This window comes from Nicotiana tabacum, chromosome 17, assembly GCF_000715075.1.
Source record: "Nicotiana tabacum cultivar K326 chromosome 17, ASM71507v2, whole genome shotgun sequence".
Classification (NCBI taxonomy): domain Eukaryota; kingdom Viridiplantae; phylum Streptophyta; class Magnoliopsida; order Solanales; family Solanaceae; genus Nicotiana; species Nicotiana tabacum.
The window spans coordinates 110,986,658-111,053,697 of record NC_134096.1 but is presented as its reverse complement, the minus strand read 5'-3'; the positions used below and the strand labels follow the sequence as shown (position 1 = coordinate 111,053,697).

The following is a 67,040-nucleotide window of genomic DNA, read 5'->3' as shown; positions in this document are numbered from 1 at the left end:
GACTATTTCCCCTACCTTTCTTTCTAGGCGCAGGATTTCAATCCCCTAGTGCTTTCTGTCCTTCTGAGGGGTGAAAGTGAGATTGAATGCTCTAAGTTGAGTGTAAGGGTAAGGTCGAGATAGTCTTGGCAATTCATCTACCTTGTTTATGAGGTATTATTATTCTAATTCAAATTATTATATTAGGTAATAATCGTCATATTTCTGTCTTGTAGTATTATCGGTCTAAGGAGAGGAATGGAAGTAGTTATCTTGATTTTTTTCTTTGAATCTGCTTATGTCTCTACTTCGCTTGATTCTCATGCCAGTGGACTTCATGATCTATTTTTGGCCTTATTAGCTTGATTTTATAAGTGAGCATGAAGTTGGAATTGAATAGATAGTGAGAAAAAAGCGCCTTTCGTGATTCAAGTAGTAAGTTCGGATTCATGATTGAGAAAGAAATCTTCCAAGCGCAGCTTTAGCTGAATCTATTATAGGGTAGGCTCTTTGGATATATTGACTTAAGGTGATGAAGGCCCACATATTTCAAATCTAGGCTCCCCTCAATGAAAAAGCGGGATACTTAGCTGAAAGGGTGAACAAGGCCGAGCGCCTTCAAAGGTTGCTCCAGTCGCCTGAAGCCTTGTGGATTGATTGTGGGGGATTTAGGCGTGTCACACCAACCATCTTCCAGTTCCTGGATAATCATTCCCGGATAATGCTTGCTGCAGGGGCTAACCCTATCTTCACGCATTCTTCCTTGGTTGTCTGGGAGTTGAATCAGAAGCATCGAATGAAAGGTTCTTTCCAAGACCATCTGTTATTAAATCAGCTGTTGTTACCGAGCGAGATTCTATCTTTTCCTTGTAGTCCACGGGATTTGACTCTGGGGAAGCTCATTCCTTGGATGGATCATAACTTATACAAAGGATAGTCTCTGTAAGAAGGACCAAAGCGCACTGAAATAACCTACCAATTCTTGCCAGTCATAACAACCAGAACGGGTTAGCCTTCGTTTGCCCCATTGGAGAAGTCATAAGTTGTGGTGAATCTGTGTCGCTACTATAAAGTTCTTTCCATAGTTCAATAGAGAAAAGAGAGAAAATCAGGCCAATTTCCTTTACTTTATTATTAAACTTAAATAAAGAATCGTTTGACTTTGAATGCCGAAACCTTGAAAGCAAGGAAGGGCCTCTTTCCATCCATAGAATCTCTTCCTTATGCTAGCACTTTTAGCTATCTTTCTTAACCTGCTTCTATCAAAGCAGCTTGTAAACTCCGACCATCATCTCAGTGAAGTAGCCCATGGGTATGAGATACGAACGATTAAGAGTTCTTGCTTAAACAAAAGGTACGTACTAAATGAGAGTAGAATCTATCCTGACTTTCAAGTAGCGCTTGATTGAGGGATGAACCCTGATTTCGTACTTTCTGGTACTATGTCTACTCCCCTTTCCTCTTTCAAGTGGGTTGAATTCTTTCTAAGGCAAAAGGCCAAGTGTGTGCCACGAGTGCTCTATCTTCGAAAAGGCAGAATGCTGTTATAGAATCCGCTATTTTAGGAATAGAATAAGCTTTGTGTCCTAACCAGATGTCGTGGGGCGATAAGGGGTGCTTCATCTAAACTAGGCAGGAGAACTTGGATAACATTCCAACTCTAATAGCATCTCTGAATGGCAGGTACCCACAACCGTCGTAACAAAGGAATGAATCTATTAAGTGGGAAAGAGCCCTCGTAAGGCCTCTCGCATCCCTTGCTTATGCTGAATCGAGATTTTATTGGTCTTCTTTGACCCACGGATGCGAATCGATAGCTGTGAAACTAGCTCTGGCTTGATGACTACTTTACTTTTAGCTTCTTCTTGGGGCATAGAAGGAGTTATTCTTGGTCGAGGTAAATGGATTTCGGAATTCATACCCGGTTCAAGGGAAAAGGCAAGGAACTTTCAACAGGCATGGTACGAGAGGAAAGAGACCAGCCTTAGGCCTTTTCAGCTAATAGATGCATCAAAGACCATTGCTAGCTACTGCTAGTCGCAAACAAGCCCTTCCCTTCTGGGCTAGGAGTGAAATGCCCTCAATCGACTCGGGGCTAAAAGCCCTAATGAAGAAAAAGAATTGTCCCAAGATTGCCTACTTAATCCGGTACTTTCTTCTTCCCCAAAAACAGGATGGTTTTCTCCGAATTTCTTACTATCTTTGGTACTGCTTTTGTTTTGAGAAGAATGAATCTCAAGTTTCATCCTCAGGTTCGGTAGGGGGCGTAGGAACGGATAGCGCTCTTAGTTAGCTTAGGAGCGGAGGTACGAGACAAAAAGGGGAGTTTCCCTCGACTAAGCAGTTTCCACTAGACCTTTGGCTAATAGTTTAGTTGTTCCTAGAGAAATTCAATCTGGGCAGCTAGAAAAGGAGAGGGGTTGTTTGTACAAGGCCCTGGAAGGAATTCATTGCCTTATGGCTGACCGACAATTACTAGCGATTCAAGCTTTATGCAGGCGAGTTGCAGCCTGAAATCCGAATTGTGGATGGGTTTTTTGGAGTTAGCTCACCCTAGCAGCAGAATTGAATCAGAAAGCAAGACAGAATAGGCTCTTACTGCTCTAGAAAGAACTTCCCTTGAATCTACTGCTATTGATATTAGCTCGGGGACTTCGGTACCTTAAGCGGAAGAGGGGATTTCTTTCTCTTTCTGGCTGCTACGCTCCTTTCTTATTCTTTCTTTCTCTCTCTGAAGTGAGTGAAATCAAGCTAGCCTCAGCAAATCAAACAAAAGCTATAGACCTAAATCCCCGTCCTTTTAGAAAGAGGATAGCGATTCTCTTCCAGTGCTTTAATGTTGAGTTCAAAGAGTAACCTATAAGATAAAATGGTAGGAATACTCGGAACCTAGCTCTATCGGAACTTACCTCAGCGACTTTCACTTCCTATCGGCTTCGGACCGAAAGAGAGTGAGATGGAATCTAAAAGAGATAAGGCATTAGGCAATCTTTCTAAGAAATTTCAGTCATCGATTGACTCCTATTCCCACTTCTTAGGAGTGAAAGGTTGGTCTTGAAGAGCCTAGGTTCACTCATGACTTAGTGTGCAAGACCGGCTCTCCTCTTTCAACAATGTTCTAAGAGTGGGATTTTCGCTTTTCTGAATTTCCCACCATGTTCTTAGATCCCTAGTCTTAGAGCTAAAGGAAGTCCTCTAACTAATCTAATCCACCGAAGGAGAAGGCGGAGTTCTCTTTCCTCTGCTATCAATAATAAGGAATACCAGGCTGCCGTTAAGGTAGCTCACCCAACTCAACAATAGAAATCCCTGCAGTTCAGTCACCTGCGGCTAATTCAATTCATTCTTCTTGAAGCTCTTGTGAAATAGTCCCTATCCTTTGCTTTCCCTTCCATTCTTAAGGTAACTAGGCCTGATAGCATCTTTGCTAATCTTGTCGGACTAGGAGCTCTACTAGGCTTGACCGTGGGAAATTGCTTGATTTATGAAAGAAAGAATAACGTAGGTAGATAGAGGTAGTAGGAGTTCCCGTCGAAGGGCAAATGATTCATTTAGAAAAGATCCTATACCAAGTAAGAGCACACTAGCTGGTCGGTGTGAATGATAAAGTCTTAATTCGGTCTTTCTGCAACGCCACATCCTAGAATATCAACATCCTTCTTATTACAGCACAAACCACAAAAAAGCAATTGCCTATAGAGAGGAAGTAGGCTTTAGACAAAAAGTTCCTCTTGTGCCCCTAGTAGGGAAAGTAGCTGAGATAAAGAGAGCAGCACTCCCTTAAAGTCCTTTATAGATTTCTAGTCGGGAATAGAGCTGTGGCTTAGATCCCCTGATCGAGTAATGGGCTTTGTTTTTCTCTCGTTCATGTTGATAGCCCCGGTTCAGTTCAAGCTGCTGCGAAAGAATTTGTCGAAGTGGTGGAATAAGCTTTCCTATTAAAAGCTGCTACATGAATCCCTAAAGTAGATTAGTTCGATCAACAAGACCCGTCTCCGCAGCATTGGAATCAATATTTTGCTTGGCATAGTTGCAGTACGACTTTCCTGGTCTATTTAACTAACTGAAGCTAGCCGAGATCGAGAGATTTCTTATCATGCAGCTCCTAGATTGAAAAGAAGCTGGGGGGCCAAGGCTTAAATTGTCAGACATAGACGAGCTAGCTGGACTCTTACATAATTGAGTATAGAAAGAGGAATCGTCTTATGTGCGGATTGAAGTGTGTGATAGAGATAGATGCTTCCGTAAGTTGACTTTTTTCAGGAAAGCTAAATTCTTTTTGTCTTCTAGGGGGATCGAATCTTAACTATCTCACGTATTGTAATATCAACCAGCCGAGAATAAAATCAAAAGAAGATTGATTGAAAAAGCTAAAATACTATTGATGGACTTCATGCAGCTGGTTTTCACTCGAATAGTTTTCAGTTATAAGGTTTTCTACTCCTTTAACCTTTGACTCTCAACTCAATGCATCACAGACTGACGAGTCTAAGACAAGTTAGAAGAGCTAATAAAAATTAGCTTACTTCTTACTGAATGTCGTACTTAACTGAGAGTTTTCCCGGTCTCGAGAGAACCCGAGATGTTAGCAATTAGTCAGTCCAGGTCCAGCTAGTCTTGCACTTCACTTTAAGACCGGTCCTTCAAACAAAGGCTTAGTAAGCATAGATTCCCTAGAAAGAAAGATTTCCTCTCTTACCCAAAATTTGAATGCTTAGCTAAGACTGAATATTTCACCTTCTCGTTCATTACATTAGGTTAGGAGATCTAACCAATCACGCAAAATGAGACATTGACTCAAGAAAGTCAATAAAAGAAAAAGCCAAACCTTAGAGTTCGTTGCCGGTACAGTGCCTATTCCTTATGACTTCTAGGCCTCTTCTAGGCTTTCCGCATCTAAGCAAACTGAACCCACGGAACTCCCTTTGCTTTGTCTCAGGATCGACTCAATCAATGAGAACCACAGCGAAATGCTTCTGGCATGCCAAAGCAAGGTAAGCGATCGATTCTCTTTCCCAAAGTCAAATACTACTGTACTGAGCCAAAGCTTCATGCCCTTCTTGAATTGCTAGTAGAAATCAATCATGGACGCATGGGAGAAACGAACATTTTAATATGCAAGAAATAAGTGACAAGTAGCAAGTTAAGGTATAGGAAGCAATTAAAGTACGTAACAGTTAAGACATGGAATAAAATAATTACTGAAATACGGGAAAGCATGGAAACAAGTAGTTAACGGCGTATATACACTCGCCATCTCACATATACGCCATTACACATAAAATTCACATAGCACATAGCTCAAGGGTTCCTAATTCCCTCAAATCAAGGTTAGACCCAACACTTACCTCGCTTCGCAAGCAAATCAAAGCTCAACTGGGGCCTTTCATCTAAAACTTGCCTCCGAACCAACCAAGTCTAACCAAAATCGACTTAATAACATCAAACAATGCTAGAGAAATCAATTACAATACATAAAGTTAAGATATTTACACGTTTTCCATAAAGTCAACAAAGTCAACCCTATGCCCGCTTGTTCAAACTCGAGATTCGGACTAAAACTCAATAACCCATTCACCCCCGAGACCGATTAAGTAATTAGTTTCGAAATACGACCTCAATTTGAGGTCTAAATCTCAATTTTACAAAAACAAAACCCAATTCATATGAAAGGGTGATGAAATTTCACTTCCAAATCGCCTCTAGGCTGAGCTCTAATGAAAAGATGGTGAAAATGGGTAAAATCCAGTCTTTGGGATATTTAATAGACTGGGCGTCAGTCCTTCTTCACGTTCGCAAAGGGCCTGCCACGTTCGCGAAGCACAACAGCCTGAATGGCCTACGCGTTCGCGAGGTTCCTCACGCATTCACGAAGGCTTCTCCCCCAAGCCTTCACGTTCGGGAGCTAGGGCCCCCGTTCATGTTGAAAAAACCTCAGATCCCCCTCCCAGGCCCCTTACTCCTGGCGTTCGCGTAGCACTGGTCGCGTTCGCGAAGGGTGATCCCACTACAGCTTCGCGTTTGCGTACACAACCTCGGGTTCGCATAGAGAAAACCCTCCCCTAGCCCAGATTACTCTTCGCGATTGCGGGAGTATCTTCGCGATCTCGAAGAAGAACACACCAAATGACAGCAGACTTAAAAAAACCAGAAATTTCTAAGTTCAAAATCATTCATAGCCTATCCGAAACTTACCCAAGCACCTCGAACTCCAAACCAATCATGTACACAAGTGTAATAACATCATACGAACTTGCTCGCGCAATCAAAATATCAAAATAACACCTAGAACCACGAATCAGACACCAAAACAAATGAAATCTTCAAAGAAACTTAAGAACTTTCCATTTTTCAACCGGACGTCCGAATCACGTCAAATCAATTTCGTTTTGCACAAAAATTTGCAGACAAGTCATAAATACTAAAACGAACCTATACCAAGTTCCACAACTAAAAATCTGATCCCGGTAGCAATAAAGTCAACCTACGGTCAAACTTAGAAATTTTTTAAACCTTTAAATTGCTAGTTTTCAACAAATTATGTTAAATTAAGTTAGGAACTTCTGAATTCGATTTCGGACATACGTCAAAGTCCCAAATCACGATATGGACCCATCGGAACCACCAAAATATTAATCCTGTTCTGTTTACATAAAACGTTTACCGTAGTCAACTCAAATGAGTTTTAAGACACGATTTCACATTTTTATCAATTTCTCACATAAAGAATTTTCCTCAAAGAGACATGAATGCGCACGCAAATTGGGGAAGACAAAACGGAGCTATTCGAGGTATCAAAATACAGAAATGAAGGTTAAAACTATAAATGACCTATCGGGTCATCACATTTCTAGATCTCTTAATGTAACGATCCGATCGGTTGTTTTGCTTTCTAGAACCCCGTTCCTCTAAATAAGACTTCCCCTAGATATTTTTACTATTTTATGACTTGCGGGGATGGTTAGTTCGAGATTGGGAAGGGTTCGGGTTGAAATTGGAGCATTTGGTTCCTTAAGGTTGGCAAAAGGGCTAAGTTTGACTTCGGTCAACATTTTAAGCAAGCTACTTCAGAATAGGGATTTGATGATTCCAATAGGTTCGTATGATGATTTTGGACTTGAGCGTATGTTCGGATCAGGTTTTGGATGACCCGGATGCGTTTCGACGCCAAATAGTGATATTGGTTCTTTGAAGGTTTTTGAAGTTCTTTAAATATGATTTGGAATAGGCTTTGGTGATACCTAGGGCCAAATGGAATTCTGATGTTGGGAATAGTTCCATAATTTCATTTAAGACTTGCACAGAAAATTTGGTGTCAATCCGGGTAGTTTAAGTACGTTTCGGTGCATTGGAAGTAAATTGAAGAACTTGAAGTTCATATTTTTGATTCAATTGGTTTGGGGTATTATTCGTAGGTTTGATGTTGTTTTGTGCATTCCTAGAGCTCGAGCAAGTCCGTTTTATGATTCCAAACTTGTTGGTATGTTTGGACGGGGACCCCGGATGCCGTTCGAACGATGCATGGATTGAGTTTGAAACTCAAAAGGGCTGCTGGTTACACCAGTTCTGGTGTGACCGCACCAGCAAGCTTTGGGCCACAGGTGCGAGCCCACAGGTGCGAGAGTTTGATCGTAGAAGCGGCTCTGGAGTGTTTAGCCAGGGACCACAGGTGCGGAGTTTTGTGCGCACCAGCGAATGCGCAGGTGCGAGGAGGAAGAGCGCGGGTGCGGTCTGTGGCGCAGAAGCGGCACACTTGCCGCAGAAGCGGGACCGCAGAAGCGGGCTCCTGTCCGCAGAAGCGGCCCTCACTGGGCTTGAAGGTTTCTGTAGAAGTGGACCAAGCACCGCAGGTGCGGTACCGCAAATGTGGCCAAGGCACCGCAGGTGCGAAGACCGCTGGGCAAAAGGGGTTCATTTAATACGGGACTTAAGCCATTTCTAACCCATTTCTCTCACTCTTTGGGCAATTTTGGAGCTTCTTGAGAGGTTTTTCACCTAGCACTTTGAGGTAAGTAACTTCTACTCAATATTACTTTAAAACATAGATTATGGGTAGATTTAAACATGTAAATTTATGGAATTTATGGGTCAGAAGAAAAACCTAGGTTTTGACAAAAAAACATTGGGATTTTACCATGGAATTTGGTTATGGAATTTAGTAAAATTAACCTATTTGAGTTCATGAGGTTATGGGTAATAACTTTCTTTGAAAATTTCTGGAATCCGAGCACGTGGGCCCGGGGGTGAATTTTAGGAAACTTACATTTAGGGTTGGATAACCTCTTTAATAGTTGGAATACGAAGTTTTGAGCATGTATTGATTAGTTTATATACTATTTGATTAGTTTTGGATTGTTCGGCACCAAATCAAGAGTTTGAGCATAATCTTGGACCGGAAAGTAGGATTTGAGGCGAGGTAAGTCTCTTTTCTAACTTTGTAAGAGGGAATTAACCCCATAGGTGAGCTTAAATCAATATGTACTTCTATTTGTGAGGGCTACATACACACGAGGTGAAGAGAGTCCGTGCGTAGCTACTATTCATGCTTCTGTCTGGGTAGATTTAGGTTCAAGCCATGTTTTGTTGATACCGTTGCTTGTTTATGCTTACTAATTGTCTAGAATAAAGCTGAGGTTGAGGATTTCAATACTTTAAAAGTTTCTAGTTGAATTTCTTATTTTGAAAAGAATTAAGGGATATTATGATAACTTGATAAAATCTATGTTCAACCGCGTCGCAAGTATATTTCGCGAGCGAGGTAAATTTCCACTACTCTCATGGGAGCGGGCTGTTCGCCTCAGAAGGTTAATTGATACATCTATGGTTCATGCCGTTCGACCCTCGGCAGTGCATAGTATATGTATACGTATATTGGATCGGACCGTACGTCCACAGCATAATTCATTCGTAAAGATATTGGAAGCCCTTCTACATTTAATATTGTTTCATTGGCTTGAGAGGTGAAATGGTTAGATGAGGGAAATGACTTGGTTCCCACTCGAGATAAAAGGAATTGTTTATTTGCTTCTTGCTCTAAGTTCTATTATCATTTTTATATATCATGTTTAATTAGAACTTTATTTTTTTTTATATTGTTGGCCCATAGTAAGTGTCGAAGTCGACCCCTCGTCACTTCTTCGAGGTTAGACTAGATACTTACTGGGTACATGTTGTTTATGTACTCACGCTACACTTCTACACTTAATGTGCAGAATCTGAGCCATGTGCATCTGGATATCAGTATGGCGCACACGCTTGACTCCTGGTACGAGACTACACGGTAAGTTGCCCTTTCGAGCCGTTCCGCATCAGCCGAAGTCTTTCTGTTGTTATTATTCTGTCTATTTTATTTCAGATAGTAGAGTAGTAAATCTTTTGTATATTCTACTAGTAGTCCATACTTTTGTGACACTAGGTCTTTGCACACGCACTAGTAGACTCTTGGTTTTGGTTTTATTTCATGATCATGATTGCACTTATTAGCTTTCGTGTTATTTATTTTTGAATCTATTACTTCTTGAATCATTTAAACTTGAAGAAAGTTTGATTACTTGGAAAAATCTTTTAAAAGGAGAAAGCACATAGTTTGCTCACTGTTGGCTTGCCTGGCGACGGCGCTGGGCACCATCACGGCCTAACATGGAATTGGGTCGTGACAACATGGAATTAGAGCACTAGGTTCACGTAGGTCTCACAAGTTATGGGCAGGCCTAATAGAGGCTTACGGAAGAGTCCGTACTTATCTTCGAGAGGCTATAGGATGTTAGGAAACTACTCTTTATTCATCTCCTATTGCGCAGTTGATGGTGTACTAAGTTTCTTCTCTTACTCCCTCACAGATGGTGAGAACGCGCACGACAGATGTTCCAGACCCGAGAGGAGCTGCTCCCTTGTTGCTAGAGGCCGAGGCAAAGGCCACGGGAAGGCACCAGCCCGAGGTAAAGGACCAGGACGTCCCAGAGTTTCCCCATTTGCACCACTAGTAGATCTAGTGGAGGATCTCATTGATGAGGAGCATGGCAAGGTGCCTGCACCGGAGCCAGCCCCGGTGGATTTCATGTCAGTACCGGGCTTCTAGGAGGTTATGTGACGTATGCTGCGGTTCATGGATACTATGACTCAGGCTGGTTTTAATTCCAGTGGACCCAGCCACATCTCAGGCGGGAAAGGGAGCACAGACCCCTACTACCCAGGCTCCCGGGTGCACTACCTGTGGGCGGAGCCCAGCCAGTTGCAGTAGCTGCACTTGAGCTTAGATCAACTGCAGCCGGCAAGCCGCGGAAGTTATTGGATAGATGGACTAAGCTACACCCTCCTGTCTTCGGAGGTGAGCGACATGAGGATCCCTAGGAATTCATTGATCGGTGCTGGGACAGACTGCATAACATGAGGATATTGGAATCTCATGGGGTGGATTTCACTACTTTCCAGCTGGAGGGCAAGGCCCGTAGGTGCTGGCAGTCTTATCTTCTCGACACGCCAGCGGGCTCTCCTCCCATGACTTGGGATCAATTTATACGCCTTTTCTTGGATAGGTATATTCCACCCTCCCAGAGGGAAGAGTTGCGATCTCAGTTTGAGCAGCTCCGGCAGGACCAGATGTCAGTGACTGATTATGAGGCGAGGTTCTATGAATTGTCTCGCCATGCATTGATGATACTGCCTACTAAGGCAGAGAGAGTACGGAGGTTTGTTGCGGGGTTGCACTCCGGTATTTGGTCTACTATTGCCCGAGAGGTTGAGATGGGGACCTCTTACCATCTAGTTATGGAGATAGCTCAGAGGATTGAGGGTTAACATCAGCGGGATCGAGAGCAGATGCCGCGGGACAAGCGGTTCCGTCATTCGGGAGGATTCAGCGGTGCTTCATCTGGGGGCAGAGGTCAGTTTGGGAGAGGCCAGCCGAGCAGGCCTACATATCTAGCACTGCCGCCTCCTCGGGGTGCTCCAGTTCGACCTTATTTCAGCGCCATGGCAGAGAGTTCTTACCCCCCACCGGCTATTCAGGTCCCTTCCAGTGGGTATTCAGGCCATCACGGTCAGACCTCAGGGCAGCAGTCCACCACTCCGAGGAGTTGTTATGAGTGCGGAGATCCTGGCCACATGAAGAGATTTTGTCCCAGACTTCGGGGCAAGGCAGTGCAGCAGGGTCAGCAGCCTATGATTATAGCACCACCAGCCACACCAGTCGTCCGCCCGCCCAGAGGCGGAGGGAAGGTGGGAAAGGGTCGTCCTAGAGGTGGAGGCCAACCAGGTAGCGCTCCAGCCAGATCAGATGCAGTGGCCTCAGATGCCGTGATCACAGGCATTATTTTTGTCTGCGGTAGGGATGCTTCAATACTATTTGATCTAGGGTCTACCTATTCGTATGTATCATCTATGTTTTCTCATTTCCTGTATATTCCTCGTGAGTCCTTGAGTACTCTTGTTTATGTGTCCACTCCTGTAGGCGATTCTGTTGTTGTGGATCGGATCTATCGATCCTGTGTGTACACATTCTGTGGTTACGAGACTAGAGTGGATCTCTTGTTGCTTGATATGACTGACTTTGAGGTCATCCTGGGCATAGACTAGTTATACCCATATCACGCTGTTACACCCTATGTTTTCGCACATGGAAGTACGCCATAAGTAAATTGATATAAGCTCGAAAATGAGATGTTACATTCTGTATTTTCGAATGTTAAAGTTTCGTCGTAAGGTAATCGACGTAAGTTTGGGAATGAAATTATTGTGAAATTATAAGTATTATGCTATTTCAAACAAGTGATGAGTAAATTCGTGAAGGTGAGAGGGTAAGCAAATCGAAGAAAATGAATTTCGTCGAAATTTGACATTTTGGGATAAAATACGGCCCGAGCTAAAATACCCGGTATTTATGGACTAGTACCATACAAGGTACCAAATGACCGTAATAGTACGGTGTATGAAGTGTATTAAAAATAAGTAGAATTTTAAGTAATTTGAGACAATTCTTAATTATGCGGGTAATTGGTTAATTACTGGGTAACGGGACATTACCTAATTAACTAATAAGTTGGATAAAGATTAATTCCCCCCACCCCCACCCCCACCCCCACCCCCACCCCCACGTGGCAGCAAGCCACTTCTTAAAGATATGACTCTTAGTCATTCTTTATTAGGTGGCAAAAACAATGTGTTAATACCAAGACACTACAATTAAGATGATGATATAGCAATCTCTTGTGGAATCCTAGGTCACGACTAGAAATGCAAATCAATTTTCCTGGAGTTTTACTTATTTGAGGTTGATCATAATTAGCCGGTAAGATACAAAATTCAAGAATCAAGATAGTTACTAATCAGTTGGCTAAGAAGGAAACAAGTTAAAAGCATACATAGGTTGCAGCGTTGAATGATTTGCTGCAAAATCACATTGAAGTCAAAGATGCCATATGCGTCAGATGATAATGGTGGTTGAGCTTGAAGCTTTATTCAAACCTATGAAGGGGAGTAATGCAAATATATTTGCTGGCTTTGGTAAACATTAACAAAAGAGAGATATATTAAATTCTCTGGCATGATTTCACTCTTAGATTACTTTCTGTAATAATTTTAGGATAGTAACATTCCAGTTCAGTGAAGATTTTCATTCTTCAACCAAAATCCAACGAGATTTCTTAGCACATCAGCAATGTGAGATTTTGCGATTCTAAGGGAGTACGGTGCAACCTTTGTCAAGAATATCATACGGATTTTTTCCTACTCCAGGTATGTTAAGGCTATCCCTTCTTTCTTTTTGGCATGACCCAAATGATACTGAAAGAAACGAGCAAACGCACAGTTTCTATAAACGACTCTATTCATAGAAATATTAGGGGTGTCTATATTCTTGATTCCCCATGTGAATTATTATTATATCTTCTGTTCATGGGTCTCAGAAAAATACTTATTTGATAAAATTTATCCGACAGGCATATTATTTTTATGACATTCCGAGAAAATCTTATTAAAGTATTTCTTAAGGCATATTATTTTTATGACATTCCGAGAAAATATTATTAACGTATTTCTTATGCATTTCATGCATTTATACATATACATTGACCCATGACCAGATGGTGTTATATACGCGTATATATGTATATTATATGTATATGGAATATGGGAAAATACGTACCACCACCTGATCAGCTTGTATACGTTGATGATTTGCCCACAGTGGCCCAAATGATATGATGGGATGCCCTCAGAGGCTTGATGATATTATGAACACATTTACCTATGCATGGTATGACATTTATATGCATATGCATGACGTTATAAAGATGAAATGATTCACAGAGCTATGCAGACGTACATGTCGAGTCTTTTACTCCATGTTTCTCTCATGTCTATTATTTACTGATTTTCATTCCTTACATACTCGGTACATTATTTGTACTGATGTCCCTTTTGCCTGGGGACGCTGTGTTTCATGGCCGCAGGTCTCGATAGACAGGTCGAGAGTCCTCCAAGTAGGCGATCAGCTCAGCAGAAGATATTGGTGCACTCCATTTGCTCCGGAGTTGCTTGTTTGGTCAGTATGATTTAGAGGTGTATGGTTTGGTATGGCGGGGCTCTATCCCAACCTTTATAACATGTATGTACTCTTAGAGGCTTATAGACATGTGTCGTGTACGTGAAAGATTGTACGGCCTTGTCGGCCTATGTTTTGAGCTTATAAATGATCATGTTGGCCTATTAGGCCCGTATGTCACGTGTATATGATGATGTAATAAGAAAGATACGTTATATTTGTACTTGGTTGAGTAAGGTATCGGGTGCCCATCGCGGCCCATCGGTTTGGGTCGTAACACATGCCATCCTTGATAGCCATGCCAAGACCGTTACCTTAGTGATGCCAGAGTTGCCTAGATTGGAGTGGAAGGGTTCGTCTCTCACTACATCTAGTCGGTTATCTCTTTTCTAAAGGATCGACATATGGTCAAGAAGGGGTGTTTGGCTTATCTAGCTTATGTTCGGGATACTATTGCGGAGACTCCGATGATTAATTCAGTGCCAGTAGTCCGAGAGTTCTCCGATGTGTTTCCTTCTGACCTTCTAGGCATGCCACCAGATCGTGACATCAATTTCTATATTGACTTGGCTTCAGGTACCCAGCCTATATCTATCCCACCGTACCGTATGGCTCCGAAAGAGTTAAAGAAGTTGAAGGAGCAGCTTGAGGAGTTGCTAGAAAAGGGGTTCTTCAGACCAAGTGTATCACCTTGAGGTGCACCAGTGCTATTTGTAAAGAAGAAAGATGGGACTATGCGTATGTGCATTGATTACCGCCAGTTGAACAAAGTTACCATTAAGAACAAGTACCAGTTGCAGCGTATTGATGATTTGTTTGACCAGTTGCAGGGTGCTAGGGTGTTCTCTAAGATCGACTTAAGATCGGGGTACCATCCGTTGAAGATTCGGGACTCGAATGTTCCGAAGACCGCCTTCCATACTAGATATGGTCATTATGAGTTCCTAGTGATGTACTTCGGCTTGAGTAATGCCCCAGGGGCATTTATGGATTTGATGAACCGGGTGTTCAGGCCTTATATTGATTCGTTTATCATTGTCTTCATTGATGACATTTTGATTTACTCACGTAGCATGGAGGAGCACGAGCAGCATTTGAGAGTGGTGCTTCAGACCTTGCGAAAACAGAAGCTATATGCTAAGTTCTCCAAGTATGAGTTTTGGCTAGATTCTGTAGCATTCTTGGGGTATGTTGTATCAGGCGAGGGTATTAAGGTGGATCCCAAGAAGATTGAGGCAGTTCAGAGTTGGCCTCGTCCTACTACGGCAACTGAGATTAGGAGCTTCTTGGGGTTAGCAGGTTATTATCGCCGATTTGTGGAGGGCTTCTCATCTATTGCAACACCTTTGACTAGACTGACAAAGAAGGGTGCTCTATTCCGTTGGTCCGATGATTGTAAGGCGAGCTTCCAGAAGCTCAAGACAACTTTGACTACAGCACCAATTCTAGTATTGCCTTCCTGTTCGGGGATGTATACTGTGTATTGCGATGCTTCACGCGTTGGTTTGGATTGTGTATTGATGCAGGAGGGGCGAGTTATTGCATATGCTTCACGACAGCTGAAGCCCCATGAGACGAATTATCCTGTGCACGATTTGGAGTTGGCAACAACTGTTCATGCTCTTAAGATCTGGAGGCATTATCTTTATGGGGTGTCCTGTGAGGTTTACACTGATCATCGTAGCTTGCAGCATTTGTTCAAATAAAGGGATCTCAATTTGAGGCAGCGTAGATGGCTTAAGTTACTGAAGGATTATGACATCACCATTCTGTACCATCCGGGCAAGGTGAATGTGATCGCGGATGCCTTGAGCATAAAGGCAGAGAGTATGGGTAGCTTGGCATTCATTTCAGCGGAGGAGAGACCACTAGCCTTGGACATTCAGTCTTTGGCTAAGACTTGTGAGGTTGGATATTTCAGAGCCCAGCCGAGTTCTTGCATGTATCGTTGCCCAATTTATACTATTGGAGCAGATCAAGGCTCGACAGTTTGATGATCCGCACTTGATGATCCTCAGAGAAACGGTACTGTAGGGTGGTGCCAAGGAGGTTTCTATCGGCGAGGATGGTGTTCTACGACTCCTGGGTCCTCTATGTCTTCCTAATGTTGATAGCTTGAGGGAGAGGATTCTAGAGGAGGCGCATTGTTCTCGATATTCCATTCATCCAGGTGATACGAAGATGTATCGCGACCTGAGGCAGCATTATTGGTGGCAGCGGATGAAGAAAGACATAATTGAGTATATAGCTAGATGCCTAAATTTCCAGCAGGTTAAGTATGAGCACCAGAGGCCAAGTTGCCCACTCCAGCAGATGACTATACCAGAGTGAAAATGGGAGCACATTACTATGGACTTCGTAGTTGGGTTGCCGCGAACCTTGCGGAAGTTTGATGTAGCTTGGGTCATTGTTGACAGGTTGACCAAGTTGGCACACTTCATTCCGATTGTGACTACGTACACTTCAGAGAGATTGGCCAAGATTTATATTCAGGAGATAGTTCGGTTGCATGGTGTGCCTGTTTCCATCATATCAGATAGAGGCCCTCAGTTTACTTCGCATTTTTGGAGGGCAATATAGAGTGAGTTGGGGACCCGTGTAGAGCTCAGTACAACATTTCATCCGCAGACCGACGGGCAGTCGGAGCGAACGGTTCAGAACTTGGAGGACATGATCAGAGCATGTGTGATTGACTTTGGAGGGCAGTGGGACCAATTCTTGACCTTGGCCGAGTTTTCTTACAACAACAGTTACCAGTCCAGCATTGAGATGGCTCCATTTGAGGCTTTATATGGTCAGCGATATCGTTCTCCCATCGGGTGGTTTGAGCCCGGCGAGGCTAAGTTATATGGTACTGATTTGGTGAAGGATGCCTTGGAAAAGGTAAAGTTGATTCAGGAGCGACTTCGCACAGCACAGTCCAGACAGAAGTGTTACGCGGATCAGAAGGCGCGAGACTTATCATTTATGGTGGGTGAGAAGGTTCTCTTGAAAGTCTCACCGATGAAAGGGATTATGAGGTTCGGAAAGAAGGGCAAGTTGAGCCCAAGGTTTATAGGACCATTTGAGGTGTTAAGATGAGTTGGAGAGGTTGCTTATGAGCTCACTTTGCCTCCCAGTATATCGGGAGTTCATCCAGTCTTCCACGTGTCTATGCTCCGGAGGTATCACGCCGACTTGTCACATGTGTTGGACTTCAGCACGATTCAGTTAGATGAGAGTCTGGGTTATGAGGAGGAACCAGTTGCCATTGTTGATAGACAGGTTCGCCAAGTGAGATCCAAGAGGATTTTCGCGGTAAAGGTTCAGTGGAGGGGCCAACCAGTCGAGGAGGCGACCTGGGAGTCCGAGGAGGATATACAGAGCATATATCCACACTTACTCAGCACTCCAGGTATGATTCTAAACCCGTTCGAGGACGAACGTTTGTTTAAGAGGTGGAGAATGTAACGACTCGATCGGTCGTTTTGCTTTTTAGAACTACATTCCTCTAAATAAGACTTCCCCTAGGTGTTTTTACTGTTTTATGATTTGCGGGGATGGTTAGTTCGAGATTGGGAAGGGTTCGGGTTGAAATTGGAGCATTTGGTTCCTTAAGGTTGGCAAAAAGGCTAAGTTTGAATTCGGTCAATATTTTGAGAAAACTACCTCAGAATCGGGATTTGACGGTTCCAATAGATTCGTATGATGATTTTGGACTTGGGCGTATGTTTGGATTGGGTTTTGGATGACCCGGGTGCGTTTCGGCACCAAATAGTGAAATTGGTTCCTTGAAGGTTTTTGAAGTTCTTTAAATATGGCTTGGAATAGGTTTTGGTGATATCGAGATCCGAATGGAATTCCGAGATCGGGAATAGTTCCGTAATTTTATTTAAGACTTGCACGCAAAATTTGGTGTCAATCCGAGTAGTTTAAGTACGTTTCGGCGCATTGGGAGTAAATTGAAGAACTTGAAGTTCATATTTTTGATTCAATTGGTTTGGGGTATGATTCGTCAGTTTGATGTTGTTTTTTGCATTCCTAGAGCTCGAGCAAGTCCGTTTTATGATTCCAAACTTGTTGGTATGTTTGGACGGGGCCTCGGGGGCCCCGGATGCCGTTCGAACGATGCGTGGATTGAGTTTGAAACTCAAAAGGGCTGCTGGTTACACCAGTTCTGGTGTGACCGCACCAGCGAGCTTTGGGCCACAGGTGCGAGCCCATAGGTGTGAGAGTTTGATAGTAGAAGTGGCTCTGGAGTTTTTTCGAGGGACCAGAGGTGCGGAGTTTCGTGCGCACCCACGAATGCGCAGGTGCGAGGAGGAAGAGCACGGATGCGGTCCATGGCACAGAAGCGGGCTCCCATCCTCAGAAGCGGCCCCCACTGGGCTTGAAGGTTTCCACAGAAGTGGACCAAGCACCGCAGGTGCGGTACCGCAAATGCGGCCAAGGCACTGCAGGTGTGAAGACCGCTGGGCAGAAGGGGTTCATTTAATACGGGACTTAAACCATTCCTAACCCATTTCTCTCACTCTTTGGGCGATTTTGGAGCTTCTTGAGAGGGGTTTTCACCTAGCTCTTTTAGATAAGTAACTTCTACTCAATATTAGTTTAAAATATAGATTATGGGTAGATTTAAACATGTAAATTTGTGGAATTTATGGGTCATAAGAAAAACCTAGGTTTTGATAAAAAAAAATTGGGATTTGACCACGGAATTTAGTTATGGAATTTAGTAAAAATCACATATTTGAGTTCATGAGGTTATGGGTAATAACGTTCTTCGAATATTTCCAGAATCCGAGCACGTGGGCCCGGGGGTGAATTTTAGGAAACTTACATTTAGGGTTAGGTAACCTCTTTAATAGTTGGAATACGAACTTTTGAACATGTATTTATTAGTTTATATACTTTTTGCTTAGTTTTGGATTGTTCGGCCCCAAATCGAGAGTTTGAGCATAATCTTGGACCGGAAAGTAGGCTTTGAGGTAAGGTAAGTCTCTTTTCTAACCTTGTAAGAGGGAATTAACCCCATAGGTGAACTTAAAACAATATGTACTTCTATTTGTGGGGGCTACGTACGCACGAGGTGACGAGAGTCCGTGCGCAGCTACTATTCATGCTTATGTCCGGGTAGATTTAGGTTCACACCATGTTTTGTTTATACCGTTGCTTGTTTATGCTTACTAATTGTCTAGAATAAAGCTGAGGTTGAGGATTTCAATACTTTAAAATTTTCTTGTTGAATTTCTTATTTTGAAAAGAATTGAGGTATATTATGATAACTTGAGAAAATCTATGCTCAACCGCGTTGCAAGTATATTCTGCGAGCGGGGTAAATTTTCACTACTCTCATGGGAGCGGGCCGTTTGTTTTGGCAGGTTAATAGATGCATCTATGGTTCGTTTCATTCGACCCTCGGCAGTGCACAGTATATGTATATGTATATTAGATCAGGTCGTACGTCCACGGCATAATTCGTGCGTAAAGATATTGGAAGCCCTTCTACATTTAATATTGTTTCATTGGCTTGAGAGGTGAAATGGTTAGATGAGGGAAATGACTTGGTTCCCACTCGCGATAAAAGGAATTGTTTATTTTCTTCCTGCTCTAAGTTCTATTATCATTTTTATATCATGTTTAATTAGAACTTCATATTTTTTTATATTATTGGCCCAGAGTAAGTGTCAAAGTCGATCCCTCGTCACTGCTTCTTCGAGGTTAGACTAGATACTTACTGGGTACATGTTGTTTATGTACTCACGCTACACTTCTACACTTAATGTGCAGAATCTGAGCCATGTGCATCTGGATATCAGTATGGCGCACACGCTTGACTCCTGGTACGAGACTACACGGTAAGTTGCCCTTTCGAGCCGTTCCGCATCAGCCGAAGTCTTTCTGTTGTTATTATTCTGCCTATTTTATTTCAGACAGTAGAGTAGTAAATCTTTTGTATATTCTACTAGTAGCCCATACTCTTGTGACACCAGGTCTTGGTACACGCACTAGTAGACTCTTGGTTTTTGTTTTATTTCATGATCATGATTGCACTTATTAGCTTTCTTGTTATTTATTTTTGAATCTATTACTTCTTGAATCCTTTAAACTTGAAGAATGTTTGTTTACTTGGAAAAATCTTTTAAAAGGAGAAATCACATAGTTTGCTCACCGTTGGCTTTCCTAGCGACGGCGTTGGGCACCATCACGGCCTAACATAGAATTGGTCGTGACACTTAAAGTGATATTCAAAATGAAAGGAATATGTGAAAAATGTTATATTAGAAAAAGTTCCAACAATTAACACCATATCTAAAAATATATTGTTAATTCTTGTGAAAAGCAATGGTGATAGTAATTATTGAAAACTTAAATGAGAATTATTTTGGGATAATGGTTGATGAGTCTAAGGACGTATCTCATAAGGAACAAATGGCTCTTGTATTACGGTATGTAAACAAACAGGGTACACTTATTGAGTGATTCCTTGATTTTATTCATATTAAAGATCCAACTACACATGCATCGCAAAAAGCGATCTATTCTTTATGTTTACAACATTCATTGAGTTAATCTCTGATAGTGGAAAAGAATTATGATAGACTTAGCAACACACAAGGAGAAATTAATGGTTTCAAAATTTTGATTCTGAAAGATAATCCTTAAATATTATTTCATACTGTAATGACTCGGACAGTCGTTTCGAGAGTTGCAACCACGTTCCCCCATTTACTGCTCCACTTATGCTTTATAGTTGTTATATGACTTATCGGGTTAGTTGGTTCGGGTCGGGAGTGAATTCAGTGTGAAATGAGACACTTAGTCTCTTAAATGGAAACCTTAAGTTGAAAAAGTCGACCGGATATTGATCTATGTGTAAACAACCCCGGATTCGAATTCTGATGATTCCAGTAGCTCTGTATGGTGATTTTGGACTTAGAAGCGTGTCCAAAAAATTATTTGGAGGTCCGTAGTGGGATTAGGCTTGAAATGGCAAAAGTCGAATTTTGGGAAGTTTGACCGGGGTTGACTTTTTGATATCGGGGTCGGATTCCGATTTCGGAAGTTGCAATAGGTTCGTGGGATCATTTATGACTTGTGTGCAAAATTTGAGGTCAATCGGACGTGATTTGATAGGTTTCGACGTCTTTAGTAGAATTTGGAAATTTCGAAGTTTCTTAGGCTTGAATCAGTGTGTAATTCATGTTTTCGATGTTGTTGGAGGTTATTTGGAGATTCGATTAAGTTCGTATGGTGTTATAAGACTTATTGGTATGTTTGGTTGAGGTCCGAGAGCTGCTGGTGTGACCGCACCTGCGGAGAGGGGACCGCAGATGTGATGTCGCAGGTGCGGCAGGTTAAGCACAGGTGCGAAAAAGGTGGAGACCAACAGGGGTCGCACGTGCGACGGTTTCTCCGCACATGCGATAGCGCAGATGCAGACCATGAGTCGCAGGAGCGGAGGCAGCCGGAGTTAGTCATTTTTGCAGGTGCGCCCATATTTTTCGCACCAGCGGGCGTGCAGGTGCGAGCCCAGGCTCCGCAGGTGCGGAAATGCCTGGGCAGAACCTATATCAGCGGGGTCCGAGATTTTTGGCTTCATTTCATCATTTTTAACTCGGATTTTAGAGATTTTTAGAGGGCTTTTCAAGTGGAATTCTTGAGGTAAGTTCCTTGTGTTCATTTTTCTTCAATAATTATATTTCTCCATTGATTTCCTACCTAGATGGTGTGTTTTTGAGGTGTAAATTGGGGATTTGAGGCTACGGATTTGGAGAGTCGGTTTTGAGGATTTGAACGACCAATTGGTGACGGATTTCGAGACGTGGGCCCGAGGGCCGGGTTTGGGCCGATTTCGGATTTTGGCTATAATTTCGTATTTTTCTTGTGAAATTAATTCCTTTAGCCTATATTGATTGTATTGAACCGCTTGTGGCTATATTCGGGATGTTTGGAGACGGATTTGAGAGGCAAGGGCATTTTGGAGTAGAATGTAGTCCGGATTGAGGTAAGTAACACTTTCAAACTTGGTTCTGAGGGTTCGAAACCCCGAATTATGTGTTATGTGATTGGTATTGAGGTGACGCACATGCCAAGTGACGGGCGTGCGGGCGTGCACCATGAGAATTGTGACCTGGTTGATTCCATGGCACCGTATAGTGACTTTATCTTGTTGATATCCGTGATTTCATCATGTGATAAAGTATCTGAACTGTAACTCATGCTAGATATCATGTCTAGGCTTTATGCCGGTATTGTTGGGACCCATAGTAGTCGTTTCAGGTTGTTGTCTTACTGATTTCATTGATATTTCATACTCAGTCATACTCATTCATTTCATATCTCATCGCAGTCTGTTGTTATTTATTGATGCATCATATTATTATTTTCGGGATAGTATCATGACATTGTGAGCCCGTGAGAGAGAGACTAGAGAGATGGATGACTGAGTGAGGCCGAATGCCTGATTATGAGTGACATTTATGTGATCGGACTACACGCCGCAGTGGATATACTAATTTATGATAGCGCTTGGGTTAAAGGGGCCCCTCCGGAGTCTGCACACAATCCTAGTGAGCACGGTTGATAATATATGGAGATGGATCTTCTCCATAGGGCTGGATTGGCCTTCCTCGGTACTGGGTGACTTATAGTCAGTGATGTATATGTTCTGGGATGGATCTTCCCTGGGCCGTATGGGCCATATACAGTACCGAGTGGTTGAGTATTTGAGAGTGTGAACCTGGAGATGGATCTTCTCCACAGGGCTGGATTGGCCTTCCTCGGTACTGGGTGACTTATAGTCAGTGATGTATATGTTCTGGGATGGATCTTCCCTGGGCCGTATGGGCCATATACAGTACCGAGTGGTTGAACAATTGAGAGTGTGAGCATATGAGGCTGACAGTATGGTGCATCACATACAGCATGTGCATTTGGCATGTAGAGATAGTAGAGTCATATTCTTTACACTGTTCGGATCTGCTGTACTTTACTATTTTGAGTTGCCCATTTAATTTGAAAGCATGCCTATGTTTTTGTACTATTATTTTCTATATTGAACTGTGCCGGTTGAGTTCGTCACTACCTTCAGCCCACAGTTTGGGTTTGTTACTTATTGAGTTAGTTGTACTCACGCTACACCCTGCATCTCGTGTGCAGTTCCAGGTGCTTCTGGTTACAGCGGCTGCTGATTGAGGAAATAGGGTCTCAAAGACTATCGAGATAGCTATATGGCATTCGTAGGCCTTGACTCTCCTTCATTATCCTTATCTGTACTCTCGTTTTTACTCTTTAGACATTGTAGTAGACTGTATTCTGACATAGATGCTCATGTACTCGGTAACACCCCGGTTTTGGGATAGATTGTATTGTGTTGCGGGTTTATTTTTGATTTTAAAAAGGGGTTTTCTTAAATATTAAATTGTTTCTGCCTATATTTTAAAGCTTTTACTATGTTGAGATAGTTGAGTAGCGGCTTGCCTAGTACCACGATTGGCGCCATCATGACGATTGGTTTTTGGGTCGTGACAAGTTGGTATCAAAGCCTAGGTTACATAGGTCTCACTAGTCATGAGCAGGTTTAGTAGAGTATTGCGGATCGGTATGGAGACATCTGTACTTATCTTTGAGAGGCTGCAGAACCATTAGGAAAATTTCAATTTCTTATACTCTGTCGTGCGAATTTGTTGATCCTGGAAACTGAATTTATGTTGCTCTATTCTCTCACAGATGGGGAGGACACGTACTACTGGGCAGGATGGACAGCCACCAGTACCACCAGCTAGGGCCACGAAAGGCCAAGGTCGCAGTAGAGGTCGCGGTAGGGGCATAGGTACAGCTAGGGCAGCACCTGCAGACCCACCAGTTGCTCCAACTCAAGCACCAGCTGTGCCCATTGTGATTCCAGGACTTCAGGAGACTTTGGCCCAGATCTTGACAGTTTGCACTGGCCTTGCTCATGTGGTTTCGGCTCAGGCCGCACCTGACACTTCTCATGCCGGGGGAGGTACTCATACCCCTGTTGCCCGTACTCCGGATTAGGTAGTGCAGGGACTTCAGATACTGGGGGCATTACCAGTCCAGCCGACTGCAGCTTCTTAGGCCCTGGTAGACCCCGTTATGGCAGACGATGAGCAGAGGAGGCTTGAGAGATTTTGGAGGCTTCGACCTCCATCATTAAGTGGTGCTGAGTCAGAGGATGCTCAGGGTTTTCTGGATAGGTGTGAGCGGATGCTTCAGACGGTGGGTATTCTGGACACCAGTGGGGTCTCGTTCACTACTTTTTAGTTTTCTGGGGCTACCTTCAGATAGTGGGAGGCTTATGAGAGGCGCAGGCCAGTCGGTGCAGCACCACTTACATGGCTGGAGTTCTCCGTTCTCTTCTTGGAGAAGTTCACCGCAGTCTCGCCTTGAGGAGTTGCTTAGGCAGTTTGAGCAGCTGATTCAGGATGGCATGTCTATGACGCAGTACGAGATGAGGTTTTCTAAGTTGGCTCGTCACGCAGTTTGGCTAGTTCCCACTGATAGGGAGAGGGTATCTGGTGCTACTTTTGATGAGGTTGTCGACATTGCTCGGCAGATAGAGATGGTCCGCTGTCAGGAGTGAGGTGAGAGGGAGGCCAAAAGGCCTCGTGGATCAGGTGATTTCAGCGGTGTTTCTTCAGGGGGTCAATTTGACCGCGGCAGGGGTCGACCTTACAGGCACGCTCAAACGGGTCATCCAGTTCACCGAGGTGCATCATCTAGCCATGGTTCATATAGTTATCATCAGGGAAAGTCATCTCTCAGTGCCCTACCAGCTCAGAGTTCATCCCATGCACCTTCAGTTCAGGGCTCATCGGCACCGGGTTCATCTAGTGCGTATTCTGGTGCTCGGGGCTCTCTCCAGTCCCCAACACCATTCGCAGGGAGGGGTTGTTTCGAGTGTAGAGATATGGGTCACATCAAAAGGTATTGTCCCCGCCTTATGGGAGGTCCATCTTAGCAGAGGAGTCAGCCTACGACTTCAGCTCCCATTATTTCACCGCCCACGCAGCCAGTTCGGGGTGGAGCTCAGTCAGTTAGGGGTCGCCCTAGAGGGCGAGGCCGATCAGGCGGCGGTCAGGCTCAATTCTATGCTATTCCTGCCAGACTAGATGTTCTTGCTTCAGACACAGTGATCACAAGTATTGTCTCAGTTTTCCACAGGGGGCCTCTGTACTGTTTGTCCCTAGTTCCACTTATTCATATGTATCATCGTACTTCGCTCATCATTTGGATATGCCCCGTGAGTCCTTAGTTTCATCTGTTCATGTCTCTACACCGGCGGGCGATACTATTATTGTGAACCATGTATATCGGTCGTGTGTAGTGACCATTGGGAGTCTGGATACTAGAGCTGATCTCTTGTTGCTTAGTGATCACGCCCAACTATACCTTATAAAAAGGACTTAGCGGTCGTTGCAAATATATTTCGGCTAATAAGTTCAGAGTAGAATCCCACAGGGAATTAACCTATCAAACACAGCTACTAGACTCGCACAAATTCACACAATCAATCTTCAAAAATATTTAAGTAACAATTTGGGTTTTTATTAACTAAATATTACATAATGAAAATGTAATAATTAATAATTAACTATGAACGGGTTGTAAACAAGAATTGGAATGATCTAAGGTTGTGATTTCCCCTATTGACGGAATCTTTTCCACTACGTTTTATACAAATTGGCCTAAGTCTTCTCTATCGACCATGAGCACTCTAACTGTCGTAACTCTCTCCCGAGTAATTACCATAATTTACTAGGCATATTCTCCCGAATTATGCTAGCTGGCATTAAGTATAGTTCACTCAGATCGCACCAAGGTTTTGTTATCCCTAATCCCACCTTTAAATCTCCGTATTGATCCCTCATATACGTTTAGGAGTGATGTTATTCAACAACTATCTAAATATGCACTCTCTCCCGAGTAATACATACTAAATAGGCACAGCTAATTGAGGGCCCTTCAATCAACCTCATGAATAATATAGTTGAACAAATAGAGAAAATACTACGGCAAATTTATATTAGCGTAACAAGAAAATTATCCTTCAATAGGTTTCATCAAAACCTTAGATAAGGAATTTACCTACTCATACTCATAGTAACAATATCCAAAATATTTTGCGTAATTAAAATATAGAGTAAAGATAAAAAGATGTAGAAATCTATGATTCTAACTCCCAACGGGTGATTCCACCAGCTATTCTTGCCTCTGATTGCAAAAGTACCTCCAAGTGGTGTTTTTAGGTCTATTTATATGTGTAGAAAAAAACCTAGACGTGTAGGCCAAGTCCTAGTCAAACCCGGAAACGAATTAAGTCTTCAAAACTCGGATTGGACCTGGCCCCAGGCCTGGCGTCGCTAGCCTAACGCCTAGTTCAGCCTGGCTTTTGGCTGGCCTCGCCAGGCTAAAGCCTGGTTAAGCTGGCCTTTGGCTGGCCTCGCCAGTTCTCTCCTTTTCATTGTTCTCGAGCACACTTTCAACGTTTAAGTATCCTTTTTGCTCTACTTTTATTTCCAATTTACCTACACATAAAATAGACTCCATTATGCACAAATAAAGTGTAATTTATCATTAAAGCATGTAAAATGCAAGGCACATAATGTACGAAACTATGGAATTATAGCCACACATCAATACCCCACACTTAAACATTGCTCGTCCTCGAGCAATCAAACTACACTTATAGATACGACCTTTTTAAGCAATTCTCCTAACTCATTACACCAAGAATTTTTAAAATAGTTTAAGCACACAAGTGTGACATCCTCGCCTCAAGATTCGACTCACAAATACCATGCCTTATTCACAATTCACTTACTTACTCTAACATGGATGTCAACAACATTACCTTTACTTTATGAATCATGTGCCCTCACCCAATCAAAGAGCTTAGTTCCACACACAATGAATTTTAAGAACATAGGAACTCAAGATAGACAAAATTCACTCGCTCTCAGAAATAACATTCATATGCCACAAATGATGCACCATAGGCTTGTCCGTAGTGTAATACTCTACTAATCGAGTTCATTCAGTCTAAGATCAAGTAGGACTTTCATTGGTTGTAATATAGGGTGCGGGTCGGGTAGGATACATTTGGATATGAGTGACGACACCTCCCTTAAGCACTTTAATACATATACTTTAACACACATCCCATACTTATGCCAAACCAAACATTCCACCTTCACTTCAATTTATATTACCCCATATTTTTTTAATCATAATTACATTAAGAGTCGCCACTTATAAAAGAATATTCTTTTTCCCAGCAATACAACTATTATTTTTTCTTTCTTTCTTTTTCAATTCAAGCGGCTCTTACTTTTTCAAAACAGTGCACTTTTCTCCTTATTTCCTTAGTTCCACTCAAAAACCAAACCAACCACCCCACACTTTAACTTTTACAAAGTTCATAACAATTCAAGTGCTCATTAGAGGTGAAAAGGTTCAAATAGATGGTTAATTCAAATAATTGGGTAAGGCTTGTAGTGTGGTTGCCAAAGAAATAGGATTACAGGCTCAAAGGGGTTAACTACATTACATAACTTTTAGGTGGGTAAACTATATATATATGGCTAAACAAAGAAACGCCTATATCACTTCTCAGACTGAACAAGACTGCTATTTCTCTTTGCACACACACAGGGCAAGTTCTAGATATCAAATGTAATGTACAAAATACATACAAAACTCACACACACATGGCACATAACTCACTCAAGATTGGTTTCATCGCGACACTCCAGTCAAAGCAGTTAAGCAAAATTAGGAATATACGATTTAAGGTACTTATGCGAGAGTCAAAAACCGAGCCTAAGCGTCACAACCATAGTACTAACTATTCTCAAGGCATAACAAAGCTAAGAGATACTGCTACAATTAAATGCATAGCTTCATGGTTCCTACTCCTAAAAATTAAAACTAACTACACCCGGTTCAACTAAAAGCCCCTGGAAAAGAACTGGTATTTTCTTTTGACTTACTTCTCTCAAGAAAACTGTCTGGGAGATCCATAGTGGGGATGATTCCAATTTTATTTTATTTTTTAACGGCACTAAATAACTAAAATACATAGCCAAATCAATTACTAAACTACTAAAACACATACTAAAACTAACACTAAATAACTAAAATTAACCATGTACAAGTCCCCACCCCACACTTAGATCATGCATTGTCCTCAGTGCATGCACAAAATGACAAAACATGAAAAAATGAGTAGGGTGTAAAGAAACTCCCTGATCAAGCAACGTCTTCATCCTCTGACGCTCTCCACTCATCATCATGTTCGTCCTCCTCATCATCATCATCTCCCTCACCATCTGACTGCTCTGGCTTAGCCTCAGACTACTCCGGTGTGTTGATATCCTCATCATTGGGGAGTCTATATCCATCTCCTAACCCAACCAGCTGCTGGGCATGAGCATTGAGCAGGTACCGGTGCTCCAATTCAGTCCTCTCCTCAGATGTGGCCTGTCGACCTGCTATCCTTAGCTTCAAATCCATCATCCCATAGAGATGGGCCATAAAACTATCATCTCGAGTGTTGTGCTCGGTACTTGTCAACGATGTCATAGCAGTCTTTTCTTTCAGCCAGAGGCTAGTGATGTTCGTTTGTCGTAGGGGCTGATCGATGGTGTGGTCAAACTCTGGCTCCTCCTAAACCTCCTCATGTCTTAAGTACTGAGTTAGAAAATTGGCAAATGGCATTCGATCGATCTTTTTACTCGTTCTGACTACAGACATCTGGTAGCGGATCAGATGACCCACATTTACCCTTTGACCCGTCATGAGGAAGTAGAGTACACAGGTCCTCTCACGGCTAATGAGTGTGTTATGATTGCACGGTAGGAGTCGTGCATTTATCATTTTAAGCCACACTTGAGCCTCCGCCCTCATCTTCTTCTTGGGAAACCTCTTGTGCCGATTAGTTATCTTATCCCGGACCCATGCTGTCGTAGAATCAGCACCACAAAGCGTGTGTCTCAACTCTCTGTATGTAGGCCGGTGAATGAAGTGGTCCAATGGCTCCACAGGAACATCCGGAGCACCTAAAAAGTTACACATGGCCGTGGGTGAAAAATCTACCAGTCGTCTACGAATCGGCACCAGCTGTTCAGTACTCTGTGGATCAAACCTTGCATAGAATTCTCGGACTAAGTTGAGATTAATGTTCCCTATGTTCTTGAATACATAGCTCAACCCTATATCCTGAATGCCCCTCCAAATTTCCTGATACTTTGCTTTCAAGTTGCGTTCATTGATAGCTGCTTGCGGGTGTACATGTTTAGGCCTACAGCGCATGTACCAATCCTTAGTATGAGGTGGTATGTTGTTGATGCCAAACTCCCGTTGGCCTTGTGGTTGTTGACGCATGGATGCTATAGCTGCCACAGCTTGTACTCCACTTAGATTGGAGGTAGCTTCTCCCCTTTTCTCTTCTTTGGGGGAGGTGCTGAGGTCGCCTTTACTTTAGCCTGCGCAGTGGAAGTAGCCTTGGCTTTTCCTGTGACTTTTCTGGGAGGCATCATTGTTCCTACACAAATAAGCAGTAGTCACATAAAACTGCATTACACACTACACACATAAAGTTTTTTATTTTTTTTTCGACTTTCCGAGGTTACTCAGACTTCACCTCGTATTTTCTTAATATTAGAATCAAAGAACAACACATGGGCTACCCGCGAGCCACCCCACACTTAAGATTTTAATGTGGTGTATGACTTCAAAACACTAGTCTATTAATCCCGGAGACTCGGGCTCCAATGGGGACAAGGAATGCCATTGAAGCATTATATCAAACACTTAACATGCATTAGTGACATGGGAGTTCTTATGGAAATGAGGGATTACCTCATCCTCCCAAATCGGCTTGGGGGTTCCGTACTACCACATGTTTTCACAATCGCACGACCATTCCTATGGGGTTTCATGGGGTTGGGGCACACAAACTCAATACTACAATGAAGAACAACCACCAATGTTTTTTTGTGTGTAATTGTATACATGTACCCCTCTCGAAATTACAAAGGAAAGAGATAAAATCATACCTTTGAAGCTTTTGAGAGAAGGGAGCTGCCTGAGAATTTCTAATGAGTGTGAAAGAATAGCAAGACTAAACTTGACTTCAATGGGGATGGGGGAGACCACTATGGCAATGTGTTGTTGAGTGTTTGTGGGTGAGGGCAATTCATGCAGTGTGTTTGGTTGAGAGCAACGCTGATGAGAAGATATGTGTGCTCGTGAATTTTTTCTTTTAAAGCTTGATGTGTGTTTGGTTTAAGTGAGGTTAGGGTTGTTTGTATTGTGTTCAGTGTTTAGGGCATGTAATGTGAGGAGGTTCGACTAAAATAACTTAAACTGGGCCGAAATAACTTACCCGGCGTCACCTGGCCCAGTACCTGACATTACCCAGGCGTCGCCTGGCCCAGTACCTGGCGTCGCTAGCCTAAGGCCAAGCAGAACCTGGCGTTAGCCAGGCGTCGCCAGCCCAAACACCAGCTTTGGCCGGCTTTAACCTGGCGTCGCTTGCCCCAACACCTGGTGTACATCAGGTGATGCTGAAACCCTGCTCGACTTGCCCAAACTTGCCTGCAAACTTGTTAGTACCTAAAAAACAAAAAAAAAACAAAAAAATTCTAACTACACTAAAAATCAACTACGAATTGGGTTGCCTCCCAACGAGCGCCTGATTTAACGTCGCGGCACGACGCAGATAATTGCACTTAAGGCTCGCTTAACCTTGGTGGCTCGAGCAAATAAGTCACCAACACTACTTTCGCATCTTCCATGCCCAAATAATGTTTTAACCTGTGCTCATTGACTCTAAATGTGCGAGAGTCATTTGATGCAGCAATCTCTATGGCTCCGGTGGGGTGAATCTCCACCACACTAAATGGTCCCGACCATCATGACTTTAAATTACCCGAGAATAACCTCAACCTTGAGTTGTATAGCAATACCTTATCTCCGGGTTTAAAACTCCGCTCAAGAATATTTTTATCGTGCATTATTTTCATTCTCTCTTTGTATAATCTTGTGCTCTCAAAAGCGTGGTAACGAAATTCATCAAGCTCGTGCAGCTCTGTGACTCTACTTGTGCCTGCACCTTCTATATCGAGATTCAACTGCCGCAGTGCCCAGAAAGCTCTATGTTCCAACTTCACTGGTAGGTAACATGCCTTCCCAAATACCAATTTATATGGTGTCATACCAATCGAAGTTTTGAAAACGGTATGATAGGCCCAGAGTGCATCATCTAACTTTCTTGCCCAATCCGTTCTTGTAGCATTCACAGTCTTTGTCAAAACACTCTTTATCTCTCTGTTCGACACTCCTACTTGCCCACTCGTTTGTGGATGATATGGGGTGGCAACTTTGTGACATACACCATACTTTTCTAACAGCTTTGCGAAGGCTCGATTACAGAAGTGAGTGCCTCCATCACAGATTATCGCCCTTAGAGTGCCAAATCGGGTGAATATGTTCTTTCTCAAAAAGCCAATTACCCCCTTAGCATCATTTGTCGGGAGCGCTGCAGCCTCCACCTATTTCGACACGTAGTCCACAGCTACGAGTATGTATTTGTTGCTATATGAGCTGACGAAAGTCCCCATGAAATCGATTCCCCACACGTCGAACACTTCTACCTCTTGAATTGGGTTCATAAGCATCTCATGTCGGCGGGAAATATTCCCAGTTCGTTGGCATTCATCACAACCTTTCACCCATAAGTGTGCATCTTTGAACACTGTCGGCCAGTAGAAGCCCGATTCCAGCACTTTCGCGGTGGTCCTTACTTCCCCGAAGTGGCCACCATATGGTGATGCATGACAAGCCTGCAAAACAGAAGATTGGTCTATCTTGGGGATACATCTCCGGATCATGTTATCAACACAAATCCTGAACAGGTAAGGCTTATCCCAATAATACATATGACAGTCACGAAAGAACTTTTTCTTTTGAACAGAGGAAAGATCATAGGGGACAATACCGCTTGCCAGGTAGTTTGCAATGTCTGCATACCATGGCGCTTCCTCCAATGTCACTGCTAGCAATTGTTCATCTGGGAATGTCTCAGTTATATCTTCTACCTCGACTTTCTTTTCAGCTCCCTCCAACCTTGAAAGATGGTCTGCCACTTGGTTCTCTGCCCCTTTTCTATCGCAGATCTCCAAATCAAATTCTTGTAGCAAAAGAACCCAACGGATCAAGCGTGGATTTGACTCCTTCTTTGCTATCAGGTACCTAAGTGCTGCATGGTCAGTATAAATAATCACTTTTGAACCAATCAAATAAGACCTGAATTTATCGAATGCAAATACTACAGCCAACATCTCTTTCTCAATCACAGTATAATTGAGTTGTACATTGCTTAGCGTTCTGATTGCATAGTAAATTGGGTGCACCAGTTTGTCCTTCCGCTGCCCCAGGACTGCTCCTATAGCATAGTCACTCGCATCACATATGAGCTCAAATGGTTTCTCCCAGTTGGGTGCAACGATGATTGGTGCAGTCACCAGTCTCCTCTTCAACTCCTCAAATGCTAACCTGCAGTCATCAGAAAACACAAAAGAATGATCCTTTTCAAGGAGTTTACATAAGGGGTTAGCAATTTTAGAGAAATCCTTTATAAATGGCCTGTAGAACTCGGCGTGCCCAAGGAAACTTCTTACTGCCTTAACTGAAGTGGACGGTGGCAACTTCTCAATCACCTCAACCTTAGCATGGTCAACCTCAATACCCTTACTGGACACTCGATGCCCCAGCACTATACCTTCTTGTACCATAAAATGGCACTTCTCCCAGTTCAGCACTAAATTTGTCTCCACACACCTTTTCAACACTCTTCTTAAATTGTGCAAATAGTCTTCGAACGAATCCCCCACCACAGAGAAATTATCCATAAAGACTTCCATAATATCTTCAACCATGTCAGTGAAAATGGCTAACATACACCTCTGAAAAGTGGTCGGTGCATTGCATAGGCCAAACGGCATTCTCCGAAAGGCAAAGATGCCATACGGACAAGTGAATGATGTCTTCTCTCTATCCTCAGGGGCTATGGAAATCTGATTGTACCCCGAATACCCATCCAAAAAGCAGAAATGAGACCTCCCTGCCAGTCTATCCAACATTTGGTCAATGAATGGTAAAGGAAAATGGTCTTTCCGGGTGGCTGTGTTCAGTTTTCTATAATCCATACAAATTCACCAACCCGTAACTGTACGAGTCGAGATCAACTCATTATTCTCATTAGGCACTACAGTCATTCCACCCTTCCTTGGAACATACTGAACTGGGCTAACCCAGTTACTGTCAGAGATTGGGAAGATGATTTCCGCATCTAACCACTTGATCACTTCTTTCTTCACCACTTCTTTCATGCTAGGGTTTAGCCTTCTTTGATGCTCTCTGGAAGGTTTGTGCCCATATTCCTTTAATATCTGCAATGGTCCAGCCAATTGCAGTCTTGCATTCCATTAACACCTGCAAAAGTTGTTCTGCCTGCACATCTAACAAACTGGATGAGATAATAACATGTAAAGTGGATTTAGGTCCCAAGAAAGCGTACCTGAGGTGAGACAGTAACGGTTTTAGTTCCAACTGTGGTGGCTCTTCAATTGACGACTTAGCTGGAGGTGTTTTTCTTTCTTCTAAGTGTAATTTCTCGAATTCGCGCTCTCTTTTCTAGTACCCTCGCCCTTCAAGGGCCAAAACCCACTCTGCCAAGTTTTCACCATTCATTTCTTCTAAGTTCATAAGGCATGCTGCTAGAGGGTCTTTTGCGTTCAGAGTCTCATCTTCCTCCTCCAAGATCACATCCACAGCTTCTATCATAGAGCAGTTAGCAAACTCACTGGGTCGCTGCATAGATTTCTGCACATTAAATGTTATCTCTTCATCGTTCAGTCTCATCTTTAGCTCTCCAGTTTCACTATCAATTAGGTCTCTCCCGGTGGCCAAGAATGGCCTTCCCAAAATTATAGGAATCTCCTCGTCAACCCGGCAGTCTAAAATGACAAAATCTGCTGGGAAAACAAACTTCCCCACCTATACTAATACATCATCAAGGATACCAGAGGGCCTCTTCACTGTCCGGTCGGCCAGCTGTAATAACATAGACGTGGGTCTAGCTCTTCCAATGCTTAACCTTTTGTAGATAGCCAAGAGCATCAGGTTTATGCTTGCCCCCAAATCACAAAGTGCCTTAGCAAACGCATAGTTGCCTATTGTGCATGGGATTGTGAAACTCCCTGAATCAGATAACTTCTTAGCTATGGGTCTTGTCACAACAGCACTACATGTCTGAGTCAGTGTAACCATGGCCAAGTCTTGAAAGTCGAACTTACGAGACATCAAGTCTTTCATCATTTTTGCATAACCAGGCATTTCCTTTAAGGCATCAATCGATGGAATGTTTACCTGAATTTGCTTCAACATCTCCAAGAATTTCTTATATTGCTCATCTTTTTGATATTTGGCCAATCTCTGGGGGAAGGGTGCTGGAGGCCGCTTCTTTCCTGTGATTTGATTTTGAACCTGCTCTGGCACTGTTTCTGTTGCCTTTTCTTGCTCTGACTCAGTTTCCTTCGCGACTTTTTTTCTTTGCTTGTTTCAGCTGGCGCATGTTGTACCGTCATCTCTGTTAACCTTGTTGAGTCATCTATCTCGATGGGTACTGGCACAAGTGTTTCAGTAGGCCGGCTTTCACGAGCCATCTCTTGCTCTAGATCTAGGTCTCTACCATTTCATAGACTCACTGCCATAAGCTGTTTCGGGACCTGTTCTTTTGGATTGACTTGTGTATCTACAGGTAACGTCCCTTGGGGACGATTGTTTAGGGCCATAGAAATTTGTCCTAATTGAATCTCAATACCCTTTATCGCTGATTCATGCGAGTCTACCCTCTGTTGCATTTTTCCCGTGGACCCAATCAATTGTTGCAGCATTCTGTTGTTACTGTCCAGCATTCCCTCAAGTTTAGTAAACCCATCATCTGGTCTCATAATTTGTTGTTGTTGAGGTTGTTGATAAGTCAGCTGCTGATTTTGCTGGATGTAGCCCTATTGCCTTTGGTAAGGCACAACTTGACCCAGTGGTCGCATAGCTCCGGGATTGTTGTTGTTATTGTACTGCTACTGCGCTGGTCTATATTGTTGATTATGTTGACCCCAATTCTAACCACCTTGCCTCTATCCCCCATAGTTGGCTACATAATTCATATCTTCCTGATATTGCTGGTTGTCACCTTCCGCACTCCACGAGCAAACATATGGTTGGTTAATGCATGGTGTACATAAGCCCCCATTAGTTGTGTCAACTATGTGAACCTGCTGCTTCTGGCCTGATTCATCAATCTTTTTGGTGAGGACACTCATTTGTGTCATTAGAGTGGCCACATTCTCAGCTATGGAGTTGTTTGGGTCCAAAGCCACTGAGTGAACTACCGGTGTGATCGCGGAGGCTCTTGTCATCCATCCTGAGTTTTGTGCCATCTTATCAAGTAGGATCTTGCATTCTACGAACATTTTACTCAGAAATGTTCCACCTGCTGAAGCATCAACATTGGCCTTTAAGCTGTCAGCCGGTCCCATGTAGAATCTCTGCCCCAATATCTGATTTGGAATACCATGATGTGGACACTTAACCAGCATGCCCTTGAACCTCTCCCACATTTCTTGTAGTGATTCTGTTGGTCTCTGCATGTAGCTTAATATATCATCAATCTGTTGGGTAGTTTTATTTGGTGGGTAGAATTTGTTCAAAAATTGCTAGACTAATTCCTCCCAAGTAATGATGGAATTTACGAGGAGTGAATTCAGCCAAGTCTGAGCTTCTCCTGTCAGCGAGAATGGGAACAACAAAAGCTTTATTGCGTCCGGTGTTACGTTAGGTTGCCTTTGCGTTAAACATATTGACAGGAAATTCTTCAGGTGCTGCTGAGGATCTTCAATGTGTGACCCTGAGAACAGCCCTTTGTTCTGCAACAAATGTAGCATATTATTTGTTATTTGGAATGATTCTGCTTGTATCTGAGGGACTGCAATTACGGTTGCCAGATTGTCGGCGGTGGGTTGTGCCCAATCATATAATGATGTTTCTGGTACAAGAGGCACCACACCCTGATTGTTTGGTTCATTCTCATTGTTTCTGTTGTTGATTGGGTTTTCTATTCCGTCAGCCATGTTTGGTTCTATTTGTTCTGTCGAGTTTCGTTGTTGTTTGCTTTTCTTGTTTGCACGATTTAGTGCCTTGAAAACTTTCTCTGGATCTGATAACGCTTTGAGCAATTCACCAGTTCTTGAGGAGTTTCTAGGCATGCACCTGTAACACCCAAGACTACAAACATTAAAATTTCAATTTATTTGGTTTAGAATGGAGAAAATTGACTACACTAAGAATTCTAGCACTTCTATTAGCTGCAACTAATAACACCGTTAATTCCCCGGCAACGGCGCCAAAATTTGATCATGTCCAACTATGCCTTATAAAAAGGACTTAGCGGTCGTTGTAAATATATTCTGGCTAATAAGTCCGGCGTCGAATCCCACAGGGAATTAACCTATCAAACACAGCTACTAGACTCGCACAAATTCACACAATCAATCTTTAGAAATATTTAAGTAACAATTTGGATTTTTATTAACTAAATATTACGTAATGAAAATGTAATAATTAATAACTAACTACGAACGGGTTGTAAACAAGAATTGGAATAATCTAGGTTGTGATTTCCCCTATTGACGGAATCTTTTCCGCTACATTTTCTACAAATTTGCCTAAATCTTCTCCATCGACCATGAGCACTCTAACTGTCGTAACTCTCTCCCGAGTAATTACCACAATTTACTAGGCATATTCTCCAGTATTACGCTAGCTGGCATTAAGTACAGCTAACTCAGATCGCACCAAGGTTTCGTTATCCCTAATCCCACATTTAAAACTCCTTATTGATCCCTCATATACGTTTAGGAGTGATGTTGTTCAACAACTACCTAAATATGCACTCTCTCCCGAGTAATACATACTAAATAGGCACAGCTAATTGAGGGCCCTTCAATCAACCTCATGAATAATATAGTTGAACAAAAAGAGAAAATACTACGGCAAATTTATATTAACGTAACAAGAAAATCATCCTTCAATAGGTTCCATCAAAACCCTAGATTAGGAATTTAGCTACTCATACTCATAGTAACAATATCCCAAATATTTTGCATAATTAAAATACAGAGTAAAGATGAAAAGATGTAGATATCGATGATTCTAACTCACAACGGGTGATTCCACCAGCTATTCTTGCCTTCGGTTGCAAACGTACCTCCAAGTAGTGTTTTTAGGTCTATTTATATGTGTAGAAAAAAACCTAAATGTGTAGGCCAAGTCCTAGTCAAACCCCGAAAACGAATTAAGTCTTCAAAACTCGGAATGGACCTGGCCCCAGGCCTGGCGTTGCCAGCCTAACGCCTGGTTCAGCCTGGCTTTTGGCTGGCCTCGCCAGGCTAAAGCCTTGTTAAGCTGGCCTCGCCAGGTCTCTCCTTTTCACTGTTCTCGAGTACACTTTTAACGTTTAAGTATCCTTTTTGCTCTACTTTCATCTCCAATTCACCTACACATAAAATAGACTTCATTATGCACAAATAAAGTGTAATTTATCATTAAAGCATGTAAAATACAAGGCATATAATGTACGAAACTATGGAATTATATCCACACATCACTTAGCATGGTTGATTTTGACGTGATCTTGGCTATGGTTTGGTTGTCTCCATGGCATGCTATTCTAGATTGTCACACTGAGATTGTGACATTGGCGATACCGGGGTTACCAAGGATTGAGTGGAGAGGTTCTCCAGACTATGTTTCCAGTAGAGTGATTTCATATTTAAAGGCCCAGCGGATGGTTGGGAAGGGTTGTTTATCTTATTTGGCTTCTGTGAGAAATGTCGATGTAGATACTCCTACTATTGATTCAGTACCGGTTGTGAGAGACTTTCCGGATGTATTTCCTGCAGACCTGTCGGGTATGCCGCCCGACAGGGATATTGACTTCGGTATTGACTTGGTGTCGGGCATTCAGCTCATTTCTATTCCACCATATCGCATGGCACTAGCTGAGTTTAAGGAATTGAAGGAGCAGCTTTAGAAACTCTTTGATAAGGGGTTTATTAGGCCTAGTGTGTCACCTTGGGGTGCGTCGGTATTGTTTGTGAAGAAGAAGGACGGTACCATGAGAATGTGCATTGATTATAGGCAGTTGAACAAAGTTACAATCAAGAAAAAGTATCATTTGTCGCGTATTGATGATCTGTTTGACCAACTTCAGGGAGCGAGGGTGTTCTCCAAGATTGATTTGAGGTCTGGGTATCACCAGTTGAAGATTCGGGACTTGAATATTCTAAAGACAGCAATCAGGACCCGTTATGGTCATTATGCATTTCTTGTGATGTCTTTTGGGCTGACCAACACACCAGCAGCGTTCATGCATCTAATGAATAGTGTGTTTCAGCCGTATCTCGACTCGTTTGTTATTGTATTCATTGATAACATCCTGGTGTACTCTCGTAGCCAGAAGGATCATGCCCATCATTTGAGGATTGTGTTGCAACGGCTGAGGGAGGAGAAGCTTTATGCCAAGTTCTCCAAGTGTGAATTTTGGCTCAGTTCAGTGGCATTCATGGGACACATGGTATCCAGTGAGGGTATTCGGGTGGATCCGAAGAAGATAGAGGTGGTTCAGAGTTGGCCCAGACCGTCCTCAGCTACGGAGATTCGGAGCTTTCTCGGCTTGACCGGTTATTATCGTCACTTTGTGGAGGGTTTCTCATCTATTGCATTGCCCTTGACCAAACTGACCCAAAAGGGTGCTCTTTTCAGGTGGTCGGATAAGTGTGAGGAGAGCTTTCAGAAGGTCAAGACTGCCTTGACCATAGCTCCGATTCTAGTTTTGTCGTCAGCTTCAGGCTCTTATACAGTGTATTGTGATATTTCTCGGATCAGCATTGGGTATGTGTTGATGCAGGAGGGTAGAGTGAATGCTTATGTTTCACGCCAGTTGAAGCCTCATGAGAAGAACTACCATGTTCATAATTTAGAGTTGGCTGCCATTGTTCATGCGTAGAAGATTTGGAGGCACTATCTCTATGGTGTGTCTTGTGAGGTATTTACTGATCATCGTAGCCTCCAGCACTTATTCAAACAAAAGGATCTAAATTTGAGACAGCGTAGATGGTTGGAGCTGTTAAAAGACTATGATATCACCATTTGTATCATCTGGGGAAGGCTAATGTGGTGGCTGATGCCTTGAGTAGAAAGGCGGTGAGTATGGGTAGTCTTGCATTCATTCCCATTGGGGAGAGACCTCTTGTAGTTGACATTCAGGCTTTGGCCAACCAGTTCGTGAGATTGGATATTTCGGATCCCAGCCGAGTTCTTGCTTGTGTGGTTTCTCGGTCTTCCTTATACGATCGCATCAAAGAGCGCCAGTATGATGATCCCCATTTGCTTGTCCTTAAGGACACGGCGATGCCAGAGATGTGACTATTGGGGATGATGTGGTATTGAGGATGCAGGGTCGGATTTGTGTGCCCAATGTGGATGGGCTACGTGAGTTGATTCTTGAAGAGGCCCACAGTTCGCGATAGCACTATTGGTGGAGTAGAATAAAGAAGGATGTAGTGGAATTTGTAGCTCGGTGCCTTAACTATCAGCAGGTGAAGTATGAGCATCAGAGACCATGTGGATTTCTTCAGAGGTTAGAGATTCCAGAGTGGAAATGGGAGCGGATCACCATGGATTTTGTAGTTGGACTCCCACGGACTTCGAGGAAGTTCGATGTTATTTGGGTGATTGTGGATTGGCTGACCAAGTCCGCGCACTTCATTCTAGTTGGTACTACCTATTCATCGGAGCGGTTGGCTGAGATTTACATTCGAGAGATTGTTTTCCTTCACGGTGTACCAGTTTCCATCATTTCAGATTGAAGCACGCAGTTTTGGAGAGCTGTGCAACGAGAGTTGGGCACCCAGGTTGAGTTGAGCACAACATTTCACCCTCAGACTGACGGACAGTCTGAGCGCACTATTCAGATATTGGAGGACATGCTACGCGCTTGTGTCATAGATTTTGGGGGTTCTTGGGATCAGTTTCTTCCATTCGCGGAGTTTGCTTACAACAACATTTATCAGTCGAGCATCCAGATGGCCCCGTATGAGGCTTTGTATGGGAGGCGGTGTAGATCTCTGGTGGGTTGGTTTGAGCCCGGTGAGGCTAGATTTTGGGTATAGACTTGGTTCATGATGCATTGGACAAGGTTAAATTGATTCAAGAGTGGCTTCGCACGGCGCAGTCCAGACAGAAGAGTTATGCCGACAGGAAAGTCCGTGATGTGTCTTACATGGTTAGGGAGAAGGTTCTGCTGAAGGTTTCACCCATGAAGGGTGTTATGAGGTTCGGGAAGAAGGGAAAGTTGAGCCCTAGGTTCATTGGGCCTTTTGAGGTACTTCAGAGGATTAGGGAGGTGGCTTATAAGCTTGCCTTGCCACCTAGGTTGTCGAGTGTGCATCCAGTATTTCATGTTTCTATGCTCCGGAAGTATATCGGCGATCCGTCTCATGTTTTGAATTTCAGTACGGTTCAGTTGGATGGTGATTTGACTTATGATGTGGAGCTGGTGGCCATTTTGGATCGGCAGGTTCGGGAGTTGAGGTCAAAGGATATAGCTTCAGTGAAGGTGCAGTGGAGAGGTCAGCCCATGGAGGAGGCTACTTGGGAGACCGAGCAGTAGATGTGGAGCAGTTATCCACACCTATTTGGTACTCCAGCTATATTTCTAAACCCGTTCGAGGACGAACGTTTATTTAAGAGTGGGAGGATGTAACGACCCGGACGGTCGTTTCGAGAGTTGTAGCTCTGTTCCCCTATTTACTGCTCCATTTATGCTTTATAGTTGTTATATGACTTATTGGGTTAGTTGGTTCGGTGTCACGTCCCAAACTCGGGGAGCGCGACCGGCGCTCAACCGAGAGAACCCGGCCGAGCAAGCCTGTTAGATTACCTTCTACCCAAACTCATCTACGAATAAAGAGGAGTTGTACTCCATTACTCAAACACTAAAAAGATTCTATTAACAACTACCTTTTCATTCCCATTAGCAACTTCATTCATAATTTCCAAAATATTACGAATTTATAGAATTAATGTAAAACATTATTCTGAAATACTATCATTTCTAATTCAATTTCCAATATCAACCACAACCCACAACCTGTCTACGGAGCCTCTAAGTACAATAGAAGAGTAATATGGAAACGCCGGCAACAAGGCCCCAACTATACCTCAAAATATAGTACATGAGAAACAAAAGATACATGACCCCGAATGAAGTGGGGCTCACCAAATCAGCTGAAAAGAGTGTACTGCTATCGCTGATCAATGTCGCCTGTTGTAGAACCACTCGCATCCATTAAAGATGCAGCGCCCCCGAAAAAAGGGACGTTAGTACTGTTGAATAGCACTAGTTTGTATAGTTAAAAATCCTCTCTCAAAATAGAATGCCCATATAAGAAAAGCCAACACATAGAAACAGCAAGTCACAATCCACAATATCCAAATGTCCAGTTAAAACATAATAATTTTCAAAATACAAACTTCATATATAATTTTGGTTGGGAGATCATTAGCACCGATATACCACCGTCTTTGTTAGCACGGAGTCTGATCACGCCCGATCGGCTAGGCCATCTCCCCACGAACAATGTGGTTTGACAAGTGATGCAAAAGAAAGTTGTTACCAAGAGTAGTACCACCATGTGCGCAACATGGCGTCCGATCTCCACCCGATCAGCTAGGCCGCCTTCCCACATATGCCGTGTGGGTTGACTTTTCCAATCCATAATTGTTACCAGTTTCATCCCAATTAAGGGGAATAATATCAAAATTTCTCCAATATTTCAATTTCATCCCAAATAAGGGAAATAATCACAATCCATCCCTACACCGGCACGTGTAGTTTCATGTGTGGGCCTTATGACCCACCCTTCCTCGATTTTGCTAATGATGCTCCCAAAAATATATTTTTTTTTATTTGATTTGAACACAAAGGTAACATAAATACATTTGTACTCACCTCAACATCTTTCACATTGTATAAATTCTTATTAGTATTTCCAGTCACTCACAACAACAATATTTCCTTGGCTTAATTGGCCATTCACGAGATTCTTTATTCCTGGCACGGTGGCCATATTTCATATTCCACACTTTTATCTCTTTCAATTTCAAAGTTCACCATCAAATAACAACATATGGAATATTTCAGCAATCCTATACCTCGAATTTATTAGTAATGAAAACTTTAAACACACAAGGTTCCTTCCCAAATAATGGGGCATACCGACAAGCAATACAAGCACACATCAAAATCATAAGCAATCAATACTCCATTTATTCTTGCAATACTCCTTCCCATAAATGACAATATACAATTTCAACACCTGAGTATGTAAGAACTCGAATCACACTGGATATATTTATAAAGCAAAGCATTAGTTAAAGCAGCCACTTATGTGCATGAATTGAGTACAAAAGCCTTTAGACAATTCTATTTTTGAAATCGTTTTTAAACAATCGAGTCGAGACTCATTTCATATTCTTTATCGCATTCTCTCAAATCATTTGCACTACTAGCCACAGTCATAACTTAAATTCCTGGCACGTTGGCCACACTCTATTTCTTCAATTCACTTATTTCATTTTCAGGCATCATTAAAGATTAGCAACAACATGGCACTTCCAATCAAGACTTTAGGTACACATATAAGAAATTATGAGTCTTAGGCATATCGAGTTTTTCTCACCCAGTTGGTATACTAGTTTTAATTTAAAACACGACTCAAATATGCAAACCATACTTTGAACATCTATCTTTCGACATAAGCTCATTCGGAATGAACAAGTTTATAGGGAATAACCCGAAATATAGAAGTTAGGAACCTTGAGCCAATCATACTTGATCTTACGGAAACAATATGGAACTCGATTCTAAGAGAGAAAGTTTAGCCAACATACCTTAATTGAGCTTCCTTACACTCTAAAATTTTTCGAAAATCTTAGCAACTTCAATCTATTTTGAAAATGTAACAAATTGAATCAAGATTAGGAAGATGATCATGGTTCTAGCTCATTTGAGCATTTTATCAAATACTAGGTGTGCATTAAGGTCCTAAGGCCCTTTTTTGGAAGATTCCATCATTTCCCAACTCATTTTCTACCATTTTTAGCTCACAACCTTCCCACATAATTCAAGAATACATGCATGCAGGGTAAGCACCCATATCCCCATGAACTACCTTACTAACTGCCTATTCTAGTTACCTTTCGAAATTAAGAGTTTGGTGATAGAACCTTAGATCTTAGGATGAAGACCCAGGGTGCTTCTCTTGATAATCTTCAAGGGTTTATGCAAGAGTTGAAGAGTAACTTGATGAAGATCACTTTCTCCCGCTAGGACTCTCTCTCTCTCTCTCACTCTAAAGTATTAGATTTTGCTCAAAAATGGTCTATGGGATGTGATTTAATAGAATTGGGTCGAGTTTAAAACCCCCAAAAATGAAGCTTCGGAACAGTTTCTGCGGTCGCATATGCTACCGCATAATGGTTATGCGGTCCGCGAACCGACCGCAAAATTGGAGTGCCAGAACTGGAAGAAAACTGACCTGGTTTGCGATCACTATGCGGCCCGCAGACCTGTGCGGTTGCATAGTGCACCGCAGAACCTCCCTCCGAAGAATCACAAGGCTGGATATGCAAAAATAGTGCGGCCCACGAAACGGTTATGCAGTCACATAATGGCCGCGAAATTGACATCAATATGACCTAGAAAACTACCCCACTCTGCGACCAATCTACGGTCCGCAGAGTGGTTCTTGCGGCCGCAGAATGGGCCGCAGAAATGCCTACTTCTGCCCAACATTTTTCTTAACTCCCGTGCGCAATGTTTAATCCAAAAAGTCGGAACTGCGGCTCGCAAGCTCACCGCGAAGAATTTCTACTATTATTAACCTCTACGCCTGCCCCGGCATAATAGAACCCCGGTTTTTAGGAAAATTTTCACGGGGACTTACATTCGGGTCCGGAGTGAATTCAGTGTGAAATGAGACACTAAGTCTCTTAAATGGAAAGCTTAAGTTGAAAAAGTTGACCGGATGTTGATCTATGTGTAAACGACCCCGTATTCAAATTCTGATGATTCCGGTAGCTCCGTATGGTGATTTTGGACTTAGGAGCGTGTTCGGAAAATTATTTGGAGGTCCGTAGTAGGATTAGGCTTGAAATGGCGAAAGTCGAATTTTGAGAAGTTTGGCCGGGGGGTTGGCTTTTTGATTTCGGGGTCGAATTCTGATTTCGGAAGCTGCAGTAGGTTCGTGGGGTCATTTATGACTTGTGTGCAAAATTTAAGGTCAATCGGACGTGATTTGATAGGTTTCTGCGTCGTTAGTAGAATTTAGAAATTTCAAAGTTTCTTAGGCTTGAATCCGTGTGTAATTCGTGTTTTCGATGTTGTTGGAGGTTATTTGAAGATTTGACTAAGTTCGTATGGTGTCATAAGACTTGTTGGTATGTTTGGTTGAGGTCCCGGGAGACCTCGGGTTGATTTCGGGTGGTTAACTGACTTGGAATGTGATTTCAGAAGTTGCTGAAGTCTGAGAGCTGCTGGTGTGACCGCACCTACAGAGAGGGGACCGCAGATGTGATGTCGCAGGTGCGGCAGGTTAAGCACAGGTGCAGAAAGGGTGGAGACCAGCAGGGGTCGCAAGTGCGATGGTTTCTCCGCACATGCGATAGCGCAGATGCGGACCATGAGTCGCAGGAGCGGAGGCAGCCGGAGTTAGTCATTTTCGCAGGTGCGCCCAAATTTTTTGCACCAGCGGGCGCGCAGGTGCGAGCCCAGGCTCCGCAGGTGCGGAAATGCCTGGGCAGAACCTATATCAGCGGGGTCCGAGATTTTTGGCTTCATTTCATCATTTTTAACTCGGATTTTAGAGATTTTGAGAGGGCTTTTCAAGTGGAATTCTTGAGGTAAGTTCCTTGTGTTCATTTTTCTTCAATAATTATGTTTCTCTACTGATTTCCCACCTAGATGGTGTATTTTTGAGGTGTAAATTGGGTATTTGAGGCTAGAGATTTGGAGAGTTGGTTTTGAGGATTTGAACGACCAATTGGTGTCGGATTTTGATGAATTTGGTATGGTTAGACTCGTGAGTGAATGAGCTTTTGGATTTTGTGACTTTTGTCGGATTTAGAGATATGGGCTCGGGGGCCGATTTTGGGCCGATTTCGAATTTTGGCTATAATTTCGTATTTTTCTTGTGGAATTAATTTCTTTAGCCTATATTAATTGTATTGAACTGCTTGTGGCTAGATTCGAGATATTTGGAGATGGATTTGAGAGGCAAAGGCATTTTGGAGTAGAATTTAGCCCGGATTGAGGTAAGTAACACTTATAAACTTGGTTCTGAGGGTTCGAAACCCCGAATTATATGATTGATATTGAGGTGACGGGCGTGTAGGCGTGCACCGTGAGAATTGTGACCTGGTTGACTCCATGGCACCGTATAGTGGTTTTATCTTGTTGATATCCGTATTTTCATCATGTGATAAAGTAATTGAACTGTCACTCATGCTAGATACCATGTCTAGGCTTTATGCCGGTACTGTTGGGACCCATAGCAGTCGTTTCTTGTTGTTGTCTTACTGATTTCATTGATATTTCATACTCAGTCATATTCATTCATTTCATATCTCATCGTAGTCTTTGTTGTTATTTATTGATGCATCATATTATTGTTTTCGGGCTAGTATCATGACATTGTGAGCCCGTGAGAGAGAGACTGGAGAGATTGATGATTGAGTGAGGCCGAGTGCCTGATTATGAGTGACGTTTATGGGAACGGGTTGCACGCCGCAGTGGTTATACTGATTTATGATAGCGCTTGGGCTGAAGGAGCCCCTCCGGAGTGTGCACACACCCTCAGTGAGCGCGGTTGATATTATATGGAGATGGATCTTCTCCATAGGACTGGATTGGCCTTCCTCAGTACTGGGTGACTTATAGTCAGTGATATATATGTTCTGGGATGGATCTTCCCTGGGCCGTATGGGCCATATACAGTACCGAGTGGTTGAGCATTGAGAGTGCGAGCACGTGAGGCTGACAGCATGGTGCATCACATACAGCATGTGCATTGGCATGTAGAGATAGTAGAGTCATATTCTTTACACTGTTCGGATCTGCTGTACTTTACTGTTTTGAGTTGCCCATTTAATTTGAAAGCATGCCTACATTCCTGCACTGTTATTTTCTGTATTGAACTGTGCCGGTTGAGTTCATTACTACTTTCAGCCCACAGTTTGGGTTTGTTACTTACTGAGTTGGTTGTACTCACGCTACACCCTCCACCTCGTGTGCAGATCCAGGTGCTTCTGGTTAAGGCGGTTGCTGATTGAGGAGATAGGGTCTCGGAGACTATCAAGGTAGCTCCATGGCATTCGCAGGCCTTGATTCTCCTTCATTATCTTTATCTGTACTTCTGTTTTTACTCTTTAGACATTGTAGTAGACTGTATTCTGACATAGATGCTCATGTACTCGGTGACACCCTGATTTTGGGGTAGATTGTATTGTGTTGCGGGTTTATTTTTAGTTTTAAAAAGGGGTTTTCTTAAATATTAAATTATTTCCACCTATATTTTAAAGGTTTTACTATGTTGAGATAGTTGAGTAGCGGTTTGCCTAGTACCACGATAGGCGTCATCACAACGATTGATTTTTAGGTTGTGACACATACACTCTTTAGCTCATCAATTGCAATTGACCATTATAGTTGTTGCAAAGAAACATAATGATATGGATAATCTTTTTGATATTCTTGCTAATATTTCGAATATTGTTGGGGTTCTTTTAAGCATAGGGAGATGCTTCTAGATGACCAAGATGAAAAATTAGAGAAATTATTAGTACTTGGTGAAGTTCATAACGAAGTGAATTAAATTAAGAGCTTGAACTGTAACCCATTGGGGATCTCATTTTTAGACTGTGCATAGCTTTATTTTTTATTCTCATCAATGTTCATGTGCTTGGGGGTTCTTGCAAATGAGGATTCAAATCATCTTGAGAAATAAATGGCAAAAAATTTATTGAAAGATATAAAATCTTACGAGTTTATATATATGTTTCATTTGTTGTTGAAAATGTTGGCAATTGCATATGATTTGAATATGGCTTTACAAAGAAATATCAATATATTGTAACTGCTATAAAACTATTGATTTTACAAAGAGGCAATTGCAGACGATAAGAGAATCTAAATAGAATTATTTGGTAGAAAATGTCTCATTATTTTGTGACAAGAATAGTATTGTGATTCCTAAAATGGATGAGAAGTATGGTCTTTAAAAATTGAAGCATAAGAGCTCAAGTGTTATATATTCTCATCATTTGTGTGTTGAAGTTTTTTGTGTTGTTATTGATTTGTAAGTTTCGGAGCTTAACAATCGTTTTAATGAAGTGAATACTGATCTGCTTCTTGGTATGACTAGTTTGTGTCCCAATGATGCTTTTACAAATATGATAAAAATATGAACGTGAAACTTGTTACATATTATCCAAATGAGTTCACTACTTCTAAGTTTGAAGGTCTTAGTTTTGAGCTTGACAACTATATCGATCATGTGCGAAAAGTGAATAATATATTTTCTAACTTGAAAGGACTTGGAGAGCTTCCGAAGATCGAAGATATTGGTTAAAACAAATATACACAAGATATGAGGACTTATTTATTTGCTTGTGAAGTTTTAAATTTTTTTTGGTACATTGACAATGTAAAAGCTTCACCTAATAGGTATGTTCTCGCATTGATGGAGGTTATCCAGAGAAAGCAGTTGTACCTACTGGACAAGTTTCTCCTATTCCATCAAGTGTTTATTTACAAGATACATCTAATTTTTTAAAGTGGCATGCATTGTTCATGTTCGGTTAACTATTTTCATGATGAGCAAGCTTTCTTCGGGTGAGACATTCCTGTTGATTTGACAGAACAAAGCTCTTCTTTAATACAATTTGTCGTTTAACAATAATTCCTTTTTTTAATCTGTGTAGATAATCAGGCGTTTAGTTGATTAGCACAAATTTATATCCGTGGTTCCCATGGTATAAGATAAAAATATGAAATAACTAATAGCTACATAAGTTACTTCCAGATACATAGAGTCTCGGGTGGAATTGGAACCTTTGCCGTTCAAATGGCTAAGTGTGTTGGAGCCAAACTTTTCATCATAATAGGCTCATGCTGATATCTTATCTCGTTATGGAACTGAAATCGATCAGTTAACCCAGTCAAATCTTGTTCATCCGCTAACCAACTAAAACATTTAGTTGAGTCCATCTTCACCTTGTCTCTGCAAACATATTTTAATACACAACACATAATATTTTTAATTCCCTTTTATATTAATATTAACTAGTAGAAAGAAATTGTTAGTCTATTCAAGAAAATCATTCATCTTCACTATGTCCTTCAAATATTTTTAATACCCAACACATAACAGTCAACTCATAATATTTTTTAATTCCCTTCTAGATTAGTAGTCTATACAAGGAAATCATTCAGCAACTGGCAATGGCTTCTACATGCTCGGTTAAAGGAACATTTTAAAGTGCATGCAACGTCTGTTAAAATGATATATTGAATTAAGTTATGCAAATATTAAGAACTTACTTTAGTGGAAAAACTTTAATTTCCACTAACATGCAAAAACCAAGTCGATAGCTTCAATGTGCATTTGTGCCCTCCGCATAAACCTTACACTATTAAGAATATAACAGATGTGTGATACATCGCTATAGGGAAGTTCCCTGGCAAAGTGCTGGAAAAGAGATACAAAGTTAAAAACATGAACTAAAGTAAGCATTAATAGATGAAAATTTATAAATTAATGCTTCCATTAACCTGTGCGGCATTATGAAATGCTACTGCGCGTTCAACAAGCAGACCAATTATTTTAGCATTAGTCACATTGAACAATATGCCACACATAATACTCATCTCAACCCCTCCTTGAGTTTGAACAAAAATAACATGTAATTTCATAACACATTTATACTATTTCTCATTCTTGAAAAAAAATTCTTAATTTTTCGTTTATTGTTTATAAAGTAATACTTTCTCTCATTTTTTCATTGATCATGAAACTTAATCGGGTTGTCACAAAGAAGAATATTAGAATAGTTACACTATGAAAAGTATTATAGTAAAATATGAATGTTAGACATATAGGGTTAGAATGCTAATATTCTTAAACTTGTCACCTAATGGTGATTTGACACGCCTTTTTATCTAAATTTAAATACATGTGCAACTTTAAATTTAACACATCAATTCTTTGAAATGTATGATTGATAAAGTGGCACAATAATATTACACGTTCTTTTAGAGAATTTTATGTAAACTTGACTAATATGTTAGATAAATATTTGGAAATAATGAATGTTATTAAATATGTAATACCTTTTGGATGTTTAAAGTGATTTACTTATATTATATTAAAAGCATGAATGTCCTTAGCGAAATATAATTTGTCCTTTTCACCTTTAAAAATAGATTTCACACTGGATAAATTTATAATTGTAACATAATTATTTTTCTAATATGTAGGACTTTAAAAATTAAATAATTTTTAATTAAATTCTTTCTTATTTGAACTAAGTAAAAACTGCTAATAGTTTGGGAATCTAAAATTGAATAAGATTTTACTTACAAATTTTTCCTTATTAAAATTGTGTAATTATTTTTCGTGAATCTGACTTTCATGTTTCTAATATTAAAATTCATAAAGTTAGTGCTATTTGTCAGCTTCTTCTCACGAATATCCAACAAGATGGAGTTAAATCATAGCACTACATGTAAAAGAACGGGGGAAAAAAGTTTTTGACAATTTAGGAATTATAAAATCTATCTGATTTTAGTCCGGACCCCTTCTCATAGAATGTAACCCTATTCCGGCCTGGTCCGCTATGAAATAAATGAACTTATAATCATGGAATCGACGCGATCATCATATTATAAGTTCATAACCGTGGTCTCATATGAAATTAATAAAATATTCATATTTGGCTCTTGAGGAGGTCAATCTGAAGTGTTGGAAGCTACTGCTAAGGGACTCCTCCTCATCTAGAAAGGATAAACAATTGAGAGATAATAGGGCAATCGCGATAGACATAAGAACTGAAATAATATGAATGTCTCATTCTGTTAGGTCCATTATCCACTCGTAGTCCTTTTAATCTTACTTGGAAATCTGCATGTTAATAGAAAACGTAAAGAACTCTAGTTACTGAATATTAGAATGAAAGGGATCTTAATGGAACCATCACCACGGTGAAATTTCGTAACCAAACCCAACTAGCTTGGGATTGTGGTGTAATTTTTGCTGTAGCACCAATTTGTTAATCCAACTTCAAGTTAGGAATTTCCTTCTTATATAATAGAGCTATTTATGTAATTATATGGTTGTTCAAAAAAATTCATCAAATTTGAAAATCTCATACAAAATTGATTATCAAATTTGAGGGGATGATGAAAATCACTCTAAAAGGATCTTGGAAAGGAATCAGACGGCAATAACTAATACATCGAAGTGTTTAATCGGACACAATACAAGCTCATACTTCGGGGATAAAGTAGTAACTTCAGATGTTGTTCACTTAATCTATAGTAAAATCACATACCAATTATGCTTAATGTACGGAAATGAGTAAACATTCAAGGGGCTTATGCTTATAAAGTATACATTAGGATTGGTAATTTGATTTCTCATTTATCACTAGAGAATGTACAGACAAAATGATTAAAGAAACAAAGGCGATCTTGCTTCTTATTCCCGTATTTGATCACTTCTATTTGCACTGAGCATTTTGGAGCTTCAAATATGCTCACACTTGACACACTTAGGTAGGTTATCAAGTGTTCAAAAAGTGGTTCGGAAACACGAATCCTGCAACAAGTGCTAGTTTTATCCTATCCTAGTATTGTCTCTGCCAAAGACTAACGTTGTTGCCCAGTTCATAGCCACATATATCCTGTTCCTCCAGCTGATAACTCGAGTCAGATATGCGGAGCGCCAAATAAACCAGCTCACGAAGCCTGCTAATGAGATGCCTTTTTCATCCTGACGAACAAAATGAATATGAGAACATAGGCTAATCTACAAGAAGCAAAGGTAAACAAGCTCGTTCTTGATTGATTTTATATAGAGGCAAATCCAAGATTTACTATCAGTAAATTCAGAATGAGTGAGATCTTATATGTACACGTTCATTTTTTATTTTTTTGACATATATAAACATAGTTCAAGCTGAAAGTATAAAGGGTTCAGTTGAACCCATAGAATCCGTGTAGATTCCTCTGACTATGTTCATAACCTACAAGCAAATACACTTTAGGCTTGATCGAAGAGTAATAGAGATGACAAAGAATATGATGTACCTTAGATTGGCGGAGATCAACGAGAGCTTTGTAACGCCCCACAGATGCCATGCTTCCAAGATGCTTGTAGACAAATGGATCTCCTAGAGAGATTTCTTTGGCAGAGAGAGCTTTGCCTCCATTCTGTTTCCCAATGTTGTTGAGCAATCCAACAAGGTACTTCCCTTGCCTTTCAGCAACCTGTAAAAGTATTATCGCATTCAGAAAAGTTTTATACTCCAAGATGGAAGAAACATGTAATTCACTACAGGAGAAAGGAATGAGGCAGGAAAATTGCAGGCAGATGCATAAGAATAATGTGCCCGGAGAAGTCAACGACGTATCAGGAAATTATACTGACCTGAGCAAGGGCCGGAAGCACCGGCTTTCCAGTGTGTTCAAGAAAACCAGCACAATCTCCCAGTGCAAACACATCTTCTACAGAAGGAACCCGCAACCATTCGTCGACTCCAACCCTGTAACATGTCTTAAGATTAGTTGGTTGGATACACGAAAGGGAACCAAGTCGCCAATTTGTTGGAGAAATATCAAGATTCTTTACCTTCCACCAGGAGATTTAGGAACATTTAGTGATCTAACAAATTCAGAAGGACCAACTCCAGTAGACCAAACGAGAAGGCCATATGGGACATCACTTCCATCACTGAGAACTATTTTATTTGGATGTACTTCTTTTACAACACCTCGAACAAGGCGGACGCCAACCTGATATATATGAAGTTTTGCAATCATTCACAATTCAGAAAACACTGAAGTAACTTATTTCTTGACTCAAGGAAAGCAATTGAGTGATTCAATACCTTAGTCAAATGCTTTGTGGCATATTGTCGCAATCCAACGTCAAATGAAGACAAGATTTCATTTGCCTGTCCAAGGAAAGGTCTTAGTAAACCATACTCAGCATAATGCCATTTCCTATCCGATTTAGGTTACCCTACACAGCTGGATTAATATATTTACCTCAATGAGGGTTACGCGAATGTAATTTTTGACATGAGCATAACGTTGACGTACATCTCTCATGATAAAATCGCTTAGTTCCCCACTGAATTCAACCCCTGTTGGGCCACCTCCAACAACAACACAGTGCAACAAGCGCTCTTTCTCTTCTTCTGAAATGCCTGTAATTTTACACGTAAAAATTATACTGCATTTACTTCAAACCTTGATGTCATATATTATCCTAGAGAGCTTCCAAAGAAATATATGGAATGGCAAGAGTATACGAATATTGAACATTGGGGAATCAAATCACCTGGATTTTCTGAGAGCATCAAGTTCAAAAGAAGCTTCTTCCTGATTTCTTGGGCGTGATATACTTCACGAAGGAAAAAGGCATTTTCCCTTACCCCCTTTATGCCAAAGGTCAATGGATCAGCTCCAGAAGCAATTACAAGCTTGTCATATGCAACTTTAAATCGATAAGGCTCGTGAGAGACTCCTTCATCGCCAACAGTTTCACAAAACACCTGACAAAATTTAGAAAACAGTTGTATTTTCCCATAATATTTGATTAGAGCAAACGGAGGGATTATATTATAACACTGAGACTTATATCATGGAAATGAGGAAAGAAGAGCTAGTCACTCACTTCATGTTTATGAGTGTCAACACCAGAGCAGGATGCTAAGAAGAAATACGAATTTGGATCCTTAGCCAATGCTTTCTGTATCTGACTAACTGGTTCAGCAACTGATCGAAATTCCAATGTTCCAACGCAAGTCGATGCAAGCAAAGGGGTAAAGACCATGTGATTTCTTGGTGATATACAAACCACATCATATAATTTAGTGTCTAGCCCCTTAAGGAACCTGCAAGCAGCCCAACCAGAGCCAAGAACAACAACTCTAGGCTTTTCGCCTGGTTTTGTTGCTTCAAGGCTAGGATACTTTGAGCTTTCATGCTCTGAATCAGAATCCTCAACCACTTGAGCTTGTGCATGTGAAAACTGATATTGAGGGGTAAACTTCACTCCTCTTTTCCCAAGACTTATTTCATTTATCCTCAGTATGCTTGGAATGTATGATGAATTGAAACCTGCTACAGCATTTTCAGAAATAGGCGCGGGATGACTCAATGATGAAATGCCTTCACAGAATTTATTTCTTTCACTAGCATAGATTCCAACTGCACCTCCGGAGCGCCTTAAGCTACTCCTTGCAGCCCTTACCAATGCCATGTCCAGTGCACGACTTACCACAGCTGATATTCTTCGGTATGCAACCTTTAAGAATCACACTGGAAAAGGGATGAAGGTATATGTGAGTTTTTTGAGCTCTCAATAGAAAGCTCGAAGACACAATATAGAATAAGTGTGGAGAATTAAATACTATGAACTTTGAAGTTATGAATATCAGTCAAGGGCATGAGAAAAGCTAGACAAATATGATTCCTAGGATTTACCAGAGCAGAAACAGACAGGACAACATTGGACTTGTTTCTGGTGGCAGTTTCAATGCGAAGAGTTCTCGTAAAATTCTTAGAAGGGATCCAGGTATAAAACACCTGGATCTACAAATACAATATGCCATGATTCTTACTGGCACTCACTACAATCTCAGTTCTCTAGAAAAACATGGTTAGTAAGTGCCAAACTCTAAAATTTGTAGCATATTTTACAAGAATCTGGTTGCTTCTTCTTGCTTTAAGATGGAGTAAAGGACAAGAAAATGAAGAGTGCAACCAGACTAATGCCAATTTGAATTTGTCAATAGCTTTGCTAATATTTACCTGTAACAAATTGCATATGAATTCACCATACTTAATTTGTGTTGTGAAATCCAAAACTTCTGCCACTTACAACTAAAAACAACTTGATGGTAAGTACAAAGTCTGATGCCATTACAGGTTTTGCAATTCCTTAGTACAGACCTCAGAGTAAACTATTTGCTGACACAATGTTCCAAACTATCAGCAAAACCCCATTGGATTAAATTTCTGAATATTACATACTTAATTTGAATTGGAATGACAGAACATGTCTAGCAATGGAAGAAATGTAATCACTAACAATGCAAGAATCTATGAAGTAAGGTAGACAACATTAATCTCTCATATGATACTACGTCCAATCTTGTTTTCCATAAAATATATGGTTCAACCTAAACATTAGCTCGAGTCATCGAAAAGATGGTTTCAGTTATTATATACAAACAAAGAAAAGCAATTTCAAGTCAGAGATTGACAAAATCAGTCAGAAGAAAAGATTTACAGCATCAGAGAAATATAAAAGATTGACAGCACTAGCCTATCAGGCTCTGCTACACACAAGTTAGCATTCAAAATTCTACCACCAAAACAGGACAAGAAAATAAAAGTATTTTTAATTATTGACAAGAAAATTAGTACTGTTTAAGTGTTCCCCACTTTGGCAAGGAAATGAGTCCTTGCCTTCTTATATGATTTTGGACAATCCTCCTATGTGAGTTAGCTTTGGAATTGCGTTAAACTCAAGATCCATTTTTTATGTTGGATACGACGAAATGTCAAGCCCTGAACATGCAGTATCATACGAGGGAATGAGTTGTCGTTTTCTTATATAGCCTTGAGAAATTCTCGCCTCGTGAACTAAATGAAATGATTTTGTTTAGTAAAGGGTCTAATATAGCATATGTCAAGCACATTCTGAGCTATAGATCCTGATCTCTGCGCAACATGAACCCTAAACCCTGCCGCCACTTGTCTTTCTTTTCATAACTAAATGAACTAAATATTAAATGTGTTCAGAAAACTCAACAATGATGATGGTACTACACATGATACAATCAAAATCCGGCTTAAAAATACAGAGGAATGCCTGAAAAATCAGAAGAAGGACAAAAAGAAAAAGATTACCTTTGAGAGTTTAATGAAGAAGAAGAAAACAAAGATTTGTTGAGCAGCTGTCCAGGACATCTGGAGTTTGACAGTCAGCTTTTGAAACTAAAAAATAAAAAAGAGCGACCTTTTATTCTATATTTTTATACACAAAACCTTGAGCAGCCCCTTTCGTCTCAATCAGCCCGTAAAAAAGCGCGTGGAAGCAACTATATAGAGTCCATTTCCCACGCCTAAAAAATAGGAATAGTGAATTTGCTAATTTTAAGTATTGTTTAATTTTTTTTTTAAAAGAAACGGTGGGAAAATGTGGGCCATAATTTCTATCTGTGTGTTTTTAAATAAACATTATTTTAACACGTTATTTGGTTAATTTATAAGTTTATACTGTAAATACTTACAAATATACTATATATATGCACAGGGTTTTTTCTTAAGCTTGCATAATTATAGTGTATTTCTGGTATAAATGTGAATCAAAATAAATATTATAAATTAAAAATAAATGTTGTATATAAAATGCCATAACAGGTTTTGCAATTCCTTACTACAAACCTCAGAGTAACCTATTTGCTGATACAATGTTCCAAACTATCAGCAAAATCCCATTGGACTAAATTTCTGGACATTACATACTTAAGTTGAATTTGAAATGACAGAAAATGTCTTGCAATGGAAGAAATGTAATCACTAGCAATGCAATGAAGTAAGGTAGACAACATCAATCTCTCATATGATGGGTTAACAACTAAAAAGTCAGTAAATGCACACTATTAAGTTTCGTATCCAACAAATATGTTCACATAAGAATAAAACAATTATAACTTCAATTATTATGCACAAACCAAGAAAAGCATTAGAGAAGCAATTTCAAGACGTAGATTGACAAAATCAGTCAGAAGAAAAGTCAGAGAAATATAAAAGATTGACAACACTAGCCTATCATGCGACACACTAGCCTACCAGACTCTCTGCTACACATAAGTTAGCATTCAAAATTCTACCACCAAAACAGGACAAGAAAATAAAGGGGTATTTTTTATTATTCCCCAAATAAATTATTGGTTGAGTGTTCTCCATATTGGTTGAGAAATCGTCTTCTGAGTTACCTTTTGTGATTTCTTTTGTGATTGAGTTAAGCCTAAGATTTATTTTTTAAATCGCCTACGACAAGATGCCAGGCGCAGGACATGTGGAAGTTAAGTATCATACCAGGAAATGAGTTAATGTTTTCTTATATAGCCTTGGAAAAATCTGGCTTTATGACCAAAATGAAATATTTTTGTTTAGTAAAGGGCCTAATGGCATATGCCAAAGCACATTTTGAGCTATATATAGATCAAGAATTCTCCTGATCTGTGCTCAGCATAAACCCTAAACCCTGCCGCCACTTGTCTTTCTTTTGATGGAGGGTGATTAGGAACCGGGCTATTTGGTACATACACAAGCCAAAATATCACACTAAACCAAAAGAAGAAGAAAAAAAAAAGGAACGAAATCTGGACACCAAGGAAAACAAAGGAAAGAAATCCCATTTTTGTTATTGCGGCTCTGTATGTAACATGATACAATCAAAATCCAGCATAAAAAATACAGAGAAATGCCTGAAAATCAGAAGAAGGAAAAAAAGACTTACCTTTAGGAGTTTAATGAAGAAGAAACAGAGATTTGTTGAGCAGCTGTCCAGGATATCTGGAGTTTAACAGTAAGTTTTTGAAACAAAAAATAAAATGAGCCACCCTTTTATTCTATACTATTTTTATACACAAAACCTTGAGCAGCAAGAAAGTTCGATCACAATTCTCACACCTCCACATGCAAAATCTTTTTAAATGTAAGAAGTGGGGTCTGAGAGATCAGAAAAGCAAGTGTTTTGATGCTACAAAATAGTATTCTAATGCTGCTGCAAATTTATATGAATACTAGTAGTTTCTAGTAATAATGTAAAGCATGCTGGATATGCGGAAGGCAAAAGGAGAGAGGCGGTTTCTTTGACTCAGCCATTTCGGTAACAATATGGGAATATTCGGCCATCTCACATCACTTCCACCAAAACGACCACGTTTTGATTCCTTCTTTGTCTTAGGTCAAACAAGCAGCCGCTTTGCAGTTGCGAGTATGACAACCATGACCTTCATTATTAGGTTTCCAAAACATTCCTAAAAAATAAAATAACAAATTACGCTTCTGGACTACTTCCTCTTGAAGTATAAAAAACTTTTAAAAATTATGAAATAAAATAGTATGAGATTTGTGTAATGTAAAAGGAGGGTATTAAGGGTAAAATTGAAAGATTGAAGTTAAATTATTTTCATCAACAGTGTTTTAAAAGGCATTTTTGGGACTCGTCCGGGGATCGCCCCTGGACGGGGTACTTGCAAAACGCCCTGGGGATCATGTATGGGGCTTAGTTTTGTGAGGCTTATGCCCCAAGCGCCCGACCGTGCGCCCTAAACACGCCTAACGTCCAACGCTCGGTGCTTGCCTAACAGTTCTAACGCAAATCACGTGTCGAATTTCCTAATTAATATCGTTGACCTTCAAAATTCTTTAACAAATTAATGATAAAAATTCTATTCATCGATAGAAATATGAAGATTAAGCATAACTCTAATAATGAGACATAGTATTGCGAATTTATATCTTCACTTGTTATTGGTCGTGTCATAGTTCATTTGTCCCTCCTTGTTATACACTTTTATTTATTTGATATCTTAAACTAATTTGTATTTATTCATGAAGGAGTAATATTTTAATTATCGTACTAATAAGATTTTATTAATTATTTACTTTTAGGAAGGTAAACTGTGGAGTTTGATCATTTTTTTTAAAGAAATTGTAAGTTTTTAATTTTTTGAAAGTTAAAGACGTTATACGTGATTTGTATGCATTATTTATACTTAAGAATTATGCTAGATATTTTTTTTCTATGAGTTTCTTTAATTTTCTTTTAATTTTTAACTTTTAATTTATATTTTATATATTTTTTTTTGTTATTATGTTACTTTATTAATTTATAAATTAAAATTTTTAAAGATCCATGGGGCTTATGCCTCCCCCCCCCCTCCAGGCTTACGCCTCGCCCCATATCAAGTAAAACGCCCCGCCTCACGCCCCCGCCTTTTAAAATATTGCTTGTAAGTAGCGTATAATAGATTGTTTGACTAGTTTTTTGTAATCATCATTTTTGTTCCTCCATATAGAAAATTTTATTCTTTTAGACTCAAATTACTTGTGCTTGTAAGTAATTTATAATAAATTATTTTGATTAGTTTTTTGTGAGGATGGAGCACACGTATATATAGTTTTTTTCAATTTTTATGTAATTTTACCTGTTTATAAATATTTATTGTCATTATATTATTTTATAAAATATTAAAAATTAAATACCTATGGGGCTTACGCCCCGATGAAACATATGTAAAATATCTCGCCTTACGCCCACGCCTTCTAAAACAGTGTTGCTTACTTCGTATGGCATTTTTTTTAAAAAGACTAATAAGTACATAATGCCACATTAAGTGGTGCATGTAAATAATTGGCTCACTATATTTAAGGACCAATTATAGGGAGGACCTTTCCTATTAAAATATGCACATTGTTAATTGATTTAATTAATGAGGAGAAAATTAAACCCTAGAGAACGGGAATGTAAAATGTGCAAACTATTCTTCCCAAGGGATTCTAAATGCATATTTTATTTCTTATTTTTTCTAGATCTAATTGAATGAAAAAGTTCACGTTCAAACACCAATAAAAATCTGGCCTTGAGATTCAGAATATTCCCAGTATCTTGAATAACTGGAAATGTGAAACACACCAAAGAAAGGAAAAAGCAGGAAAGAATATAATAACGGAAAAGGGTCAGAACTGAAGTATTGGAATTGGTACAAAATTGCCCTCCGTCCATCTATTTGAATAAAAATGTCATTATCGTTATTCTTTTTGGCTCAACATTGCCTTTATTACTAACAGAAAATTCATTAAAAAAAATTAAATAATATCCACGTGTCATCGTCCCATTGGTCTAACATAAACCCCAACCCGTAACCCGCCCACATATTGACCCGCCCCAATTTTAAAACATAACCCTCTCTCTTTCTTCGCTATTTCATATTAGTGAGCATTTATCTACGAGTGTATGTCTACTATTATTCATGAGGCAAACTCAAAATTGAGTTCTATATTAGAATTATTTTTATGGAAGATGGAAGGAATTGTCATATTCTTCTTAATGCAAAAAGTTTAGATTCTTTTTGTTTATGCAATGGCATTCTTTATTATATAATTTTCTTTATTTGAAATTTGTGGGAGGGTTTCTTCGCTATTTTTTGTCATTCCTCCGTGAAAATTTGAGGATTTATTTTTCAATTTTTTTTTATTTATGTGGTGTGTATTTCTATTTTTTTATATTTATTTCACTATTTATTCAATTTATATGTAAGCGTTTCTACTCCGTGTAACGAGTATTGTGCAATTGTCACATTTCATACATACTGGGTTCATATGATGTACTAATAATAGTTAACAATTTTTTTAGATAATTTATTCAGTATTTATTTTCTTATTTTGATTGTTATATTCAATATTCGGACGGGTTCAAGGGTGAGTTTAGTTATATTTTAGTTGAAATTTAAGTTAGGCCAATGGAACGGTGACATGTGGATATTAATTAAATATTTTTTTCTTTCAAAATTTTTTGTTAGTAATAAGGGCAATGTTGAGCCAAAAAAATAACGGTAAGGACATTTTTATTCAAATAGGTGGACGGAGGGTATTTTTGTACCAACTTCCATACTTCATGGGCAGTTTTGGCCCTTTTTCGATATAATAATAAGAATATAAGAGTTATATACACTATCAATGAAAAGAATTGTGCTATAACGCATAATTTAACATGTAATAGTAAGTTGATTATTATTTTTATATCATATTACTAATTAATAAGCACTTATCACAATATTTTACTTGAAATTATCGTATACTTAGGGTGTGTTTGGTATGAAGGAAAATATTTTTCGGAAAATGTTTTCCAATTTTTTCATGTTTGGTTGGTTTAAATATTTTGGAAACATTTTCCTCATGAACTTATTTTCCTCCAATTGGAGGAAAATGTTTTCCTTACCAAGAGAAGAGAAAACATTTTCCAAAACTCTTTTTCAACATTCCCCATCTACTCCCCATCCCCACCAACCTATCCCATACCCCACCTAACCCACCCCACCCCTACCCCCACACTCGCTCTCCACCCCACCTTAAATAAAAATATTATTAATAGTATTTTCTTTTCATGTTATAGATAGATTTTTTTTCATTTCAACAAATGAGTATTTTCTTTTCATAATATTAAAAAAAAATTATTTTAACAAAAAAAAAAAGTACTTTCTTTTCATTTCAAAAAAAAGTATTTTTTTTTTCGTGATGTAGAAAAAGTATTTTTTTTTTAATTTCAACAAAATAAGTATTTTCTTTTCATGATATAGAAAAGGTATTTTCTTTTATTTCAATAAAATGATTACTTTATTTTCATGTTGTAGAAAAAGTACTTTATTTTTCAACAAAAAAAGAATATTCTATTTATAGTTATGGAGTATTTGTATAAATTTTTAGCAGAATAATTAAATTGTTAAAGAAAATAAAGTCCTGAAAATATTGGGTATTTGGGGAGGGGTGGTAGGGGGCAAGAAAATATGGGGACTTGGAGAAATGGGGTGAGGAGAGTAGCATAAAAAAATATTTTATATTCTCTAACCAAGCACTAAAAAATATTTTCGAAAAAAAATTTTCATTTACCAACCAAATAAGGAAAAATAAGTGATAAAACCAATTATTTTTTATGAAAATATTTTCTAGAGTATAAAACACACCATTAATCTGAAATAATTTATACTGTATACAAAAGAACTTTATTCAAAGCAAGACAGCTATGTAAATGCTGTAAACCTGTGACCTGTGAAGTATGGGCGTACGTTATTAGTTGTGTGGTTGGCGCTTTCGTGTCAAAGGGGTTTGTCACCTTCGACACTCAAAACATCTCTCGACGGTCCAAATGTTCCCTTCACCTTTAATTTACTTCATTCCCAAGATGTTAGGAGCCGAGTTTTACCATCTTTTTTCTTCTAGCTACTCCTTTCTTTGACTTGTATTTTCCCTTCTTTATGGCTAATGAAATGAACCTCGCACGTAATGACGTAAAAGAATATGGGCGATTTTGTTTCTTTTATTTTCTTGCCATGACTTAATCCATGACATTTTTTAATCATTTTCTTGCATCTTCAACTCGGCTATTAGTTTGAATAACATACTAATCAAACATAGTTTTTGCCGTTTCTTACCCTTCTTAAGTATTTTGAAAACAGGCTAAAGAATATTACTTTTCAATTCCTTTAGCCGGAAGTTCTTGCTGATTTTGACATACAAAAAATTACTAACTTTTATCTTTCCGTAGGACAATTTTCTAGTCTATTATATAAAATAAAAAAACACTTGTAGGGTGGGGTGAATTGAGGCTACCGTCGTCGGCCTAAATTTTGTTATGAGAACTTTTGCCTTTTTTCCTTTTTGATTTTTCAATGGTATCCAATTTGCACGACTGTTGCTCAACTAAAGCCGCACTTCCTTCTGACCTTAATTCTGTATCACCTTGCTCTGTCCTCTTATTTTCGGCAGGTTATTCATCACTACTATTAGCTTCAAGAGAGCAAGTTGATTTTATCTAAGGCATCTTACTAGCAGTAAAATCTTTAGCCAAGTTTTAGATTTATTACTCTGTTAACTGTCATTCCACTACATGAAAGAAGTTAAACAATTCGCTCCCAAAGGTTTAAGCATTATATAGTTCCCCCCTCGCCATCTCGAATAATCAAATATGGACAAAAGTGCCTACCTGAGAATATTTTGGCAACTGTGGGAGCTACTTGGTCAAAAAATAATCCTAGCTACTTGCGTAAATCACTTGTGAAATGTGTAATGGCTAGTTGGCTACTATAACTAGACCATAAATATCTGCCCAGTTTACTTTTCAAATCCAATACAGTAGTACTAGTATTTTTTTTTGTGCTAGAGTTAGATTTTTTCCAGCTAATTTATTATTTTTAGGTGAAATTTGCAAAAGTAAGTTGTTTCGGATAATTTCTTTTTCTTGTTATTTTTGTCATTAAGAGTGAAATCAATAGAAAAATCAAACTAGGAGTTTAATTTGAGAACCAAAGGAGTATCAACTCAAGTATGTTTTGGAATTGGGAAAATGGAATATTATAATTGACCTGATAGAAAATCAATCTATACTTTCATGTCCAACGAGACTGAGAATTGATTGGGATGAATTGTTTGATTATGTTCCAAGTGACTTCTTTTATTTAGGGTTACTGAATTTATAACACATAAACTTATTCTTAAGATACAGTACTCTAGTGTTGACGTTACAATAGTGTCACAAGTTAGAATTGCAATTAACACCAATATATATGTGTCAGTAGGGGTGTACACGTGGGATTAACGATTAGTGAATGGGAAATTGAGCCCTCTTTTGCTTTGGAAAGAGCAAAGTGTCCCTCATTGGTGGTGGAAAGAAAAGTGGATGTGCTTATAATATTTCTCTTAGTGTTAAATGGGTTGGAAAGAAAGTAAGCGTCGCGTTGTCGTCGCTCGCTCGGCTTCGGAATCGGAATCGGAATCGGAAGTCAAAGATCGGTTGCAAACCTTTTCAGAAACAGTGCTAGAAAGTCTATAAATAATTAAATATGCTTACGGTGCTAGAAAATCTATAAATATGCTTTGAATCCCAGAATCTTTTCTTACGAAAATTTTCTACTCTTCTTCTTCTGCACAAAATCTTCAGTGTATTTTACAGCCTTCGGGTTTGCTGTTTCATCGGCGTTTTTGGTACCGACACTCCGGTGAGTTAAATCATTCTATCCTGGGAGGATAATATTCCAGCACCTCGGGTACTTGAGGGGAATAATTTTCTTAAGGACACATTGTGCATTCAATAGGCTCGATTTATTCCGAAAATATTTTTTCAGAAATTATTTCGACATTATGTTGTTGCTAACTTTCTATTTCTGTTTTTTCGGTTTCAGAAAGTTTACTGTTTCATTATTTACAGTAATACATATTGATTAACAATCTTAAGGAAATTACTTTATTGTATTTTGTATTCTGTTTTTTGGAGATTAAAACCTGTGTGGTTTTCTACTCCTTCTAAATTTTTCTATTCTGATTTGAAGATATAAAAACTTCATTGGAGTATTAAAATTCAGAAACGATTTGAAAAACATAAAAACTTAATCGTTTACTGTGAAACAGTATATAAAAACTTCGGTTTTTATTTATTAAGAGTATTATTTATCGTTCATTACAGTACTGTTTACTATTCTATTTTTTGCGATTAATTAAACTTCTATATTGTTGACAGTGAGAAATGGCAATTGATAATGAAAATTTTTCTGCGACTATTGCGGCAACAACGATACCCTCATCAAGCCGAACTGTTGTTCCATCAGCCGAGAAACCGGAAAAATTTTCTGGAGCCAACTTCAAAGGATGGTAGCAAAGGGTGTTTTCCTGGCTTACCACACTTGGTATGCAGAAGTTCACCAGTAAAGACCCTCCAGTGCCTGCCGCCGACATGCCGGACAATAAGAAGTTTATGATTGTTGAAGCGTGGAAACAGGCAGACTTTATTTGCAAAGGCTACATCCTAGGTGCTTTGGAGGATGACTTGTACAATATCTACATTGCTATGAAAACTTCGAAAGAATTATGGGACGCACTTGAGGAGAAGTACAAGACTGAAGATGCATGCTTGAAGAAGTTTGTGGTTGCCAAGTTTCTAGACTATAAGATAATAGACAGCAAAACCGTTGGAACCCAAATTCAACAGTTTCAACTTATTTTTCACGACCTCATTGCTGAATGTATGGTTGTGAATGAAGCATTTCAAGTGGCTGCAATGATTAAAAAATTGCCTCCTTCGTGGAGAGATTTCTAAACCTATCTTAAGCCCAAGCGCAAAGAAATGAAGTTGGAAGATCTTGTGATTCGTCTCAAGATTGAGGAAGACAACAAAACAGCCGAGAAAAAATCTCGTGGAAATTCAACAATTATGGGAGCTAATATCATTGAGGAGACTGCTCCAAAAAGTAAGAAGAAGAAGAGGTCTTCTGGACAGACTAATGAGCAGAACAAAAAGAAATTCAATGGCAACTGCTATAATTGTGAAAAAGTTGGTCACAAAGTCCCTAATTGTCGTCTCCCGAATAAGAAGAAGGGACAAGCCAACATAGTGGAGAAGAATGATGACATTGATAATCTGTGTGCAATGCTTTCGGAATGCAACCTAGTTGGAAATCTGAAGAAGTGGTGGATTGACTCTGGAGCCACTCGACATGTTTCTGTTGTCAAAGAAGCATTTGCGACTTACTCTACTGCCGGTCCCGAAGAAGAGCTTTCCATGGAAAATACTGCAACAACCAAGATTGAAGGTTATGAGAAGATATTTCTGAAGATGACTTCCGGCAAGGTGTTAACGCTCAACAATGTTCTTCATGTTCCTACTATTAGGAAGAATTTAGTTTCTACTTCTTTACTTGTTAAGACTGGATTCAAATGTGTATTTGTATCTGACAAAGTTATTGTAAGCAAGAATAAAATGTATGTTGGAAAGGGCTACCTCACAGAGGGCCTTTTCAAATGAAATGTAAAGGTTGTTGACAGTATGAATAAAATTTCAGCTTTTTCAGCTTGTTGACAGTATGTAAAGGTTGTTGACAGTATGATTTATGGCATATTCGTTTAGGACATGTCAATTACAAAACCTTGCGGAAGTTAATTAACTTAGAAGTATTGCCTAAATTCGAGTGTAATAAATCAAAATGTCAAATATGTATTGAATCTAAGTTTGTAAAACATCCTTATAAGTCTGTTGAAAGGAATTCAAATTCTTTAGACTTAATTCATACTGACATTTGTGATATAAAGTCGACACCATCTCAAGGTGGGAAAAAGTATTTTATTACTTTTATTGATGATTGCACTCGATATTGTTATGTTTATTTGCTTAATAGTAAGGATGAAGCAATTAAAGCATTTAAGCAATACAAGAATGAAGTGGAGAATCAATTAAATAAAAAGATCAAAATGATTAGAAGTGATAGGGGTGGAGAATATGAATCTCCGTTTGCATAAATATGTTCGGAATATGGAATTATCCATCAAACTGCTGCCCCCTACACATCTCAATCCAATGGAATTGCGGAAAGAAAAAAATGAATATTAAAGGAAATGATGAATTCTTTATTAATAAGTTTCGGATTACCGCAGAGTTTGTGGGAAAATCTATCCTTACAGCTAACCGAATACTCAATAGAGTACCCCATATCAAAACACAATCAATTCCATATGAAAAATAGAAAGGAAGAAAATCCAACTTGATATATTTCAAAGTGTGGGGGTGTTTAGCAAAGGTACAAGTACCTTTACCCAAAAGGGTTAAAATCGGACCAAAAACCGTGGATTACGTTTTCATTGGATATGCTACAAAAAGTAAAGCATGTAGGTTTTGGTTCATAAATCTGATAATCCTGAAATTCATGTTAATACGGTAATTGAATCAAATAATGCTAAATTTTTTGAAAGCATCTATCCGTATAAAACTGAATGTGAGTCGTTAAGTGAAAGACCTAAATGACCATGGGAAGAACTAAAGGAAAATATTCCAAGTGAAGAAGATCCAAGGCGTAGCAAATGTGAAACAACATCTACTTCCTTTGGACCAGATTTTGTAACATTCTTGCTTAAAAATGAGCCTCAAACTTTTAAAGCAGCTATGTCATCTTCTGATTCAGCATTTTGGAAGGAGGCAGTCAATAGTGAGATTCAATCAATTTTAGATAACCATACATGGGAATTGGTTGACCTTCCTCCAGGAAATAAGCCTTTAGGTTTGAAATGGATCTTTAAACGAAAAATAAAAGCTGATGGCACTATTGACAAATATAAGGCAAGACTTGTTGTCAAAGGTTATAGACAAAATGAGGGCCTTGATTACTTTGACACTTACTCTCCAGTAATGAGGATAACATCTATTAGGGTGTTAGTAGCACTGGCGGCCGTGTATGGTCTTGAAATTCATCAAATGGATGTTAAAACAGCTTTCTTAAATGAAAAATTGAAGGAAGAGATTTACATGGAACAACCTGAGATTTTTGTGGTTTCGGGTAAAGAAAAGAAAGTGTGCAAACTTGTTAAGTCTCTTTATGGAGTTAAACAAGCACCCAAACAATGGCATGCCAAATTTGACCAAACAATGTTGGCAAGTGGGTTTAAAATCAACGAGCGTGACAAATGTATTTACATTAAAAATACTCCAGGACATAAAGTCATTGTTTGTTTATATGTTGATGACATATTGATAATGAGCAAAAATATGGCAGATATAAATACTACTAAGTGCATGTTGGCTAGCAAATTCGACATGAAAGACTTAGGAATTGCTGATGCGATCTTAGGAATCAGAATTCACAAGACTCCACAAGGTCAAGCATTATCACAGTCTCACTATATTGAAAAGGTACTTGACAAGTTCAAGTATTTGGATCTCAAAATTGCCAAGACTCCAATTGACGTGAGTTATGCACTTCAAAAGAATGATGGTGAAAGTGACTCACAACTGGACTATGCAAGAATATTGGGAAGTTTGATGTATATCATAAATTGTACGCGACCAGATATAGCATGTGATATTAGTAAATTGAGTCGGTTTACAAGTAATCCCAATCAAATACTTTGGATGGCAATGAAACGAGTTGTGGGGTATCTGAAACATACCCAAAATTATGCTTTGTATTATAACAAATATCCCTCCGTGAATGAAGGATATAGTGATGCAAATTGGATCACTGTATCATCTGAAGTAAAAATCATGAGTGGATATGTTTTCACAATTGAGGGTGGAGCAGTGTCTTGGAAATCATCCAAACAAACGTACATCGCCAGTTTTACAGTGGAATCTGAATTCATAGCTTTAGATAAGACCGGTGAAGAAGTTGAATGACTCCGGAATTTCTTGGAAGATATTCCATTTTGGCCCAAACCTTTGGCACCAATATGTATACATTATGATAGTCAAGCGGCAATAGGTAGGGT

The 67,040-nt window shown here is 40.0% G+C and overlaps 1 protein-coding gene and 1 non-coding gene across 3 annotated transcripts; one reads left to right on the top strand and one right to left on the bottom strand.

Moving 5' to 3' along the window:
• Window positions 1-49,391: 49,391 nt before the first annotated feature.
• On the top strand, window positions 49,392-49,497 carry LOC142172296 (small nucleolar RNA snoR97). The gene has a single exon (XR_012701664.1). It is a non-coding gene; the product is annotated as a small nucleolar RNA snoR97 (small nucleolar RNA).
• An 892-nt stretch (window positions 49,498-50,389) lies between these two features.
• On the bottom strand, window positions 50,390-56,886 carry LOC107770502 (internal alternative NAD(P)H-ubiquinone oxidoreductase A2, mitochondrial-like). 2 transcript variants are annotated; one of them, XM_016589819.2, is made up of 9 exons: window positions 56,530-56,886; window positions 52,669-53,315; window positions 52,333-52,546; window positions 52,038-52,198; window positions 51,878-51,943; window positions 51,619-51,782; window positions 51,418-51,532; window positions 51,078-51,257; window positions 50,390-50,760 (listed from the first exon to the last, which is right to left on the bottom strand). In XM_016589819.2, exons 2-9 carry the CDS (start codon window positions 53,254-53,256, stop codon window positions 50,605-50,607), a joined length of 1,644 nt encoding a protein of 547 aa, XP_016445305.2. In that variant the 5' UTR covers window positions 53,257-53,315; window positions 56,530-56,886; the 3' UTR covers window positions 50,390-50,604. The 2 variants fall into 2 exon arrangements, with proteins under 2 accessions (XP_016445305.2, XP_075090939.1); XM_075234838.1 differs by lacking the exon at window positions 56,530-56,886 and adding an exon at window positions 54,912-55,049.
• Between the last annotated feature and the right edge of the window lie 10,154 nt (window positions 56,887-67,040).

Excerpts from the sequence above, each read along its gene's own strand:
- LOC107770502 (XM_016589819.2), bottom strand. The coding sequence starts at position 53,256 with ATGGCATTGGTAAGGGCTGCAAGGAGTAGCTTAAGGCGCTCCGGAGGT. Across the intron at positions 52,547-52,668 it reads TTGACACTCATAAACATGAA|GTGTTTTGTGAAACTGTTGG; the intron begins GTGAGTGACTAG and ends AAATTTTGTCAG. Across the intron at positions 51,258-51,417 it reads TGCTTCCGGCCCTTGCTCAG|GTTGCTGAAAGGCAAGGGAA; the intron begins GTCAGTATAATT and ends ATACTTTTACAG.